The sequence below is a fragment of the Pyxicephalus adspersus genome, chromosome Z, assembly GCF_032062135.1.
Source record: "Pyxicephalus adspersus chromosome Z, UCB_Pads_2.0, whole genome shotgun sequence".
Classification (NCBI taxonomy): domain Eukaryota; kingdom Metazoa; phylum Chordata; class Amphibia; order Anura; family Pyxicephalidae; genus Pyxicephalus; species Pyxicephalus adspersus.
In genome coordinates, this window is record NC_092871.1 from 34531514 (window position 1) to 34603602 (window position 72089).

The following is a 72089-nucleotide window of genomic DNA, read 5'->3' on the forward strand; positions in this document are numbered from 1 at the left end:
GTTTGTACACAGAGAGCTGTGATGATGCAGAACCAGACTTCACACACAGCTCTAGCAGTGGATACATTTTACAGGCAGCTTTTCCTTTTTAAATAGAAATCCTAGCTGGTGCTTTGAGATGGGGGCGGGGCTGCCTGTGTCTCCTTCACATTAAGGCTGAGCTGTGTGCTCACCTCTCATCCCAGCAGCAAACCTCTGAACGGATGACAGAGCAGCCTCACCGAGATTCGTGCAGAGGATGAGCTGCCGAGGAGAGGTGGGCAGGGTATTCACAGCAGCCGGGCAGAGCAACCGGTTAAAACCCTTTGGGGAGAACTATGATACCCCTCTCTTTTACATACTAATAAAAAGAAAGAACAAGGTATATGGCTGAGGGTATAAAATAAGGAAAATAGAAATTTATATAAGTTTTATATCTCTAGATATTACGCAGCGCTGTACATTTCACATAAGTATATTTTTACTTCCATGAATTACTATGCAACAAGTGAGTCACCTCTTTTTAAATCCAAGTATACACTTTTTTGCATACACCTTAGCACCAAGCCCAACTTTTGATGGATTACTACCCATTAGTATCTATTTTATTGAGGCTTAACAAGCAATCATTTTGAATATGAATACTAGGATCCTATATCCATACTAGTTAATAATGGAAAGCTATATAGGTATGTAATCCAATACATCATATATCAACTATCCAAATTTAAACTATTCTTATGTATCAGACTGAAAATGGGATTGCAACACTTCATGGACAATATTCATTTTAATATAACTAATTATCTTTGATGAAGTTGTAAATACTTTTGTGAACACTAAATGTGATTGTTTTTTTGAGGAAATCTTTTTTATCTTGTTTGGTTTTTAAAAAGGTACTCAATTCTGCCATCCACTTTTTATTTATTGTGTATATTTTCGATTACCTATACCTATGAATGACAGTTATTTATTAGTTATTAGTCTAGTTATCTTACATACACCAACTTTTATTGTTACTTTTTTAACCATTAAACTACATATGTCTCATTCATATCTTTGAGGAAGCCAAAGTGATGAAACACGTTGGTTAACGACGTTTTTTCAGTTTATCGGACTTAAATATTCATGGCTTAAATTTGGAGTAGATTTGTATAGCTTAACAGTTCCTACCCCAGGAAGTTTTTTGGGTGATGGACAAAGACATTGATGTATATATTATCTGTTTGTATAACTTTGATGGAATACAATTGACTATTAAATAGCCTTTACGCTTTTTTCCCTCTTTTCTTTATGACTTAATGTTATAACTTTATTTTAATGTTTTTACCAAATCAGTTATCATATATTTTTTACCCAGTGAATTATATTCATTTAGACAGGACAACATAAAATAAACATTCTGTATCTAGTAAACTTTTTATGCTTTCTTATTTATTGTGATAGTGAGAACACCAATTAGAATTAACTTTTGTGCAAATGTGAAATAGTATTTATACAAATACCCCCATAACAAAAGACCAAAAAAAGAACAGAAACCACAAAAAAAAAAAAAAAAAAAAAAAAAAAAAAAAAAAAAAAAAAAAAAAAAAAAAAAAAAAAAAACACTCATACAAGGGTAATACATGTAGAGACAAATGTTACTTTAGTACTAAAAGGCAGACGGGTAAAAGAAAAAGTGCAAATTATAGTATTGTGGCTTTCAGTTTAAGAACTGGAAACCAACAGTGCTTTTGTTATTCCGATAAAGAATTTGCACATGGAAATAATGTTGTGACTTATCAACTGGAATTCTACACTGTACCATGTTTGGTAACAGTGGTGAGGTAGAAATTCTGAGTTAGCATGTCTATTGGAACATGGGATCTAGAGTCATCAGCAGATGCAGGAGATTCACAAGCAACAAGTTTTAAATCTTAAATGATGGTTATTTAAGTAAAAAAAAAAACAAAAAAAAAAAAACAAAAACAAAAAAAAAAAACCAATAAGAACTTCAACTTAGTTCTTCATTGTAAAAAATTGAGATTCCTTCTAAATCCCACCCTTTCCACCAGTTTAGTCCAAAAAGTAAAAGTGCGTGTGACAACTATTTTGGGTATGCAGAAGCAGCATCATTTAAGGCTTGAAACTAGGAACACAGCCTGTAAGAGAAAGAAAAAAAATGTTTTATTATTCAACACTGAAAATGACTGTACTTGGTAATAAGGATTAACAATAACAATTTACTCATCAAACTGAATGTAAACAACGCCACATTCAATATGCAACCATAAATTAGAGAATATAACTGTCTATTGTATGTCCCTTTGTTCTAGACATAATAATTCAGTAAGCCAAGAGGTAATTACCTTGCTGCAACACTTGCCCTGACAGACATCTCATTGAAAATCAGAGGAGTGGGTGAAAATGGTTTTATGTACAAAAGAATTAGCTATATTTTTTGTGACATTTTAAACAAACCTGTGCTCACAAAGAAAATATATTGCACTTGAATGATATAAATACCTCAACAGGCCTAAACACCCAATTTCTTGTACAGTTGTGGACAAACTGTTTATGCCATTACAGCTATTTGAAAATTGCTTTATGCCTCCTAAAAAATGAAAATCAAGTGTCCATCTTTAGGAATGCATGCCTTTAGGAGTTCAAATAAAGTAAAGCAAGTCTTAAAACAGATATAGTATTACTTTTTCCACAAAGATAACCAAAAGTGACCTGGAAACACATACCCCTATAATGGGGAAATAGGAAAATTAAAATACCAACTCTTTGTCCTCATATGAAAAAGTGAAAATACAAAAGTACTGTGAATCAGAAGTGGTTTGGTTTTGGGGCTACTTTGCTGCATCTGGCATAGGGTGCCTTGAGCCAATGCAGGAAATAACACAAAGATCTTCAAGACATTTTCCATGAAACGTTATAAAGCTCTGTCCCAGTTGCAGTATCCTACCACAAAATATCGAACACACAGACACACATGAATGGCCTAACCAAAGCAGTGTACTACTCTAAATAGTCTGTTTTTAGCCCTATTTAAAAGGAGAAAACACTTTTATGTCTGACCCAGCAGGAGATGTTTACTCAGAAAGTGTGGGCTCATTCAGAGCTAAACAAATTGCTTGCTCTTAGTGACTGATTCTTAAAGATTTGCCAAAAATAAATGGGTTCGGGGGGTCCCATCATTTGTATGCATTACATTTTTATTACTTGAAATATTATCTAAGTCTGAACTACTTTATTCTAAAGTCTGAACCATGGAGCAACAATAGATGCCAATCTTTTCTTCCTTCATGGAAGGTCATCAACAAAATGAGTCCACATTTGTAAATATCATTTAGTCAAAATGAATCCTGGAATGCTTCTTTACATAGTAGGTTAGGTTGAAAAAAGACATAAGGCCATCAGGTTAAACCACTAGGGAAGTAAACATGTCCCAGATTTAAAACCCCATGGATAAAGTTGGTCCTTTTATTAGTTTAGTTGCACTCTCTCCAATTCCACAATGTCCTTTTTGTGAACTGGTGCCCAAAACTGGACTGCATATTCCAGATGTGGTCTGACCAATGCTTTGTACATCTCCAATTCCACAATGTCCTTTTTGTGAACTGGTGCCCAAAACTGGACTGCATATTCCAGATGTGGTCTGACCAATGCTTTGTACAGGGTCAGGGTTATGTCTTGATTTCTGCAGTCTATTCCTCTTGACACAAGAAAGTACTTTACTAGCTTTAGATATTGCAGCTTGGCATTGCATGCTGTTATTGTTAAAGTCTATGATTTACCAGAACCCCCCAGATCCTTTTCCATTTCTGACTCCCCCAAATGTATTCCCCCTAGACAGTATGAAGCATGCATGTTAGCCCCCGAGTGCATAACTTTACATTTATCTATAATAAATATAATTTTCCACTTGGCTGCCCAATTATATAGTACATCTAGTTCTGCTTGTAGATTATAGACATCCTGTATGGACCCAATTCCATTACATGGTTTGGTGTCATCAGCAAACAGAAATTGTACCAAAATGATATCAACTGCTATTCCACTGTCTACCTACTTCCTCATAAAAAGAGTACGTTTGTTTGACAACTTCGGTCTTTCTTGAAGCCATGCTGAGCATCACTTATATTATTTTTCAGCAGAAACTCCTCTATGTGGTTCTTTAAAAAAAACACTCTAGGACCTTTCCAACTATGATCGTTAAACTAATTGGTCTGTAGTTACCTGGTAATGACTTTACTCCCTTTTGTAAGATAGGAACCACATTGGCATTACGCTAATCCATTGGTAGCATGCCAGCGACTAAAGAGACTCCAAAAATTAGAAAAAAATGGCTCAGCTTTTTGAGGACATGTGGATGTAGTCCATCAGGTTTGGGTGCTTTGTCAACCTTAATTTTGCCCAACTGTTTCTCAATCATATCAGTTCGAGCCATTGTGACTCATTTAGGGCAGTGACATTGCTATTATAATTTGGACTTGAGCTCTACCATTTTCCTTTGTGTACATAGAGCTATAAAAAAAAAAAAAAGTGTTTAGTAAATCTGCCTTTATTCCCAGTTACCAACCCAGAAACATCCTTTAAGGGGCCTACATGCTCAGATCTGTTCTTTTTGCTATTAATATATTTAAAAAAAATTTGGGGGGTTTGCCTTATTTTCTTTTGCAATCTGTCTTTCATTTTGACGCTTTGCATATTTTATCTTTTTTACACCTTTTGTTATATTCTTTATCGTTTTCAAACGATAAAGGTGGTCTTTTTTTATTTTTGGAATACCATTTTCTTGTTCTTTATGGCTTTAACATCAGCTGTGGGCCACATAAGTTTAAGAGGCCAAAATTAAAACCTATTACCCATTGGAATATAAATTTCAGTTTGCTTTTGTAGAACAGACTTGAAACATTCCCATTTCTGTTCTGTGTTCTTTGAGGACAATATTGTCCCCCAGTCACAGAGAGCCCCCCTAATAGAAAATTTGCGCTCTTAAAAATTTTTTCTGTTCTGTCTTTCCTGTTTTTGCTCCTTGTTTACAGCTTATGTTAAATGAATTCCCAATTATCTGTAAAATATAATATTCATCCTGCTCTTTGTTGGCACTACTCCCTGCACTCCCCAGTCTGATAACTCATTGTCTCTCAGCTCTTTCACTCTCCTTATTTCTCTGTCTGTGCTCCTGTACCTTTTTACTTTATTGATTCTCTGGTGACATCTCACCCAACCCTGGTCCCCCCCTACAGCCTCTACTTTCCATACACTCTCAGTAAGACACTCCCTTCTCCTAACCTCATCCCCATTCACCCTACCCATAAGTCCTTAACCCCCTCTCTCTGGCAGTCTATGGAATGCCAGATCTGTTGACAACAAATTAATCTCCATACACAACCTTCTCCTTTCTAAGTCTCTTAACTTTCTGGCTCTCACTGAAACCTGGCTTTCCTCCTCTGACTCTGCTGCTGCTCTCTCCTATGGAGGCCTGCACTTTACACATACCCCCAGACCTGGCAACAAAGTAGGGGGTGGTGTGGGTCTCCTTCTCTCACCTAACTGTACATACAGAGTCCTTTCTACCCCACCTTCTCTCATTTTCACCCTCTCTCAGTCCACTCTGTCCGACTCTTTAGCCCCTTACCCCTCATTGTTGGTGTTGTCTACCGCCCCCCTGGCCCAGTGTCACAATTTGTGGATAACTCTGCATCCTGGCTCCCACACATTCTTTCCCATGACCTGCCCACCCTAATCCTTGGTGATTTTAATGCTGCAATGGATGAGCCCAACCTTCCCTCCTCAGCCAAACTGCTCTCCATTCCCTCCTCATTTGGACTCTCAACACATCATGGCCCAACACACATAGCCGGACACACATTAGACCTGGTTTTTTCTAAACTCTGCAACCTCACCCTCCTCGACAACTCACCATTCCCCCTCTCTGATCATAACCTTATCACTTTCAACCTATCAAACCCTTGCCCTCCCTTGCCACATCCCAGACTTGGTCAATGGCAGAGAGATATCCGTAACCTTAACCACAACCTTTTTTCAAACTGCCTTGCGTCCCTAACCCCCTCCCTCTCCAAAATCACCTCCCCAGATGAAGCTGCCACCATGTTAAACCACGCTCTGTCCCTGGCTTTGGATAATGTTGCTCCTGCCACCTTCTGCTACCCCCGCCCTGCCAACCCCCGCCCCTGGCTCAACAACCACACCAAACAGCTACAAAAGTCTGTTCGTGCAGCCGAGTGCAAGTGGAGGAAATCTGGCCTCAGCGCTGACTTCATGGACTACAAAGCCAAGCTTCAAAGCTTTAACACAGAGCTCACTGTCTCCAAACAAAATTATTTATCCGCAGTCATTTCCTCTCAAGCCTCCAACCCACACAACCTCTTCTCTACAATTGACTCCCTCCTAAACCCCACAACATCCTTCTCTGCCCAAGACATTGCCACCTACTTTAGAAATAAAATAGACAAAATCAAACATGATGTCTCTGCCCACCAAGCCACTCCAACCATACCCACCCCCTTCCACCTGTAAATCATCACTGGCCTCCCTCAGCCCTGTTACTGTGGACGAAGTCTTAACTCTTCTCTCATTTCTGTCTACTACATGTCCACTTGACCCAATTCCCTCTGATATACTCCGTGCCCATTCCTCCACCCTGGCCCCTGCCCTAACCGAACTATTCAACCTCTCCCTTTCTACTGGTAAATACCCCTCAGCTTTTAAACATGCCATAATTCTCCCTATCCCAAAGAAACCCTCACTGGACGCCTCCCTAACCTCCAACTACCGTCCTATCTCCCTTCTCCAATATGTCTCCAAACTTCTTGAACGCCTTGTCTACAAAAGACTCACCCATTACCTGAGCACCAACTCTCTCCTTGACCCCCTCCAGTCTGGTTTTAGAGCTGCCCACTCCACTGAAACAGCCCTTACTAAAGTGACCAATGACCTCAGAGCCAAGTCTCAAGGCAACTTTTCCCTGCTCCTTCTCCTTGATCTTTCCTCTGCTTTTGACACTGTTGATCACCCCCTTCTAATACAAATTATGCGCTCCATTGGTATCAGTGACACTGCTCTCTTGGTTTGCTTCCTATCTTTCTGACCGCTCCTTTCAAGTTTCTTTCAATGGTAACTCCTCCTCACCCACTCTCCTCCCTGTTGGTGTTCCCCAAGGGTCAGTCCTTGGACCAGTTCTCTTTTCTCTGTACACCTCCTCTCTCGGTAATCTCATATCCTCCTTTGGTTTACAGTACCATCTGTATGCTGATGACACTCAAATTTTTTCTGTCCACCCCTGACCCGTCTCCCTCAGTCCTAAATAAGGTCTCATGCTGCCTGTCAGCCATTTCATCATGGATGTCTGACCGATTCCTGAAACTCAACCTGGATAAAATGGAACTCATCATCATCCCCCCCTCAAATTCCAAATCCCCCCTGACATATCTAACTGTTAACACTGTTATTCGGCCCTCCCCTCAGGCACGTTGTCTTGGTGTCACCTTTGACTCAACCCTCTCATTTAGCCCCATATTCAGAACATTTCCAGGTCCTGTCACTTTCACCTACGCAACATCTCCAAAATCCGCCCCTACCTGTCCCCTGAGACCACCAAACTCCTTGTACATGCTCTTATCTCCCGTCTGGACTACTGTAATAACATCCTTCTCGCTGGTATTCCACTAACCGGAATCTCCCCTCTACAATCTATCATGAATACTGCAGTCAGACTCATCCATCCATCCCTCCGCTGCATCTCTTTGTAGTTCTCTCCATTGGCTTCCATTTCACCTTAGAATCAAATTTAAGCTCCTGTGCTTTGCCTTCAAATCCCTACACAGTTATTGTCCCACTTACATTTCTGACATGGTTAAAAAATACTCCCCCCGCCGTTCTCTCCACTCCTCCAATGACCTACTAATGACTTTCTCACTCATAACCTCATCACACGCACGGATACAAGACTTCTCTAGAGCTGCCCCGACTCTCTGGAATGGTCTTCCTCGTCCTATTCGGCTTGCTCCTACTTTCTGCTCATTTAAAAGAGCACTCAAACCCCATTTTTTCCCCAAACTTGCCTACCCGGCTTCTTCTGTCATTTGAAACCACCACTACATATCTCCCATCCTATTGTGTGTGCGCGCAATTCCCCCACCTACTAGATTGTAAGCTCTTCGGGGCAGGGTCCTCTCCTCCTGTATCACCATCTGTATTAGTCTGTCATTTGCAATCCCTATTTAATGTACAGCGCTGCACAATATGTTGGCGCTATATAAATCCTTTTTATTATTATTAACATGGGAAGCTCTTTATAGTTATCCAAAACCCTCCCCCAACTATCCCTTATCCACCCTCCACTAGTGGCTGACCCCTATCTGCCACTTTTTTTTTTTTTTTTTTTTTTTTTTTTTTAACTATCCCACACCTCTGTCCTAGTTTATCCCTCCACCATTCCCCTAAATCTTTCTTCTAGCACAGCAGACCCCTTTCAATTTGAGTGCAAATCTCTGGCATAAAGGTTGTACCCCAATGAAAAGTCAGCCCAGTGATTCAAAAACCCAAACCCTTCCCTATTATACCAAGTATTGATGAGCATTCCTGATAGTGAGCCTTACCCCTCCAAAACTCACTTTTTGCTTACTGCTATAATATGCACCTTTAACCTCGCTAGCAGTAACCCCAAGTGTGACTCGGGGTAGAAAAAAGTTGCTAAAAGCGGTAACCCAGAGTCACACTCGTGGTAGGTAAACCTATGGGAAGGTAAGTAAATAAAGCCTTACCTGATCGGCCGGCCTCCCCCATCGCTGCGATCTCTGTCTTCTTCCAGCATCTTCTGCACACGATGAGTCACTGGGGGAGTTCCCGGTGACGTTGGTGTATGTGTACATTGCCAGTGGGGCGGGAAACTCAAAATCCATTTATATTGCATTCAATACAAAATAACTGTATTAAAAGCAATACATTGGATTTAAATGTATAAAAGCAGTACATTGTTTTCAAGAACATTTATTTTATTCTCCACATCCCCTGCAGTGTATGTCTGCAGTGTCACTACCCTCCTCCCTTTTCTCCCCCTTCTTAGCTATGCCTTGTTTGGGTGCAAAAAAAAAAAATACATAGGATGGAATATAATCTTGGCAATCTTTAGTCTCTAATCAAAAGAAGTTCTTCTGCCTCATTCAATTGAAATATGCTAACGAAGTTAGCCCTGCATATATGAAAAGCAGCCTAACGCACTTCTTGATTAACTTCCCTGGCGGTACAATTAATGAGGCTTTTTAAATGAAAAAGTGGTACATTTAAAAATCCTCATTTTAATTTTCTTGCCCGGTCCCGCCTACCTGCCTAACGGTCCCGCCATTGAGACCAAGTCTCACAAGCAGATGCCCAGCCAGCATCTGCTTCTCCTAGCCTCACGTCCCCAACATGCCGGGGATGCGGACCCGGCATTGCAAGGTTACAAAGATGGAGGATAGCTGGAGGATGCTGCTGGAATGTGGGAATAAGGTAGGACTCTTAATCTCCCTGGAAATTCCACCCCGAGTGTGGCTCAAAAATACCGCCAGGAAGGGTAATAGAAATGATCATATGCAATATTACCATATATTCTTTCAGCTTTCTAAAAAATGAAAATTTTAAAAAAAAAATAAAAAAATAACTTCCATACATACCAATTACATTCTTACCCTCATATTGTCTGAGGAACAAAGTGAGCAGGTGGTGTTGCTGCAGCCAGGTAGCTTACTTGGTGAATATGACCAGGGTTTACTGTATTATGTATCCGAGGAGAACTGCTGTAAGGTGGGCTTATAGGATGCCATGGTCCTACATAATGATATGTAGGCATAAAAGGCACACATGGATCAAAATTAGATAAAGGAGGTTGGCTATATGGATCAGGCACAAACGGGTAATATACTGGTCCAGTTGGGGAAGGCAAAGAGTCCACATTAGGAAATGGTCCTGCAAGATACAAATATATATATATGTTACTAGGCGCAGGTTAAAGACTATTTGTCCACCTTATTATGCAAGAAATATAAGAGCAAGTGTAAAACAATCACAGTGTTTCATGCATCTGACATGGGGCAAAGCTCGGTCAATACACTATCACTAGAACATCAGCTTTGGGACCCAAGAAATTACAAGATTAACAAGACTAGGTGGACTTTATGGTTGTGCTCTATAAAGTTCTTGTCATATATGGTAACAGCCATGTTAGGCAGTGACGTAACAGAAGATTGAAACCTAACTGGTTGCTATGGGTTACTGAATCAACAATGTTCTACTTGAGCTAGGAAAGAATTACAGTTGCTTTGAACGGTTTAGCAAATTTCTAGAGGGCTTTTGCAAGCCACATTTATGAAAAGGTGACCTCACTTTTGTTTTTATAAAGTACTAATTACCATTTTTTTTACGGCTGCTCATCACTACTTTGAAAAAAATAAATGAAATATAATTGTGGAGGAACAAATGCTTTGATTGCTAATGTTAGCTGGTGATCTGAGAAAGTGATGAAAGTATATAGATCATTTTTTTAATACTAAATTTCATAGACGAAAGTAAAAGCAATCTTCGGACTGGAATGGATTCTACTAATACCTATTGTTTTTATCAGGTTCTATATTATTGAAAAACTTCAAAATGCTCATACACAAAATATAACATTTTAGGCAACCATAGGTTTGCTTTTCAATTAAAAAAGGAAACCGTGTCTATTATGGCCCACAGAAGCCTCACTTGGGTAAGTCGATGACTGAAAAAGCGGAATCTATATCTATAAATAGTAATTGTGCAGATACTGCACCAAAATAGACATTTATAATGATGCATGATACACAAAGCTAGTATATTATGGCCCATTAAACCTTTTCAATAATCTACTACATCTAAAGTACTTAAAAAATTAAATACAAGGCAATAAAATTATTGTACATACCACCTGTTTCCAGTGTATGTGGCCTGTTTTCATTGCATACTGTAAGCACAGATTGGTCAACTACAGGAACTGGTTCTGGAAAGCTCTGATATGGCTCAACATGTGGTGGAGTTGGGACAGACTGAACATAGACCATGTTATGCCACAAGTTCTGATGATAAAACTAGGAATCAAACAAGCAGGAAGTTTACTTTAAAAGCCTTAGATTATGGTTTAAATGATTGATACACATACACATTAAAGCTACATGGTCCCATACAAAAATGTAATAAATTAATTTTCATGCTCACTACCTGATCAGTGACACCCAATCAATATCTACATCTTCCCCCAAAGTAATGCCTTTGCAAAAATACAAAACCTATTCAAGTGCCAGTTTTGAGGCACGGAAGATGGTTATTCAAGCAACAAAGTACAAACTTAATTAAAAGGGGGAAGCAAAAAGATGTGACTAGAGTGACAGTATTTGGAAGAATGTATTGTAACTGAAAACAGTGAATCAGATAATACAAAGGCACTGTGGTAGGAAGCACAATATGCTTCCTGCTAAAAAGTTTCTGAATGATCCTTTAGAATCTAACAGTATTTAAAAAAATAGGAACAGGTAGTTCCTGAGTTAAGGACATCTGACATACTGACGACTCCTAGATAGGAATGGGGCTTCCCTGCTCGGATAATGTATCTGTTCCAACAAACATACAGTCCCCATTTTGTAGTGTTGGGTTGTCCTTATATTTGACCTGAATATGGCTGTTCGAATTCAGATAGACCCAACCTGAAAAACACGGGATTCAACGGCGCAAATTCGTGTGTAAAAAAATGTGTTCAAAAAATTAAAAAATATTGCTAAAGTAATTTATTGAATGTGTGTGATTAGTTTAACCAACTTTTTTTTTTTTTTTTTTTTTTTTTTTTTTTTACAGGTTATCCCACAATGACAGGAAGATTCCCACGGCTGCATAGCCAAGGGAAACCTCCTGTCATTGTGGGATCCCCAGGAACTAGAGGTTAGTTCTCAATGAATGCAGCCGCATTCATTGAAAACAATGCTCCATCTCCGGCACTAGAGGGTAAATGGGGACAAGTTTCCCAATTCAAAACCTCTAGTGCTCCGATTGGCTGAGGAAAGCTTTCCTCAGCCAATTAGGGAGCACTATCCCTATTCCTGGATAGTTTCTCTATCCAGGAACACAGGACTCCTGTGTTCTTGGATAGAGAAACTAGCCAAAAACACATACAACTAGTAAAGGGCTGCAAGAGCATTCAGGGGAGCAGAGCTGTCAGCTCTGCTACCCTGACTGCTCTTGCAGTTCTTCACAGTCCCAAAAAATAACCCAAATTTTCCCAACATTAAAGTCAAAGTCAATCAATTCGGCATTCAATCAACCAAACAATATCCCCCTATTGGATCAAATAGCTGTCGAATCCAATAGTGAGATATTCGACCAACACTTCTATTTTGTATGTAACCCTTAATAGGAGTTTTGTTCTCCTAAACTATCCCACGCTTCACAGTATTATACCGTAAGCAGCTATAAATATAACAGGGGTTCCCTGAAATTTAAAATTTGTTTTAAATTGCGTGAAATGTGTTGAGCACAAAGGTCTTACAAGAAAGTAACGTTTTTAGAATCCTTTGTAATAATTTTTTAGATACTGATGGGTTATAATTGAAATTTTATAGTCCCTGTAGAGGTATGCTTATTATAAACAATATATCATTTTGCTTTACTTTTTAAAAAGCAGAAATAGCATGCAGACAATTTTTCAAGCCAGTTATACCTGCATATATACTTACTTGCAATCCGAGGTTAAAGTAATACTGCAGTACTTTTGTGTCTAACAGAGGAACAAAAAGGGGTTTAAGTTTGTTAAAAAAAAAAAAAAAAAAAAAAAAAAAAAAAAAAAAAAAGAGGACGGTGCGGAAAACCTGGTGCGTCTTATAGTCCGGAGCGTCTAATGGTCCGAAAAATACGGTACCTTCAATCCAGCAGCGCAGTTGATCGGTCCAGAGGCGTCCCGGCATCTGTCTCTGAACTGGCGCGCCAGGCGTCGCCATCCTAGCTCTTTCTTCCGGGGTTCCTATTCCTACGTCACCCAACACAGGCGGGTGACTTAGGTTGGAAAAACTTGCCGATCTCGCTGCGCATGCATGAGATTGGCAAATTTTTCTTTTCTCACAAAAAGGCTCCATACTTGGGCATGCGCAGAAGCACCCAGCAGCCTGATGGGATCCTGGGAGGCTTTGCACTCCCATTCATTCTCGATTTCCTAGGCTATTTTTTTTTTTTTTTTTTTTAAAAAGGGTGTTGCAGATAAACAGAAATTTTACCTTACATAAAAGAGTCGTCTACTCTTTTTTGTAAAGTGAAATTTCTGAGTTTAGGTTTAATAAAGAAATTGAATTACTTAACAGAACCGCTTATTAACTGATATATATATATTACACATACATACATACACATATACATACACACACGGATTTAATCCTTTTAAAAAATTTACAGCTGTCCCTACTTACCTCTTGGCAGATCATTACCATTAGGGTCAATAGAATAAGGAGGAGGTGGAAGAGGAATTGTGCATTCTCCCATTTCGCCAGACCCAGGATGAGCTGTTCAAAATAGAAAAACGCATTGCAAGTGTCATTATCACATATTAGGTTATTGAAAGTAAATATTTACTGGCTTATGTACAGTTAACATCATTCTCCAGTAGGAATGTATTTCCATCACCCACAAATTGAAGAGGACATAAAAAGTATTTTCCAACATACCAGGGGGTGCTGAGAAGTTCCTGGCTTTGCCCCCTTCCAGATGAAATTGAAAAATGTGGGGGCATATGACAGCCTAATAACCTAGTATGTAACTGAAAATTTCCGGTCTTTGCGATTAAAACTTTTTTTTATTTTAGAGATAAGCTGTGAGGCACAAGCAAGTTTCACGTCCTTTGAGTTACAGGCCGTCATGAAGTTTTTGTTTCTCCAGGGAGTGTCAGCAAAGGACATTCACACTGAGATGTCACAAACACTGGGGGTGAAGTGTCCTTCCTACAGCACTGTCAAAACCTGGATATCTCTTTTCAAGACTGGGCATTTCACTGTTGGAAGATTAGCCTTGCAGTGGGCCCCACAATCTCAACTGACCCAGGCACCTGCGATGCAGTCCATGAGCAGATCATAGAGGACCAGCAAATATCCGCAAAAAAAAAAAAAAAAAAAAAAAAAAAAAAAAAGGAAAGCCCAGATACTCGACATCGTTTGTTATCACCACTATCCTAGACATGCCACAAGCTTTCAGCGAAGTAGGTGCCGAAATATTTTAACAGTGATCAGAAGAAGGAACAAGATCAGAAGCATTCAAAGCTGTTTTGGCCCATTTTGAAGCTGCATAGGACTTTTTGGCTTGGTTAGGGACGATGAAATCTGGCTCCACAGCTATGATCCTGATACCAAGAGACAGTCAAAGGAATGGCGCCACAGCAGGTCCCTGTGGCGGAAGTTCCGAACCTAGGAAAAGCTAAAAAAGTAATGGCGTCTGTTTTCTGGGACAAAGGCGGTATTCTGTTGGTGGACTACCTACCTTAGGGCTCTAAGTATCACCAAACAGTATTATGCTAACCTTCTGGACCAGCTGAAGGAGGCAATTAAGACAAAACGCCGTGGAAAGTTGACCAAAGGGATACACCTGAAGGGGCAACGTTTTGAGGACATTTCTGACGTCAAAGATGCTGCTGAGAGCTGGTTTGCGGCCCAACCAAAGGACTTTTATTTGATTGGTCTAGAAAAGCTGCAACTACACTGTACCAAGTGCATCAGTCTCAGGGGGGAATATGTTAAATAAATGTGTTATTTCATAACTCTGGCTCTCTTCTTTCTAGGCAAGGCGAGAATTTTCTCAGCACCCCCTCGTATTGTTCTAATATTTTTATCAAAAAGGCACCACCTTCTTTTTCCAGCAAATTAGCCAAAGTGTTTGAAAAACAGTACATGTATAATATGGCACATTCCACAAACTTTGTAAAACAGTCTTTTAGCCATGTCCATTAACCTCCCTGGCGGTGTAATTATGTCAGTTTTATGTTAAAAGCAGTACATTGTTTTGCATGGAAATTTTTTGTTTAATTTTGTAGGCCTGTAATTCTTAGGAATAACTCCTGGGTATGAAAGTTTGAAACACAAATCACCTACTCTCCTTTTCTACTCTTGTAAAATGTTAAACCAGAATAGATTTTAATTATAGGATTTAGGACTAAAAAAAATGTAAACAAAATTTAGTAGTGAAATTAACGAAGTGATTCTTTGCATGAAAAAAAAAAAAAAAAAAAAAAAAAAACCTTTTGAAAACATATCTAATATTCTTTAAATAGTTTAAACCGCAGAAACTTCTACAAGAGCACCACCTAATGTCTAAATGTACATACACCAATTTCCTTACTCTATCAACGAAATGGATCCATTCTAGTGTCATTTGACAATTAAAAGCTCATTTACACCAAATGGGATCCCATACAATTTGCAAAATGTATCAACAGTTACCATTAAAAAAAAAATTAATGAAGCCCGTTTTAACCACAGCATTTGAAAACCATCTATCATACTGCATTTGTGCAATGTCCTCTGTTTCCCCTCACAAGAAGAGAACAAAAAAATGTTTCCATTTTATCCAGTGGGAAGAATCAATGTCATATCTTGCATCAAACTGAAAATGAAGTTAAAATGCTGTCCAACATTTTGAAGCATTTTCTGTGGATTGTTTTGTCTTATCAAAAGAACTTTCACCAGCTGTGCTGGATTTAGCTCATCATTAAAGCAGCAACTTTCTACACAACTAAAATGCAAAATTAAAAAAATAGGATTAAACACAATCTTTGTAGAGTAAAAGTTGTATAGTAGACCTTTACTCACATTCTAAAAAATAATTTCATCTAATACCTCACTTCAGAAAACTTGTTTTCACCAAAAAAATTTACCTGGTCTTCCAGTGGGAGGTTGAGACATAATCATTGGCTGTACAGCAGTCTGTGGCAGAACAGTGGATGTTACAGTGGATGGAATAACCACAGAATGACTTGAAGAGATTACAGTTGCTGGTGCAGCATTTACACAAGATGTAGATATTACAGATGTTACCTAAAACAAAAGAGTAAAAGCTTGGTGGGGCCTGAAGGCAAATATTTGTCAAACCTTACCTGGAAACCTGATATACTCTATTCCCCTCTCCCCAAGACTTGCAAATGGGTAAGAACCCTACCAATTTACCAAGAAAACATGGGGAAGGAATAGAATACAAGTCAAATTTTTGATGTAGCAACTGCCATAGGTGTATAGAAGTTGAGAATAAAAGGGCAGGCCGAGCTAAGATACTGGGGTATTCTGACCAAAATCGAATGCATGCCAGCATTGACAGAAGCCAATTGCACATACAACTAGCAAACATCTAATTATGTCTGAAATCAAAACTGTATTCAATGTATACCATTTAGTTAGAACTCATCAAATGCAACAAGTTTGGTGGATTTGGGAGATTACAACTGCACCAGAGGAGTAACCAGGTCTACAAAACCTTCTTATTATATTCTTAACTTTGAAAAAAAAAAAAAATCTAAAGAGGATTCTTTCTTACACATATTTCAATAACAGTCGTTTTCTAAAAATCTGGATCACTCGCCATGGATGACCTGTAGACTTTGGCTGTCTCTTCCATCTCCTAATGTGGAGATGGATCTGTGGCAGCATTATCAATTGGTGCACCGCTCTATATTCTCTTTGTTGTGGATAGTTGTAAATATATTTTGTAGTTATCAGGCAAGAACTCAGAATTTTAATTTTACTTTCCAGGTGTCGGACTGATCCCAACTTCTACAGCATGATGGCACTGGCAGACTAAAGCACATAAATAAAGTTGATTCATAACAAACAATGGTCTGCCAGCCTACTAAATCCAGGCATTGTCTCGTCTTTCAGGCCAAGACTGAACCAGAGCCCTGATGGAGTGTGCTGTAACTTTTCTTTATTAGGATAATAGTGGGAAAAATTTGGTCAACTGCAGTAGCTTGTCAAAGCTTTTATCACTGCCACCCCAAACACATTGAAAGAAAACCAATGAAGTGGTACAAGCCAAGATGCCCACCAATGACAACCTTCCTCAGGAAGACCATGCTTGTCTGTTGAGCACAACTTGCCAGATCTCCTCAGTGAGGAATCCCATTTGCTTGACCAAGTCAAATTGGAAAACTACACAGAAAAAAACCCCATAAAAACACTTAATTGCTTTGGCTGTATGCTCAACTTCTCCCAACCTACCCGTTAAAGCAGCTCAGTGGCCATAAAATTCAAAACCATCTTTTCCATTGATTCCTCAAAGAAATGGAAGTCATCTAGTTATGAGATAACTAGGGGCCAAATACATCCATTGCCATGTACTTGAGTAACACGTTTTCTGAATAGTAGTTGGCAATGTATCATTCCATCAGCTCTTTGATAGTCAAGCTGCCATTATCCAGCAGCACCAGGTAGATAATTCTGTATTTCTTCTGGCTTTAAAGATTGATGCATGTTTTTCATAGACGTACAAAGTGAAGCACTTATTGTGTTTCATGTGGGCAGGCATATTGTATGCTTTTTTTTGGTGTGATCTCATTGAAAATGGTAAGCCCTAAAATAAAAAAATGCTGATCTCAAAACAATGCAGGATGGTATACCTAGATGTTTTTCTTGTTTCAAGAGCTATTGTAAAATTAAAAGTATTCCTAATATATTTAAAAGCCTCCTTACCTTCATTTTTGATGGTTCAAATGGGTTAGTTGTCAGGACAGGTTTTAAAAAAAGGGGACACAGGCAGCATAAACATACAAATCTGCCCCTCACAAAATTTATCTTACAAATGGAAGAACATAGCAAGCCTTTTTGGTTACAAATGTATATTTACCTACCTGTTCTGAATACTTATATGGAGTTATATCATCTTGAGAAGGTACAGCCTGGGTCATATCATCCTGAAGTGACTGAAGGAAGTAAAAAATATATTTATAATAAATAAAATAATATTAACATCAGTTTTAACAACATTTTTAATTTGTGCAGTTTCATATATGTCAACCATTTCATAGTATATATATATATATATATATATATATATATATATTTTACACACACACACACACATATATACATACAGAGGTTTTAGTTATTTTTTGCTTGTAAAATAACGTGACAGTGAGAAAAGTGCAAAGGAATCTCCTTAATACATGTTTACAATCAAAACTCTAAACTGAAATCAAGAACCAGGGGGAAACCAGGTAACGGAAAATATGAATCCTTTTTAGGAGATTCAAACAAGTTCATATGTATCAGAGAAAGACAATGCAGTAAGTAAAAATTGTTAGCCAAGAGTTGTGAGGTGCCAATTTAGTCATGGAAATATGAAAAAAACCAATGAGAGAAGCAATATCAAAAACATTCTTTTTAAAATTCAGATTTAAAAAAGAACCACTGAAGTGAAATAGCTTGCACAGGCTACAGAAGTCTGTACATAATATTCCCCTTCTGTTGAACAGCCTGGGAGACACAAGCCTTGAAGTATTTTAGAATGTAAATTGTCTTTTGTTAGCCAGCAAAACCATTCAACACAGGTAAAGGCCAATAGTAAAGCACAGTCAAAAAGGAATTGGTTCAAGCTCTCGATCACTAGAGATGGCCAAATTTTGCACTCTAGGAAGCCTCTTGCTATTCCAAGCCACCTATATTTTTTATAATTTTACATTTCAACTCAGGTACACTAAGAATTCATTGAAGAAACACAAACATTATGTGACCCACAAAACAAAAAAAAAAGTATTTCTGGGTTGGGATTTTAATTTTCATTTGTTTGCAAAATTGTTTAGGCACAGAAGACACAATTAAGTGATCATGAAATGGATACCAAATTCTGAGTGGATTCCGTCACACTATACAACGAAGAGCTCTCAAATGCACCGTCTAGAAATAAACAAAAGAAGCATTAACAAGACACAATGTACTTCAATGAAAATGGTTCAAACTAAATATATATCTCAGTACAGAAGGATTACAATAAGTGACTTTTTAGGAAACTAAATCAGCTACAGCCATAAGGGAGCAGGCAGGTATAATCCTATCTGGTACGATTTGCAGCTCCGTGTTCAGATAGTCAGCTAGTCTTACAGACAAGTTACTCCAAAAGTTTGGAGACACATGGAGGAAGCAAGATAGGACAGTAGCTAGAAAGTAGAGAGGGTTCTAGTAAAGGTTTTTTTTCCCCTCAAGGACTGGGAGAAAAATTGCATTTTTGAAGATGGAGGGGAAGATACCAGAGAAAAGTTGAATAGTTAGGTCAGTGTCAAGGAGTAGATAAGAGGGGATGGAGCCAAGTGGACAGTGGACAGAGGAGACAATCTAAATTAATAGGGCTGCAGAAGGTTAGTGAAGATTTACAAATAGAAGGAGTAGATGTGGTTGGAGTGGTATGGTGACACATGATCTTTTGTAGCTTGGTTTTATAATCAAGGAAATAAGCATGGAGGCCAGATTTCCCTTATTTGTGATGTGATACACAAGTACTCTTTTGCAGGTGTTTTGGGGGACTGTTGTGCCAAGGCCAGGGGTTAGCAGGATGAAGGGAGCAGATGGTGGTTGGGACAACTTTATCCAGAGATAGATTTTAATTAATCTTGACTGATCTAGATATGAGATTTTAGAAAGAGTGAAGGTTGGTGAAGCAAGGTAGTTAGAGAACAGGGTGTGGTGGATGTTTTTGGATATCTCTTTGCTATTGACCTAGTTTTAGAGGTGGCAAAAGAAGAACAAGATATAGAAAGGTTGAAGTTAAGATTGTGGTCAGGAAAAATGGAGCGTTGTCAAGGTGGGTGAAGTTGCAGAATTTGAAAAGGTCAAGATCCAGTGTGTGGAGCTGTTTATGTTTTCTTTTAGAGAAAAGGTGCTCATATGTTATAGAGCTGCCACTAAATGATGACCAGAATGTGGCAACTTTATTAACTTGCATATCAGTGGCTTTGGAATAAGATGGTTACTTGTTTACAGTTCAAAGTGGAGGAGTTAAAAGAAACAAAGGATTAAAACCAAACGAGATCATCATCAATATGTATTCTAAATCCTAAAATCTCAGTTGTCATTCTTAGTACCAACAAATCTGCTGTATAATAAATGAAGTTAAAAAAACTTCATATAAACATATCCAGCTAGTAGCCTAAATGTATACACAAGAACAATGATCTTACTAGATGTGTCAAGCTGTGGATTTTTTTCCCCCACCTGGTTCATAGTGGATAGTATTTAGAAAGACCTACACACCTAGTTTATGATAACATTTGCCATCAAGGCATAGGGTACAACTTGAATTAAGGCTCCTAGTTGGCTAAAAAAATTTACTTTGCAATATCCTTTTTAAAAGGATCTGCAGATTAGAAAATGTTCTTGCGATACTCTGGGTGAAAATAAAATCAGAATTTTAAGACACATCTGCTTTGACAAATGAGAATAAGGTTACAAGGAGAATGAGAAATTAGAAAATGCAAATCCAGGTAAACCTTTTAGTGTAAGTAACAAAGTTTTTATGCTAACCTGAAGTATAGATGAAATCTCCATGATACTCTCCTGCAACATATACATCAAAATATATTACCAAAATAGCAACATGTTTATTAACATTAATTTACCATTATGAGAAAAAAAAAAAAAAAATAGGATTTAGTGTCGTAATCTACAACACTGGTGTACGTGTGTATTCAAAAAAGGTGGCATTCACCATGCAAACTTTACATCCTCCACAAAGCTTTCTTTCCAAGAGTGATTAAATGCACACTCCAGTATCCTTTAAACCAGGGGTGCCCAACCTACGGCATCCGAGCTGCAGAATCCGGTCCTCTCCTCATCTCTGTTCATTGTCTTGCGGAAGACGGGGCGCCAGTACAATACCAGTGCCCCGTCCCCTGCAAGACAACTATCATTACAAAGATCATATGCATGGTTCACAGCTTTCTCCGCTGACAGCTAAAGGGGACGGGAAGGAAGGCAGTGAGGCTTCTGTAACACCGCCTTCCTCCACGCACCTTTCAGCTGTCAGAAGAGAAAGTCTTAAACTTAGGAAGGTGGGGGAAAAGGTGGTGTTACAGAAGCCTCACTGCCTTCCTCCCCTCCCTCCTTGCATCCTAAGTCCACGGGCTTTCCCCTCTGACAGCTGAAGGGGGCAGGGAGGAAAGCAGTTTTACAGAAGCCCGATTGCCTTCCTTCCCGCCCCTTCAGCTGTCAGCTGGAACTGTCAGAGAAAGCCGTGGACTTAGAACCCGATCCTGTGCATGAACAGGATCCGAGTTCTGTTTCCATATGGGGACATGTCAGTGAGGCACAGTACCATGTGTCTCATTTTTGTATTGCTTGTTGTCGTGCAGGGGACGGGGCACTGACACAAAAATACTGGTGGCCTATCCCCTGTAGGACCACAAGCATTATAAAGACTGCATTCTAAGTCCACGGCTTTCTCCGACAGCTTCGGCTGACAGCTGAAGGGGGCAGGGAGGAAGGCAGTGAGACTTCAGTAAAACCTCCTTCCTCCCCGCCCCCTTTAGCTGTCAAAGGAGAAATTCAAACATTCAAAAGCTGGTTTCTCAAAAACAACTGCAGACATCCTAATAAAATGAGCACCAAATGGTGTAAAAATTCTACATTTGTCATTTCTTTTATTTGGTGCATATATGTTACAGTAACCTGGCCTGCGAGTTTAATCTCAATGTCAAATGTGGTGTCACAATGAAAAAAAGGTTGGAGACCACTGGTTTAAACTGTTTATTGTGAAAAGCAGTTAGAGTATGCACCCTTGATTTAAGGCTACCACTTTTCTTTAGATGTTAAATGTTCATTTAGGTCTAGAGGGAAACAAAAAGGACTTTTACTTACCTTAAAATCCTCTTTGCACTGGTGGCTAGCAAACTGCACCTATATCAGATTCGTCATGTTGTGAGGGGACCCTCAGCATTCTTACCTATTAACTGACTTGTAGTTGGATGACATCAGACTAAAACCACAGGACAGTCGTAATAAAGATTAGATTGTGAGCCCCTTTGAGGGACAGTTTGTGAAATGACTATGAACTTTGTAAAGTGCTGCATAATATATGTCGGCACTAAAAATAATAATAATAAAAATAATAAAAATAAAAATAATAATAATAAAAATAATAATAGAGGCTGTGAGGGAACAGGTCATTAGAGGAGAAACCTAGAAAAACGGTGGAATACCTAAAAGTGCTTCACACCTCCCAGACCTAAATGAGCATTTAACCCTTGCAGCACAAAAGGCTGCTCCACTGCCAGCAAAGGATAACCCCTTCTACTACCAGATAGCATGCCAAAAGCATATGCATCTTTTCAGTCTTATCAGTTCTGCCAGAATGACTAAAAAAACATTTAAGGACTTCCAGAATCATTCAAAATTTAAAAGAGTGAATGGTTCTTTAAGTACTTTTACCCTTTAATGCCAACATTCCATTTATTACAAATTACCTTGTCAAATAAATACTATTTTCCTGCAAATAACAGCATTTAACTGCCCAGCCTTACAGGTCTTTGTAACCAAAATGTCCCCAGCAAGCCTTCCTCTGACTGAGCATGTGCGACAGGTTCCTTTAATTCCTATCTAGAAATTCTGCTGAGGTTAGAGGTTTAGGTCAGGAGTACAGCTTACTCCTAGGAATACAAAAGGGGCTATGGCTACCAATGGCTGGAAATCAGGAAGACCAAGCAGGTACATTTTAGTGAAAGGTTTAATGGCATTTTCAAGCATCGTTCAAAACATTCTATATATTAGCAATAGATTTGGAATATTTCCCATATTTATGTTAAGCACTAAGACATTTTTGTTTAAAGATATTACCATTGTCACTAGGCTCATCAATCTCCTCATCAGATGAATTCAGATTTGGTTTTCCAGGGCCAATAGGGTTGGGACTGCTCCTTGCAACCCAAAAACTTGTAGCAGGAACTATTGGTTGATTCTAGGGAAAAAACCCACACATATGATTTAGTGAAAGAAGAAACAATTACCAGTAGACCATCTGTTAGAGATACTTGGTATGTTCTGCTGACAGACCTCACCCTCTGGTTAAATATCTCCATTTAAATACTAAATTAGGTTTTTAAACAATGCGCCAACACTAATTGAAAAAGGTGCAGGATATTTTATTATCATTGAACAGGGAACTGGTATTTGTGTGCTGACCATTTGTGGTTCATGTAACAATCACTCATGGTAGAAGATAATATAAATATATATATAAATTTATTAGTAATAGTAAAATTAGAATTTAGGTTCTTCTGGTATCCATTACCCCCTGGGCATTTCATTTCTGTCCAGAGTTATAAAAATGTGGTACATTGTTTTTCATAAAAATTTATTTTACAGATTATATTATGAGTAGAATAAAGTTTAACACACAAAGTTACGTCAAATAAATTAAATAGATTTTAAAAAAATTATAAACTTTAATTATCTGACATGATTTTGTGTTTCAATTTTTTTTATATACTCATACTAATGTATTATACTGTAAAATCAATTTTCATGAAAGAATGTACTGATTTTAAAAATATAAACTCAATGTCTTGCATTCAATACAGTTAATTTGTATTGAATGCAATACAAAATAACTTGAAATTCCCGCCGCACCCCTAGCGAAGGCTGTATGCACCCAAGTCACCGGAACTCCTGGGGAAGAGGAGATTGAGGAAGAGGACACCAGAGGATGGCAGGACCCTGGAGGACGCCAGAGGACACCAATGGGACCAGGTGTTTTACTTTTTTAGACTACCCTGAGTGTGACTCCGGGTTACTGCTTTCAGCAGGTTTTTTTTACCCCCCGAGTCACACTCAGGCTTATTGCTGGGGAGGTATAAGTTTCAACATTGGATGTAATCCATCTAAACTTTTAGTTACCAACTTGTGTAACATACAGGCAAATTTGGGAAAGCAGTTTCATCTCCTTCCTCAATCTCATAATAGGTTATGGTGTCTTCCAAAGCTCTTTGTTCGTCATCTCTGTCTGAGGCAAAGCCAAACTGGCATTCTTTATTTACACATGGCATCTGCCTGCGGCTCCGTGTATAAGAACTGGAATAAAAAAAAATTAAAAACCTTACCAAAACAAATTTCTTCCGATTAAAAATGTTGTTGCACCCAAGCAAAACAGGGATTAGGGGTGCAGTTTCTTTGATGTGTGAAAAGTGCAGAATTTATTCATTTAATCTAAGAAATTTAATGGTGTTTGCTTACCGGGTTCGATAGGTATAATTATCAAAACTCTGGTAGCACCTCTTTCCTGGGCTGTGATAAAAGGGGATCTCTGGGCTCATTATAGAATGTCTGTTAATATATCGAGGTGAAGACCTTTAAAAATAAGAAATGTAAAATGCATATGTATACAAATAACATTTATTCTTGCACGTAACAAGACTAACAAAAACGTTAGTTTCCCATTTAAGAAATAAACAAACATACACACACTATGTAATGGGGCTCATCTATTTTGTTCTACATTTCCCACTATATCAAAAGGCAAGATGTACTGTAACACTCAAAACAATGTGATTTTGGGAAAAAAAATAAAAAATATATGCCTTAAGCTGTACCAGGGTTAACGTTTAATTGTAATAGCTAGGTTATAATAAAACAATTGCAGTCTCCAGCATTCTATAAGCTTAATAAAAAATTGAAAGATTTACCACAGAAACAAATTTGCAATATCAAAAAAACACAGTTTCATAGGACATAATATTAAAAGTTATTAGGACCTACTTTGATATGCCAAATCCTCGACCTTGACGACGTGGAGATTGGAGAGGTTGGAAATGTTCATAGGCTGTCGTATTTGCTGCAGCCTGTAAAATTAGGCGATCAGATAAAGAGGTTTTGCACTTTTGATATGGCTGCCGATTACCACAGCTACGTAAAATGTAATTTATACAGACCTCTTTTCCGTGTACTTTTTTAAATATTCTCTTCCGAGATTTCAGTTCAAGGTCTGAAAAACATAAGATTGGCAGAAGGAAGCTATCATTTTATGTATGAATTTAATTTCTTAGCAGCCACAAGTGGAAAAACAAAATAATCAAACAAGAATATATCTGAATATTTTCTCATTTACCTGGGTCATTGTGTATCTAAATAGCAGCAAGTCATATTCAGCTGGACTTGTTGAGACTTAATCTGTTCTAGAAGTGTACAAAATACCTCATCATTTATAAGCTCACAGCACAGAAACCTTTATCTGATAAAAGTGGAATGTGATATGGAAGATGTTGATTGTCCAAGACTAGGTGGTGCAAAATTTGTTAAACCACAGAGAAAAAAAAAAAACCCACACACCAATAAACAAAATTACTTTTTTAGAACTTCATCAGCTAAAAGGTAGGGGTGGTGTCGGGTGGGGTTTAACAGACATCAAGAATTACAGGAAGCTTACGCACACTAACTGGTTTTTTTAGACCCACCACCCACTGGAACATAAACGGGGGCTTAATAAAACTCTGGATTGAGCCAAGATGGTAACATGAATAACAGACACTGCTGTTATAAACCCCGGAGCTTCCCTTTTTCTTTTTACTAATATTATGGTTCATCCTGTGAGCACTGATGGCCCTACTAGATTGCCCTATAGACTTGCCTCTACTGTTGTAAGCAATCATTTACAGCTATTGCAACTATACTGTGTCCATAAGAGTCCGGATAACAAGATGCAGAGTCTGACGACAAAACAGACATCTCAGTAACACTTTTAAATGTTGTAGCTATCCAGAACCATCAAAGGACATTGAGTAATGAAGTGATCACATATGTGGCGTAAGGTCAAAAAAAATAAAAAAAATAAAAAAACTAAAAAAAAAAAAAAAAAACACACACACACACACACTTCTGGAAATGTATGGAGGCCATTAAATCGTTGGGTCTTCCACCTATAATGCAGTTAGCATCTCTACCCCAGGGTTTTGACAAGAGTTTACACCTTTAGACATGTAATTTAAAATTTAACACATATGCAGACTTCCAAAGGATAGGATTAGATTACTGGAAAAGGGTGGTTCAACAAATATACTGCCATGTCTTGGACAATCATCAGCCCTGGTAATTCACTGGCGATCGCAACTCTGAAAGCTGCAAAATGTCTACAACATTACAAGACCAAAGACCAAGTCGAGTTGAATGTGACCGCTACTAGATTTACAATTTAGAAAATCAAACACCATAAACAAATTTAATTTTAAAATTTCACTGCTAACATGCATAGTTGAATAGTCCTTGTTCAAGGAAGTCTCTAATACTAAAGTGAGCCTCTTCTGTATGCAAGCTGGCATACCCATCATATAAAAAAAGGCATGTATAAAAATAAAGCATGTAAAGAAAGAAAAGTTGTAAAAAAAATAAAAAAAATACACACACACATATATATATATATATATATATATATATATATATATATACACATACATACACACACAAAATAATTTATCTACATTGCTGTATACTATGTCTCTACCAAATGCTCTCATTTCAGATGGAGAAATGTAAACTTTTTGCCAATCTCAAAAGGTGAAGCCTTTGAAAAGACATGGGACTTTGTAAAAAATAAACTGCAGCACAAGTCAAGAAGATGGCATGATACCAGTATGTAAAATCATGCTTACAGCGTATGAATGAAAACACAATATTAAAGAACAAACCCAAGTCACTGTTGTAACCAGTTGGTATTTTCTGGTAGTTTGGATTTTTCCGATTAGTGGATGAATTCCAGGCAGGCACTGGAATCACTTGAGTCACAGGTTTTAAATAAGCAAGTGGAACAATGTGCCTGGAAAATAGTAAATAGCAGTCATAAAATGTTCGCCAGATATGGAATTGAACTTTATGCACAATAAAATGCAAGCAAGATGGCCTGTAACATTCAGTGAAATACAAAAATCATGTACAGGAAAGGTACCAAATATCATGTGATAATAGAGAAGTAGCAGTCGCCAAAAGTCTTAAGCAGAGTAGCTAAATCACTTTATTTGGTTACCAGTATATTATATCTGTAAAATAGAATAGTGTGTTGCTTCCTCCACTTATTTCTCATCCCACATCCCAATGTAAATTACCATGTATAAATCAACAAAAATGTTTTGTTCCATTAGGGACTTTTTAGGCATGTACTTAAACCTATTATTATATCTCTAATTGGTTATAAAACATCAATAATTTTATTGCAACAGTAACAATTAAAATACAATATGTATAACAAGTAGTAATAGCATAAGGTTTATTTATTAGCTGACGCATTTCACAGACATATTATTCACTTCTTCAGAACAAAAAAGGGTCTATAAATTTTTTTTTTTGATAGTACAATCTCAAGAAGTACAGGTACTAATAATAAATAACTTAGTACATGTATTTATTGAGAATGTACAAAGAGGAAAAAAAATATCCACTGAGAATTATTAACCTTGAGCAGTGTATACTACTTGTGAGTAGTAATACAGTTAGGATGATTAACCCATTGTTTTCCTGCTGCTGGTACTGCCCGATATAGAAGCGGGGATGCTGCTTCTATCATTTGCATGCAGAACTAGTTAAAATGTATTACTGTAGGCGCCTGATGTGTGAGAGGGGGGCGGGTAGGGGCAGAGATCTCACCTCCTGTTCCATAGGCACAAATGATGCCGAGACAATTCCTGGCATTACTTGCGTCTATTGGTGCGGGTGATGCTCAGAATTTTAGTAACAGCATCATTTGCAATATATAGTAGTACTATGCAACACATAGTAGCGGGCCAGATTCAAGTCATTTTCAGAATTATTTTTGGAAAAAAAAAAAAAAAAAAACCTGCGTCCCAGATTTGACACCACTGATCTAGGGCAAGAATGGCTTGTTGTCTGCAAGCTACATCGTTTTCCAACTCTCTTCCCTTGTGACAAGAATGTATTTTCAGCTCTTTGTGCTTCAGTATGTTTTCTTTGGGAGCAAAGCAGACAGACTCTCTTTCCTTTTTCAATGTGCATTATTAGGCCATCAGTAATCAATACATTGAGTTGTCCCTCCCAGAACACTTTTGGAAGGTACCAACATTTGCATACCAGGCAACACGCTGTTGATGAAGATACCTTGACTTAGTCTAGGCATTGTAATTCAACCCTTGGCCATTTTCCTGCTTCAAACACATTCCCCTTTATATTCCCCTTCCTGTTCTTTTGCTGCTTAATAATCAAGGTTCTAATATTTTGTGTAAATATCACAACAATGATGGCAGATAATCCACCACTGAACAAGCATCAAATGCTCACATGACAAAAGACATATACAAGCCTTTAGTTATGTGAGCAGTTGCTTTACCAAAGCACTACAAACACAAATGTTGCATTAAAATATTATCCTTGTTAAAAACATACCCAAGTGCACCGCAATAATTTAGATTGAAAAGTTAACTTCAACAATTCAATTCAAAAAGTGAAACTCTAAATATTTTAGATTCACTACATGCATTTTTATTCAAGCATTTATTTCTTTTCATTTTGCCCATTACAGGGGATACACAAATTCAGTATTTCAGAAAATGAGATTATGAAAAAAATTTATATAGTAGACTAATGATGTCTCATATCACTCGACTAACACAAAACTGCAGTGTCCTAAGTCTTTAAATAATCTCTCTGGTCTGTTTTAGTAGGCCACACAATCATGGGGAAAACTGCTGACTTGATAACTGTCCAGAAGACACCCTCCTCCACAAGGAGGGGGGAAGTAAGAAAAGGTCATTGCTAAAAAAGTTGGCAGTTCATAAGTGTTGTATCCAAGCATATTAATGAAAAGATGAGTGGAAGGAAATGAAATATGGCAGAAAAAGGTGCACAAGAACCAGGCATACCTGCAGCCCTGAGAGGATTGTGAAGTACAGGGCAATCAAGAATTTGGGGGAGATTCACAAGGAGAGGACTGTAGCAGGAGTCAGTGGTTCAAGAGCCACCACACTGACCTTTTCTGAGGCATGGGCTACAGCTGTCCCAATGCTTGGGTCAAGCCAATCCTGAACCAGACACAAAATCAGAGGCGTCTTACCTGGACTAAGGAGAAAATGGACTGGACTGTTGCTCAGTCATTCAAGGTTTTCTTTTCACATGAAATAAGTTTTGCATTTCATTTGGAATTCAAGGTTCCAGAGTCTGAAGGTCTGGACAGGCACAGAATCCTAGTTGATTGAGGTCCAGTGTGAAGCTTCCAGTTAGTGATGATTTAGGGAGACATGTCATCTGCTGGTGTTAGTCCACTGTGTTTTAAGTCCAAAGTCAGCACAGCCGTCATCAAAAGATTTTAGAGAAAGTCATGCTTTCCTCTGCTGAAAAGCTTTATGAAGATGCCGATTTAATTTTCTAGCCCACACTGCTAGAAGTACCAATACCTGGTTTAATGACCATGGCATCACTGCTTGATTGGTTAGCAAACTCACCTGACCTAAACCCCACAGAGAATATATGTATATTGTCAAGAGGAAGATGAGACACCAGACAAGCTGAAGGCTGCCATCAAAGCCTTCTGCTGATTGCCTTTATGCCACACCGCATCGATGCAGTAATTCATGCAAAAAGAGCACTGACCATGTACATGAAAAAGAGCACTGACCATGTACATGAAAACACTTTTCAGTAGGACATTTCTGTAATAAATAAATATATAAATAATTTTAATTGGTCTTCTGTAATATTCTAATTTTCTGAAATAATGAATTTTGGGTTTTCATTACCTGTAGGCCATATTCAACCTACAGGCATCAAATGAAAAGAAAAAAAAAACAAATGAACTATATCAATGTGTGTAATAAATCTATATATGTACCTGTATTTTGGGGGGTAAATATATGTGGCTGTGCAAATTAAGCTGGGAAAAAAAGGCAAATACAACTGTAATTGACATTTTCAATTAAAATAAAAACTATGTATCTATATCTGCTGACAAAATAAATATCTATATGTTCTGAATGAAATTATGTAAAATGCATTGGGGAACACTACAAATCTTAAAGGCATAATGTAAGGAACCAAGATGTTACGGGGGAAAAAAATGCTCTGGGATTTCAGAAAGTAGTTAAGTATTATTCTACCCCAAAGGCAAGGTGGTTGTCTGTGTGTATGGTTTAAAAAACGTAGACACTGGGAAGCCACAAGGAAAATAGATCAAGAGAAGATGCAAGTTTGACACAGTAAACATACACAAAATACAGAACAGAATATGATAACTTACTTCTCTGCAAGCTCTTCAATAAACACAGTTACAGAGTTGCTGTCATGTCCAACTTCTTGGATATGGGCATTATAGAATCGTCCACCAGGCTCTAAACGTACCTTTACAAGAAATAATTGCAAATACTAAAATAAAGTGAAATTTTAAATAAAAGCTGAATAATAGATTTCAACTTAATCTTGCACAGACTCCTCCCTTGTACTAAACTCTATACTTTGGGATCAGTGGACACTATGGGGTCAATATATGAAGTAGTGAATCAGACATTCATGGAATCATTCTATGATGGGGAAATCTTCCAGGTTCATGGGTTTCAATGGCAGTAACCAATTCACCACCAGGGAATGTCAAGATTTATTGCTTTATAAATCCATATGACTGTCTTGCTGGCCTGACTGTCCCTAGCTTGCCCGTTCTATTCATTCACTGAATTTTAGCTCTTTCAATAACAAATGTGAAGGAATTACATAGGACAGTTACTAGGCAGGTCTATCCTACCTGTAAATCTGCCTGCATTGCAAAAAACTTAGTGAGGACACTGAACTATGTAGTGACAGGCAGGGCTTTCTTCAAAAAAACAGAGCCTAGAAACTATTGTACTGTGCATGTGCAACTTCTAGCCTTCTAAAAGGATTTGCAAGATCAATTGATTGTTCAGGTTAAAGGACCAGGTCCTGTATGCAAAGAACAAAGGATACTGCACAAAAACACTGTCTGGTGATCAGATCGAATCTATGACAGTATTGGCTATACCTTTATATAAAAGTACAATTACATTAAAGTGGTAAACATTTAGCATCATACACTAACCTGACATTTGTCCCCCAAACAATATTGTCTTCCTGCAAAGACCATGTATTCAGTTTTCTGCAGTTCTGCAGAAAAAAATTCTTGTTGAAGTAATGTTACAAAATCCATTTATTAGAAGTAAAAAATATCAGGTGAAAAAGCAGAACCCAAAAGACAAGTGGAACGTTTCCTTTATTACACAGAGAACGGCATTGGGAAACAGTTTAAAAACCCAGTACGTTTATAGGACTACAATTAAGGTAGTCACACGCTTACCTTTTCGACTGTCTAGCCAGACATCGAATTCTACATTCCTATAGATTTCTGGGTCAAGTGCTTTTAACACTTTATATGGAAAGGGCATCTTGTTAGGATTTTCTGTTGTCTACAAAAAAGTAAACAAGTTTAGATTTTCTGGCACAGCTAACAAGAAGATGAGTGAATAGGTTTGTCCAAAAGAAAACAGCTGAACAGAAAAAATATAAACTGATGAAATTGCCATACCTTTGTTTCTTCTGCAGTGCTTTTAAATTTCTCATCAGTATAAGTGTCACTATCTTTCTTCTCCCACTCGTCTGACCTGCAAGATGCTTATATAAATAGTTGTTTTCCCATAATTTCATGCTACCCTACATGCTCCACCTTCAATGACTTGTTCCATAAAGCAATCCAGGATATGATCAAAGGGATAGACATCTCCAAGACCAACAGCCACCATAGAAACAAATATTGAAGTACTGCTTGCAACAGCACTGGACATAAACAATCACTTTACCATAGTAATGTGGCAATAGCGTCACCGCAATGGAAAGTTTGTAATGTACCTGGAGAGAAAAAATCCCTTACAAACTATATGTGCATATTGTATTGTGAATCTAACCCAAATGCCTGGTCAACCCCATTTTGTTTCTTTTAAAAGGCAATGTAAAGTAGGCCGCTCTGAAGACCAGCATTTTTCAACTTCAATGCAACGGACCATTATTTGACAACAGGTCTGTTACCTCTGGATAAATCTTTCCCTCAGGTGTGTGTTCCTGGCCACCTAATTGAAGGTGGAACTAAAATCATCTCTTGCAATGTGTTAGGAGTGCCCATGATATTAAATAGTCATGGTGTGCCAAACAAGTATTCCAAGACCATATTGAACACACAGATTAAAGGATTTAATCTTAAATAGTAACAGAAGAAATACCGGATATCAGTCAAAGCCTTATGCTCTGTTGCACAATCATAATTTGCATCTTCACTGCCTGTAGAGGCGCTGTTACGATTCTTTTTAGTGCCACTTCGAAAAAGCTCAACAGCTGCGATCAGCTCTCGCTCTTCCACCTCAAACACATCTCTGTATAGGCACTCATACAGAACAGCTAGGAGATAAAGTAAAGGTTAAGCAACACCTCACAATTTTACAAAGTAAAAAGCAATTCTATACAACGCATACATACCTTGGCAAATTGCAGCAGTTGTTTGAAAGTTTTTTGTAAACACTGTGTCATAGTGACCATTGGTGGAACAACACAACATTATCTGCAATACAAATAGGGAAAAAAAAAAAAAGAGGTCAGGACAAAGTAAGAGATTTTTTACTGATAAGAACATTTTTTTTTTTTTTTTTTTTTTTTTTTTTTACATAAATCATATTGATCTATTTTTGGATGTCAAGTGAATTTACATTGGCAGAATAGACACACTAAAAACAAGTTGCTGGCAAAACAAGTTCAAAACTATATAAACTAGTTTGTCACAGGATGGGTAATTTGAGATGTGTGAAGCATTTTACAACTCTATTAGATCCAAAATAGATTACTGCAAAGAAAAAAGCAGGCCAAGCTTGGACCAAAAAGTAGCAACACTTCTCTTGCAGCAATTCTATTCTTCCACCAAATGTCTTCATTTAGGCTGCTTGACATTCACCACCATTTAACCCACTTTCTCCAAGCCTAGGGTGTCATAAGACCCTTACAGAAATAGTTTGCTAGGCTCAATACATCAGTTAGGACCCTGAAACTCCATTAGAACAAAGAAAACTAATGTAAAGGATTCTATTTCAGACCCTGTTCACACAGTTGAGCTTCTTTACAGGACACACAAAAGTTGTTTTAGGGCAACTGATTCATGCAAGTGACCTGCTTAATATGTCATTTTAATTTTGTATTTTTAAAGCCATGTCTTTGTACTCCTGGCAAGAAAGGAAACCTAAACTGGGCCCCCCTTCCAAGCTACCGCTGCTATTTTTTCCATACCACCTAGCTGGAAAAATATTTGGGGAAAACACTACATTTTTTCCCCCCCAATATCCTGATTGACTCGCTGCCGTTCCTGACGTCTTAACAAATTAGGTCAAGTTACACGCATGTCTTGAAAACACTAGTTTTATTTTTGGGAGATAATTGTATTCCTAGTCTCAGGGCATTTGTTTTCACATGGATAATGAGAAAAAAATCCATCACTCAGCGGTAAAGTTATTCATACATGAAAAACAATTTTAAACAAAAAGAAAAAAAAAAATTTTGCATCATGATACTCTGATCAGATTTAAAGATAAATATAAATGTAATACCACTCAAATATCGAACAAGTATATAGCACTTTAGAATTATAAAGGTAACAGAACATCACATAGTGTATGTCTAGCATTGGTTGGAGAAAATCAAATCCACACACAAAGTTGTAGATTTACATATATGCATATATTGTCAGGAATTAGCCAATTGTCACGCTTCCTTTTAAACCTTAAACCCCGGTATTGCATCTTGGCAAGGAAACTATCTGCATAGATATATATTTTTGGATCTGCAAGGTTCCCCTGGGTCTCGGCACTAACATACGTAGAACATTTTACATAATGTAAATGACATACCTTTCCATCACAGTTAAGGTCAGTTGCATTTGTAGGTGGTTTTCCTGGACTTTTATACAAAATAAAGTTTTGACTAGGAGCAAAAAAATAAATAAATTTTGGATTTACTTAAAATTATATCCAACAATTTTTCAAAAAGACTAAATTTTATAAAAGTAAAACCTATACCCTACACATTTATTTTAAGCATTTCATTAATAAGCCGTTAACTGTAGTTTGACTTGTGCAAAAAAATTAAAGTGCTGCTATTGGCTCACATTTTTTTCTTTTACAGCCAACCTATTAAATAGCTTCCCAAAAAGCCCACTTGAAATTTACATTTTCCCACAATTCCACCATTTTCTTTTTCCTCCTGAAAACATCATGAATGGGGTAATCAGAGAGCATGTTCCCTAAATACTAAATAGACATTCAGTTATAACAAGTAGATCACCAATGCAATTACATGCATCTATGTGGTAAATAAAGATGACCTTTACTTTTCAATGTAGGCAAGATTGCATGGTGCCCGATTATTACTTCCCTATCCCGATTTTGTTGCAGGCTTTGCCAACTTCTTCCTTCTTTGGCCAAACTGGGATAAAAGTATTGCAAGTCCAAGCAACCCCAGAGGAAGCCAGGGTGTGTCGGCAGGGGTCATCAATCATCTATCTCTTTCTGCAATAAAACCCTGCTCAATCATACATTTGTAAAGTGGAACTATAAACCGTACAGACAGTGCCATTATGGCAGAGCAATCTGGTTGGTGCCCCAGTCAGGTCACCAAAACCACCATTAGAGGATGATGTTTTAAATCCATAGTATTTAAATCCATAACCTAAATTAACCCTGCTGTTATTTTATTTTGCCGTATTTAGGTTTTTGTGAATAAACAGTACATAGGAGAGACTATTACTCTCAGCTACAGCAACAGGACCACAAAAATGACCCTGTCCACAACCTCAGGGTTTCCTACAGAACCAGGTACAAGTACAGCACATTTTAAGTTTCGAAATCCTAAACTGCAGTTACCAAAAATACATTAAGGTTTTGCTGGCGTGATAGATTGCTAGGAAATGGCTGCTATTTTTTGCTCTGAGAGGTTTATTTTGTGACCCAAATGGGGATATCTTAAACTATTTCCCTGTGACACAAAGACATGTCCCCAGATTAAGAAATCACACATTGCAAGAAGAAAGAAATCCCCCTAAAAATAAAGGTTTTTCCCCAGTCAGGGAGATTTTCTATTCCGAAAAAAAGACTAAAGGCAAATTTTCAATATCTAAAACACACAGGTAATAAAAATTTTACCTTTTAGATCTATATTAAATAAAAGGTTTTTGGTTTTGGAAATTGATGTTACACAAGGCTCACATCAAGGGGAAGGAGATGCTTTTAGTTTCTCAATATGGTTGACATACATTGTGATCCAAACATCCTTAGTGCATAAATAGGTATGGCAATATTAAAGGGCTTTGTAGCCACTGAACAAAAAAGTGAAGCAGATCATGTTAATCCAGAGGCAAGTTAGAAAGAAATTTCTACCAGATTGCAATTAGATGAAGGCCACACAAAACAAGAAAACCTGTTCATGGTAGGATTAAATGCCAAATGGGAAGGATTAAAATTGGCAGAACACTATCATTGTATGGACAGTGTAAATGTTCTTCATTTCCGTTTGCTTACTTACTTGAAGATCAGTGAAAGAGCATTTATTTCAAGTTGACCAGCGCTCTCCTAAAAGATCAAAATATCAATGAAATAAACAAACACACAAAAACAGTAACTGACTTCAAAATGTGTAAATAAAGAAACAAAACATTTACAGGACTGCCCAATAGTCCAAGCCCCAATACCGGTAGTAATTAGGCTTGCTCTTAGCAAAGACTATGCAGAAAACATCCATCAACTCATACAATCAAGTTTTTCTGGGTCAATGTCCCCCAATAATCGTTATCATGCTTTACCTTAGGGTCTTCTAACCGCTCAAGGTATTTTTCAAAAGGCCCTTCCACGTACTAGGAACAAGAATATTATGATGAAATAACTCAAAATATACCAGTCCCACTACTTTCCAGTGCAGCACACCAACACATACACAAATATAAGAATGATACCCTATATGACAGATTGTAATAAATTTCCCTAGAAAAATATAAAAATGTAAAATCACAAACTCACAGATTCAAATAGCTTTTCATTCTTCCTCATAAAGCTAACACATATTTTACGAATCTCATTGTGGTGAATCTGACAGTAGAAGAGCTGAAAATAAACAAATAAAAACACATAAAAAATATAAACCGATAAAAAACAGAAATATGGTATTTTTCAGACCATAAGACACACTCAGGTTTTAAAGAAAGGAAAAAAAGAAAAAAAAATTCTGAACCAAATTGTATAAAAAAATATTTAATAAAATATAGCAGAATAATATTTAACGAAAGAGACTGCACATTGCACTACAAGACTATAGTGACAGGAAAGCTACAAGCTCACCTGTCATAGGAGAATGAGACAAAAAAAAAAAAAAACTTTTAACCAGCACTGCTCACCTCACACAGCCCTCCTCCTGTCTTCTCTACCCTCCTCCCCACTGTTACATGGAACCTTCTCACACAGAAACACATTCCCAGCATCTCTATAGAGGTGAGCTCCTGATAAACACAGGGAGGGGGAAGGCAGGGCTCTGCGATCCATAGGATAAGTTAGGGGTGGACGGCTTTACGTTTTTTGTTATCCTGGCGGGGGAGGCTGCAGGACGGAGGGGGCCATGCTGCAGGGGGAATTGCCAGGCAGAATGGAACTGCAGCCGTCTGCTGGGGCCCTCCTTGGAAGCGCAGGCGGGTATTCGGACCATAAGACGCACCCTCCCCCCTACTTTTGAGGGAAAAAAGTGTGACTTATGGTCCGAAAAATACGGTACATTTCACATTACAACTTTGACTGTAAAAACAAGGGGAGTTTTGGGAAATTTGCAGAACAGAATAAAGTTAAGGCTTACCTTAAACTGCAACCACCCCCATAATGCTGTCACTTTTTTGCACATTTCTAAAGACAGCACATTTTCTGCCCAACAATGAAGCATTGAAAAAGGAGAAGGTGGGTCACAGCTCAAGCCAGGTTCCTGGGATTTTAGAGCCACTACCATTGTCTATTAATTGTCTCTGAAAGTGTACTTGTGCCATCATCTGTGGGAGGGCCAAAGACAGAAATACATGAAAATTACTACATTGGGCAGCACTTTGCACTTTGGCAGCACTAAGTCCCAGGTTCGAATCTCAGCCTGCATAGTATCTGCATGGAGTTTGCAGGTTCCCCCAGTGTATTCCAGTTTCCTCCCACATCCCAAAAATACACAATTAGATTAATTGGCTTCTCCCCAAAATTGATCCTAGACTGTATAAAAACATATGACTGTTAGGGACATTAGATTGTGAACCCCTTTAAGTGACAGTGACACCCACTATTGACTTTGTAAAGCACTGCATAATATGTTGGTTCCATATAAATATTGTGTAACAACAATATTTTTTAATTCAGTCATTTTTATTGGTCTTTGTAAAAAAATTTAAAAAAATCACAAGGATACAAACACTATATTGACCAAAAGTTACATTGAATATTTGGGGTAGTTAAAGTCCATACTGGAAGAAAAGAACATGCAGAGCGCCACAGAAGTTACCATACCCAGTAAATTACTTATGAGTGTCCATTATACAGCAACCACCTAACTGAAGGTTTTGACAAATTCATCTGTCAACCAGGAGTTTTACACAACAAATGTAAGAACGTTCTCTACCCATCAGTTTCAACAAAAAAAAACTTATTATTCTGGTGTAAACCTGGTTACTTGAGGTTGGCCATAAAGTTAGGGTGCACAGTATTGTTTGTTACCCCCCATCTCCTAGAGTGTAATCTCTTTTGGGCAGAGACCTCTCCTCCTGCTTGATTATTTGGATTAGTTGGCATTTGCAAAGCCTATTTATTGTACAGAGCTAGCACTTCATAAACACTGTAGAAAAAAATAATAAATACTTTCTAAAGCTGAAAAGCACAACATGCAATCTAGCAATACCATCTATACAAAAACATTAGTGGACAGATGGAATTCGGTTTCTTTACATTTGGGAAGTCAAACATTTGCCAAAACATTACAGTGAAACTATATAAATGCAGCTTTTACAGGATATTAAAAATTGCTTAGAAACTCCTCGACCTTAAATCTGAGCATGGAACAAGTGACTATTCTGGTCACAGAACCTCACTGGAAAAATTTATATTCCTTCAAACATAACTGCAATTTGACAAGGAACTGGTCAGCTCTGTGTATGTGGCAATGGGCCTGACAATTTTTTACGCCTTTAGTTTTTCCAATTAGATGTATAGTCTAATTTTTTCTTTTTTGTTTTAATATCCGTGTCCTCTGGGGTAATTTCCCTTCTGTCCCAGAGATGAAGTACAAAATCAAGGGAAATTAAGATTCCTATTGTCAGAGGGACATTTCCTCTTACTCTGGTGACCCTTTGGATTTTTCTTTCCTTTCTGTCCCAGGGTAGCAGAACAAATAGAGAGGTAAATTCCTCCCAAAAAAGGGGGTACAAAATGCAAAAAAAACTTGTCCATGTGTCTAATTGTTCCCTAGTTTATTGACCAGTCCCAGTTTGCAAATGTTAAGAGGCAATGGCTAAAAATCTTGTGCTTATAGATAACACTCAAAAAGTGCATAGAACAAGATTGATAATGTGCATTAGGAATGAAAAGCTGCTTTTTATAATGCACTTCTTAGGTCATACACAAGACAAATGAAGGAATAGTGTACAGTATGTGAATGCATATATGGAAGTTGTACTTTCAATACATTCCAATAAAATGCACCCATAGCAGTGTGAAGGGGTCCTGTGAATCCCCAGCATTGTGTAATGTAGGTGTATGATAGTTGTGTCCCTTTGGTTTTCACACAGGCTCCTCAGGTAGGTGTATGACAATTGCCCCGGCCATACACGTGTATACCCCCAGGCCCGTGCTCCCAGCTTCCCTCACCTGCTCGGACACAGCTCTGAACAGACAGGACGCGTCCTTGGCGGTCAGTTTTCTGTACAGCCCTTGGCTCCCCAGGTATTCGTCCATTGTGACTTCATTGAGAGACTTCTGCCCGAAATATTTCTTCCAGCCTTTATGCATGGCTGCGAGTGCACCGGTACCCTAAGCGTTGGGCACCTCAGGACACAGTCATAAGTGTGGGAGCGGCCCCCTCGGCGCTCCTTAAATACCCCGACCCTCCTCCCAGTCAACCTGACCCGGGGGCAGATATACTGCTACAGCTCCTCCGACACCATAACCTCACCGCTGCCCGCACAACATTCTTCCACCATCCAACACAAAGCCAGCTGATTTATAGCAGACGGGGGGGGGGGGGTATTAGGTAATTAACCCTTTAAGCTATGAACTCCCAAAATGAATTTAACTAAACCCAATGGAGGCTGTATAACTTTAAACCTGACCCTTTACTTGTTTTTATTTTATTCCAGTAGGTACACTTGGAGTGACAGGACTTCCCTCACATTGAAATGAGTTCCTTTAGTTTCTGCAGAATAGGAACAGCAAATCTCCCAAATGAGAAATCAAAGTACCCAACTATCTCTTACAAAAATTTGGGCTTTATATACACTCAAAACCCTAAAAAAAAAATACCTGTATATACCGGAGTAGTGAAATGTAAGTTGGCTTGTGCACTGCTCCGCTATGAAAACAATATATTTGTGTTTTTAGGTATAATAATAAAGGTCTGGGCATAGGTCTGTCATAACGTTCATTGTATCTTATAGATAGATGATGTAAAATGGTATCTGGGCCCAATTTCTTTATTATAAGGGTCTGGATAGATATACAAGGAGTTTTATTATAGCATGGATTTATTTGACTTTTATATGAATATTGGTTGTCATGTAATGTTTGCTATAAGCATACAATGTGCACTACATTTCTAGGAAAATATCAGGATGGGGCAGGGGTGAATCTTCATGTGAACACAGGTGGGGAATAAAGACATGGTTGTATTAATGGCACCACCTGTGATCACTCTGTAGGTAAGTCTAATCTGGTTTCATGTCAGATTTATTCATCATTATTCAACCATTTAGATTCTCTTTGTCTCTGACTAGAAAGCTTTCATAACCTTTTATATGAATTTTTAAATTTGATACTAAATACTCTGTTTACTTAGAAATGGTCAATATATAAATATATATAAAAAAACCACAGAAGCTGCCAGGTGCGACAACACAAAATCAGTTTGGATGTTTGTTTTTTTAGCACTGCAGCAGCAGTTCACCACTGTTAAGCTGTACCACAACTATAACCACTCCAAAGCTGTGGTCTAAAAAAAAAAAAAAAAAATCAATTGGTGCAGAACCACTTTTTTTCAAAGGTTTCATGGAGCAACTGTGAGTGATCTTCCTTTGAACTGCTTCTATTGACTTGAGCAGGCTTTCTAAACCCATTAGCGAAGCGGTTCAAAGTGTTCTGAAGGACAGCAGATGACCCATGATCCTTTTTAACATGTGCAATAGAACCTAAACTGTTCAGCATATAGTATTGAATGCAGATCCATATGTCCTGCTCCAAAGCTGTTAACTGCTTGATTGTGAGCAACACGTCTGAGCTTAGCCTTAGGTTGCCATTCTTTCTTTACTGTCATACTGACTCTCCCTGTTTTCCTGCAGCATTTCCTAATTTCTTAATTTATGTCATATGCCATCCACTGCTTTCTCCATGTGGCATTCAATAGGTATATTTTTATATACACACAGTTAAATATTCATTGATATCCAGTGTTTTAAAAGTCAATCATGAATGCATTATTGGGGAATCTGTAGTTCTCTCAAAATGCCTTTGCATTGATCATACTGAATATGTTATAGGGGTAAGCAGAAACAGGTAAGTAGGGCTGGTATGAGCTTAGGTAGCTTAATGTTTTTGAGTTTTGCATATACTTTAAAATAATTAAAAACACTTTTCTGGATTTGGGAGATTTTGCTTCACTTCTGTGCAAAGACAGTGGTAATTGAAAGGAAATTGACTTCTGGGGGAGGACTCACCGTGTGCAGACACAATCTCACAGAGCTCCGTGCGGCTCCGTTATACACCTGCTATAGCTACACTTCTGTAGCCAGTAATGCTCCAGTTGCTGGGTGGACGCACTCGGATCCTGGAGACCGCTGCCAGGCTTCACAGCTCTTTGAAGAACCCAGTCTGACCGAGAGGAGAGGCTCATACACGCGGTGCTGGTGGGAAGCCATCTTGGACACGTGGCACCCAGTTCTTCTTACCATTCCTGCCTTGGGGACACAGATAGGAGTTGCAGATCATCACCACCTAGATGAAAAGTATGTAGAGAGTGGAGCTCACTATTGGGAGTGCTCTTTTTCTCTGATTGCCGGGTGGAAGATCTAAATATCTTGTTTGGGCCCTGTTTTTGACTGATTGTCTGGCTACTGTGTCTTTTATAAAAGTACTACATAGACAGCTTAGCAGCAGGAGTTCCCCGGGACTGTTTGATAATCTTTGGAGGATTTTGTAATTTTTGTTAGCTGGCCCACAGTTGGTTCACTAATCTTGGAAGTATCTAACTTCCGGAGGAATGAGATGGCCATCTTGTTTTTATATGGCCCCCTACATTGGTGTATTTTGATCCACTTCCATCCTATCTAGAAGAAGTGACAAGTATATATATCAGAGCATACTTCTCCTTGAAAAGGTGTTCTATATTTTTGCTCAGTATATTTCAGCCTTGGATGCATCCCTTTCTGGTATAAAACCTTTATTATACATTCCAAGTGCTTGACCCCCTGGAATCCAGTTTCCACACATCGCAATCATATTTCTTTGGAACTTTCAACAGATAAAATACAATGAGAAGTTCAAGCTTTTACTAGCTTTCCATTTTTTTTTTCTTCAGTACAGCTCAGCTCTCTGGCTAGCATGACAATGCTTTGAGGGGAACCTCGTACAACCCTGACTAGGATTAGTGGCAACTCCTCACTCTTCCAATTTAACCTATAAGAAACAAAAATATTATCATCTGAAAAATTTTGGCCTGCAATTCTCAACCTGGTACTTTTAAAAGCAGATTCACATTCTGTGCCATCACATTCAACAGCCATAATGATGAAAACGTATGAGAGAATGCTCCCTCTCACTTTGAGCTCCTAGCATTGTATTCTATATGTAAGGGGGGGGGGGGGGTATTTTATTGCATCTACTGATCTGATATCAGGAACGTCTTGTCACATAACCATGGGCAAAGGTGAACCCAAACCACCAATTCTCCAACAAAAAGGATCTAGGCACCTTCTTTTCGTGCTCATGGACACCTGGTAAACTTGGGGAAGGGTCTAGCAATAGCCAATTCATTCTTCAGGGACCCCTTTCTGAAATGGACCTTGCAGAGAACTCTCAAGAAAGTGCAGCCTTTCACAAAACTTCTCCTTTCTCCTACCCTTGAAGAATCAGGGCAGTTCATCCCTCTTAAAGCCCTGGGAGACTATGGATAACTAGGATAACTAGGACAGAGATGAGCATATACAATTTTTACCTACAAGGCGACTTTGAGTCTTATATTCAAGATTCATTCAGATCCGAGCTAAACAATTTACGATCTGCCCTAGGTTCCAGAATTGAGTAAGTGGAGCAGGTCACTGAGGATCTGCGCTCCCATGTTCAGCGTCACACCCAGACTTTAAATGATCACTCTGCTCTTGTTCAACAATTGTTCTATCTACAAGATGACCTCGAAAACCACAGTCGTAGAAATAATATCAGAATCAGGGGTTAGCCAGAATCCATTGAGGCAAAAGATGTCCATGATGTCGCTACCACCATCTTCAACGGCCTTCTACAAAAAGCAGAAGGCAATTATATAGAGATTGAAAGAATACACAGGACCCTGTGCCCTAAAAACCAGTATCCAGCCAGACCCCGGAATGTTCTGTGCAGAGTACATTCATATCATCTAAAGGAAACTATAATGATGGAGGCCAGGAGTCCAGAGGAGTTCACTTTTAATTGGAAGCCAATTCAATTTCTCACCGACTTATACCGGCAAACTTTAAATCTTAGAAGGGCACTGAAACCTCTGTTGGACCTGCTACATGACAACAATATTCGCTACAAATGGGGTTTCCCATTCCAGTTGATAGCTCATAGGGGCAACAAATCAGCGACTTTCCAGAACCTTGGCGACCTGGCTACCTTCTTGGGCACATTTTAAGCTGCCTCAAGTCTTACTGCAATAGAAACAATCTATTCTACTTACTCCACCTACCCTTTCAGAATGGCATCAAGTGATCTTTTAGGGGCGCGAAGTTGACACGGGCATAGATGAATCCGTCCCTGGTCCAGGGCTTTGCTGCTGTCCAGAAGAAGAGAAGGTAGATGGTGCTGTTTGGCGTTGATAGCAAGAGTTCTTCCTATCTACTGTGCCTTAAACATCCATATAGCTGAACTCTTATATGGACACATATGTACCCTGCACTTTATATTGATATGTCACATGTCTTCTGTCTCTTGAAAGGTCATCCCCACAAAGGTCTACAGACGGGTCAGCTCCCTGGTAATGTATGGAGTTATTTATAATAAGTATAGGCCCGCTTATATGTATGGTTCCGCTTACATATGTGGTTTGTTAGATCCAAATTTACTACGGGTGTTAGGTATGATGTTTACCTCTGAGAAGGGTTATCAGGTACCAGATTTTGCTGAGGTCTTTAGATTGGGACTGGAGGCGCTGCGAGGGCTGTGGGGAGGGTATCCTAGGTAATAAGTCACGGAGCAGTTTATATGCAATTTTTTGGTTCTTGTATATTTGTTGATGGTGATGTTGTTCACTACTTCCTGCAGATATGCACGGGTCCCAGAGGTTCTAATATATTATTGGCTTTTCCCCCGAGCACATACGGTTATGAAGGTTATGTTTTGTCCCCCTATCGATCTGCCGCATTCCCCCACATAGGAGAACCGGCAGTTAAGGTGATACCTTATACCCCCCCCCCCCCAGTTGACTGTTGCCCCAATCCCTTCCTCTACCCACGCCTAAGTAATTTTCAAATTCCGACTGGCCTATTAGGATTACTTTAACATCCTATCCACTTACCGGAGCATGGTTGATTGACTTTTTCTTTATCTCCCGGGTTAACCTGCCATTAGCTTAAGCAGTATTTATAGCAGCCGATATGTCAACTACCCAGCCACGCAATCCGCAAGGGTTGAAAGTTCGTACCCTTAATGCCAAAGGACTTAATAGCCCTAATAAGCGCTCCCAACTTTTGTATAGTCAGCACAAAGCCAGAGTTCATATTTTACTGCTTCAGGAAACACATTTTCATTCTCAAAAGATTTCATCATTACGTAATCGCTATTATACTACATGGATCCATAGCTCTAACCCCGAAGGTAAAACGAAAGGGGTGTCCATAGCTTTCCATAAATCAATTCTAATTCAGGTACTGGACACCTGTATTGACCCATTGGGAAGATTTGTGTTTGCAAAGATCTCCCTATGGGAAAGGACTTACACAGTGGCATCATTTTATTCCCCTAATCAACAGCCGACTTTAGCAGCTGTCCAGTTCCTGAATAAGCTTAGTACATTCGCAGAAGGCGCTTTGATAATTGGAGGCAATTTTAATTTTCCTCTGGACCCTAGGGTAGACACGTCAACTGGTCATTCCTCCATCTCTTACTCCAAACTGAATGCATTTAAGGCCAAATTGAGTGATTTACAACTGATTGATGTGTGGCGGACCCTGCACCCTGGCGACGAGGATTACACTTTTTTCTCCAATCCCCATCATACTTACTCTCGAATAGACTATATCTTTATCAGCCATAGGATCCTGGACTTGAAACCAGAAGCACTTATCGAAGGCTGTCCATGGTCAGACCATGCCTCGGTTTCCTTATTCCTCCAGACTCCCTTTGTGGGATTCCGGGAGTGGACTCTCTTTTTAGAGATTCAGTCTGTGAGGGGATAGTTTTAGATACTATAAGAAATTTCTTGAAGGACCATGAGTCGGACGAGACACCCCTCCCTTTTCAATGGGAAGCTCTTAAAGCTGTACTCCGTGGGGTTTTAATTCAACAAGGATCGAGACTTAAGAAAATCTGATCCCAAGAGATTGCCCATACGCTCGACAATATCAGGAAATTAGAAAGATTGCATAAAAGTAATATGTCCTCAGATGTGTTTATTGAATTAACTTCCGCTAGGAGACATTTATTAGAACTATATGGCCTAGCTCACTAAAAGTATAGAGATAAATATCGCAAATCATATTATCAATACGGAGAAAAATGTGACCGTCTTCTAGCGAGGGGGCTTCATCCCAGGCCAGCGGCTACGTATATTTCACATATACGAGATGCTAAAGGTAACATTACTGCCTTCCCACAGGAAATATTATGGGCGTTTCAACAATATTATGCTGATTTGTAAACCATTCAAACCACGCCCCATTCCACCCCTTCCCTCCGGGACTATATTGCATCTACAGCATTGCCGGAATTGGACCCAGCAGTATCTGCAAGCTTAGAATCTGCTTTCACGGAGGAGGTGTCCGCGGTAATTAAAAATACTCCTGCTGGCAAGAGCCCAGGACCAGACGGGTTCACACCCAAATTTTATAAACTGCATGTAGAGGCCTTGGCCCCGTTTATGACAAGGGTGTTTTCCTCGATTTCGGGAGAGAATCCCTTCCCTGCTCAAAGTCTAGAGGCACATATTACTGTTCTCCCTAAACCCGGCAAGGACCATTCCTTGTGCTCAAATTACAGACCAATTTCTTTAATCAATGTGGACGCCAAATTTTTCTCTAAATTAATAGCCAACTGATTGTCCCTGTATCTACCGGACCTGATACATACAGACCAAGTGGGATTTATTAGTGGAAGGGAGGCCAGAGATAATACACTTAAAACATTCTTGATCACTCATGCCGCCAAAATGTCCAAGACCCCTATGTGTTTGTTATCGGTTGATGCGGAGAAGGCATTCGATAGGGTGAATTGGACATTTATGTATCAGGCGTTACGCCAGATAGGATTGGGTCCATTAATGGTAGCCAGGATAGCAGCGCTCTACTCAGCCCCTAAAGCTCGGCTGAGGGTCAATGGGGGCCTATCGACACCATTTCCTATTGTTAATGGTACTAGACAGGGTTGTCCACTATCCCCCCTATTGTATGCTATAGTGATGGAACACCTGGCGGTGGCGCTAAGGACAAACAAGCTTGTACAAGGGATACAGATTGGAAAACAACACTATAAGCTGTCCCTGTTTGCTGATGATCTACTAATGTATATATTGTCTCCGCAGACTTCTATACCAGCGATTTTAGAGGAATTTGGGATGCTGAGTAATTTCAAAGTAAATTTTGACAAATCCGAAATACTAAATATTTCACTCCTACCTTCCCAGGTACAATACCTTAAAAACCAAACGTCGTTTAGGCACTGTAACGAGAAACTCACATATTTGGGGGTCTTTATAACAGCTGACCCGGCTACATTATATAGTTATAATTATGAACCATTGCTGGGTAGAATGAAGGCGGAATTAGGAAGATATGACCTACTACCTCTTTCTTTGTTTGCTAGAATTAATGCTCTCAAAATGGATATTTTACCTAAAATGTTGTATGTCTTCCAGATGATCCCGATATACTTACCACAGGCCTTCCTAGGAAAAATGCAGCAGCTGTGCAGAAAGTTTTTGTGGAACACGAAGCGTCCCAGAAAAGCCCTTCCGTATCTTACTAGACCAGGGGTCTGCAACCTGCGGCTCCGGAGCTGCATGCGGCCCTTCAGCCTCCTTGTTGTGGCTCCCTTCAGCTGCCGCGGGGAGATCTCTGATGGGGGATCCCCTTCCTCCCAAGACACTGCGGAGGAGGGGGATTCCCTATCCGGTGTTCTAATGAAAAAAATCTACCAGTGAAATAAATCTACCACGGGGCCTAAGGCATCGTCAGAACATAAAGAACTCTGCCCATCAAAAAAATCTACCCTGTTACATTAGAAGCCTCCAGCTTCCAATGTAACAGGATGATACGTTAGAAGCTGGAGGCTTCTAGGGGCATAGTTCAGTGTTTAATTTATTTTGAAGTAGGCCTACACATGCACACTTGTTGTAACAGGTAAAATTAAAAAAATATTAAAACTTTTAAAAGTTTATAAACTGTGTCATGTTTTGCGGCTCCAGACTATTTTACTTTAGTGGAAGAGGAGGCAAAATGGCTCTTTTGATAGTAAAGGTTGCTGACCCCTGTACTAGACCTAAAACTTTGGGCGGCACGGGTGTCCCTGATATCAGATGCTACTACAGAGCAGCCATGCTGACTCGGGTGGCTGACTGGTTTCATAATAGGGACAGGAAGAGCTGGGTCATATTGGAAAATATCTTATCTCCTGTTGATCTTTGCTCCTTATTATAGGTAGACAGGTCTAGGCTCCAATTACACCAATCGCTTCCAATTGTCACATCTGATCTCCTGAAGGAGTGGGACAATCTTATTAGGGTGGGCCATGTGTCCTCTAAAATAGGGCCCATGACCCCCCTGTTTGATAATCCCTCGTTCGCACCTGCGATGAGAGCTAAAAAAAATGTTATCCTGGACGGCTCAGGATCATAGGCAGATATGCAGTATACTACAGAATGGGAGGGTCCCGCCCCTCTCATCTTGGACGCCAGGGTGCAGAGGATGCCGAACGCATGGCTACTACACAACCAATTATCTTCATTTACAGCGCAATTTCTGGCCTCATATCCCACACAAAGGAGCCTAACGGCATTTGAAACATTACTATGCTCTAAGAACAGGCCGATCCATGTGATATCCCAGGTATATGAGATATTGATTAGAATATATGCTAGCAAGGTTCCCACCTACACGAGATATTGGGAAAAAGAATTGGGGGTAGTTATTTCTCCCTTAGAGTGAGAAAAGGTATTCATTCTGACCCATAAGATGGCACTTCCTTGTAAAGCCCAGGAGACCAATTATAAAATTATTTCCAGGTGGTACTTATGTCCCGCAGATATCCATCATATGTCTCCTTCTATCTCTGATCGGTGCTGGAGATGTGACTCCCAAAGGGGCACGTTGTTACATATCTGGTGGGAGTGCCCAGGTATTCGTAAATTATGGGATCAGATAACTGATATATACAATAGCGTGACTGGCTCTAATTTAAAGATAACTCCTCAAATGTTGCTGTCCATTCTTCCTGAGTCTATAAAGGCTAGCAAGAGGGATGTGTTTAGACATTTTCTTATGGCAGCTAGGACAATTATACCCCGAAAGTGGAAAGAGCCCTTTGTACCCACCATGAGAGATTGGTTGGTGGAATTAGAAAAAATACAACATATGGAAAGGTTAGTAGCAGAGGATGAGAACAAGACGGAGCAATACAAGCTGACGTGGTCCGCTTGGGATTGGTTCAAAGAATCGCCCCAATTTAAATCAATCTGGCAGTGAGCCTCACGGAGTGTATGGGAGTTGTACAGTTTAATATAGCTAGGTCTACAGTGGATTCAGAGATTGTTCATGCAATAGGCCAGTCGGACATCCCACCCCTACCCCTGGGCTAACTGTTTTAACTTTGTTTATGTTTGGGGTTCCATGTTGATATCCCCGGTTGTAACCGGAGAGGCGACAGAGAGCGGTTATGAGGCTCTCGAGGGTTATTTGAGTTATCAGATTCCTAATAATTGTTATGTTTCCTCACTCAGGCAATAAACACTGATTGACATGTGTGTTCCTTTTTGTGTTTTCCTCACACCCCCCATATGTTTTTTCCCTAAGGTTGTCCCTACTTTATTTCAAGTAATGATATGTAAATGTAAAATGTCACTTGTTTTAGGATGTGTTATTGCAATAGAGAGCCGGGAGCCCTCATATTTATGTATGTGCCATTTTCTATACATGTTCTGTTCTGTTATTTATTTTCAATAAAAAGGGATTGAAACAAAAAAAATTTCTGATGATGGACTACATCCAGCTCTAGATGCCAGTTACCAATGCGGTCCCCGCTCCTTTTTAGGGCCCGCCGCCTCCTCCTCTTGCTGTTGCTGCCTCCTGTCAGTACTTCATTCACTAAAATTGTATTACACTTCTGGGTGGCATTGACAATGCACTACACCCAGCTCTAGATGCCAGTTACCAATGCGGTCCACGCTCCAACTCAGGGCCCACCGCCTCCTGCTGCTGCCGCCTGTCAAGACTCCATTTACAAAACTTGTTTTACACACTTCTGGGTGGCATTGACGATGCAGTACACCCTGCTCTCCATGACACTTACCAATGCGGTCTCCCTGGCGATAGCTGACCAAAGGCCACACACTGCTACTGCTCTCGCTGACCCACTCTCCGTCTCTGGTCCTCCATCCTTTTGCCTAATGTCGCCGAGCTACTTCTCCACAACTTTATGGGTGGCATGCCTAGCACGTCATCCAGGTCATAATGCCAGCTAGCAATGCGGTCTCCTGCTGTTTTGACGGCGGAGAATGCTGCTAGTGGGTTGAGTTCCTAATGTTTATGCTGCCTTTTTTTCTGTCCATCACGCAAAATCCTATTTGCCTGCTGTCACTTTACCTGCCATTTTCTGGAAAACCAAAGGTCTTTTGGAACTTTTGTTTTCCCTTTGGTGCCACTGTTCTCCTACACATACCTAGCAAATTTGGTGGTTCTAACATGTATAGGGGCTTTGCTATTAATTTTTAAATTTGGCCCGTTGACTTTAATGAAATGCGCAAAATTGGTTCGCCGAAATTTCGCGCACCCATCAGAAATTCGAGGAAAGTTTTGTGAGACTGTCAGAGGCCTTCTCGCTCATCCCCACTATTTATCTCCCTCACACTAACCAGACGCATTACTTAACACAGTATTTAGAACAAATGGGCGATTTTAAGGAGGAGACCCTTATCCTAGAATGAGATCCTAATTTTACCCCAGATCCGGTTCTAGATGCCTCTCACCGATCTTTAAACACCCCCTGGAGACCTAACAGAAGTGTTCTTAAATGATTATTTCAGTATCATTTGAAGAATGTGTGGCGTTTGCTTCGTCTCTCTGAAAAAGATTACACATTCTATGTCCCCCCTCACCCACTGCACGTACTCCAGAATTGATCATTTTTGGTTACAGCATTCAGATCTACACAGAGTCAAGGAAAGTTCTATTGGCTCAATTACATTCTCGGACCATGCTCCATTTCTCTCTTCCTTGAGGTTTCACATTTGGAACCTAAGGCGTGGAGATGGTATATCTGCTGTGGTGGCGGCAGATGTCTCATCTGAACTTGCCAAATACTTTAATACCAATAGGTCTCCTGACTCTGATCCCATGATAATTTGGGAAGCTCAAAAAACAGTTATTCAGGGTGTCTTGATAAAACATAGATTAAAAAAAGCTTGTCACACAAAAGATCCAGAGATGATGATAAATTCAAAGAATTACATGCACTAAGGGAAAAGTTTTCATCCCTATATTTAGGCAAAGCTAAGGCGGCTTTAGCAAAATGTAGGAAGGTTTTTTATGAGCATGGAAATAAGAGTAGCTGCATATTAGCCAATGCCCTGGGAGAACAAAGAACTCGCTCTTTTGTGCCATTTTTGACAGGTAAGACTGGCAAAAAAATATTTCTCACTAAAGAGATAGTGGACTCCTTCCGTAAATATTACACGGAGTTGTATTTTCTTCCTAGACGCTCACCCTCGGAGCCTGCAGACCATAGAGCATCAGCAATCAGAACATACCTAGAGGAATCTGACATGCCTTACATTACATCTGAAAGCAGGGAGCTCTTAGAAGCCCCCATTTCCCCAGGTGAATTAAGACAGGCAATTAAAACTACCCCTGTGGGTAGGGCTCCAAGCTCAGATGGTCTGTCATTGGTCTATTGTAAGATGTTCACTGACACATTGGGCCTGTTTAGGCCCACACATGCTTTCTTGGATAGGGTCTATTTACTATTCACCTACAGCTACGGTCAGAGTTAATGCATACTATTCCAACTTGTTCCCCATATCAAATGGGATGAGGCAGAGCTGTCCCCTCTCCTTTAATTTTTTTTGACTCTAGAACCATTGCTACGTAAGACTTTCTCTAATCCACACATTAAAGGCTGAAAATAGGAAACTCTAATCAAAAATTGCGGCTTATGCTGACGATCTTTTATTTGCAATCACAAATCCATTAGTTTCCTTTCCAGGCCTATTGAGTGAATTGGAGACGTATAGTGCATTGTCAAATTTTAAGATCAATATCTCCAAATCTGCTGCCCTCAATATTTCACTCAAACCGGCACTGTTTTCTTCGGTAAAACATTCTTTTAGCTTCAAATGGGAATTAGCTCATTTTATGTATTTGGGCACTAAAATTCCTGCAGTGTTGTCTGGGATTGTCCCACTAAACTTCCAACCCCTTGTTAAGTACACTTAATTTGGGTCTGTCCATATGGGACAAACCTTGTTTTTCTCGGCTGGGTAGAACTAGTATAATAAAGATGAACGTGCTCCTGCTTTTTTTTTATTTATTTCAAACACTCCTGATCCGTATCCACAGCTCTTGCTTCAGATCCCTGTCTTCCAGCATTTTTAAATTTATTTGGCAAAATAGGTCACACAGATTAAGTAGGATAATATTGATGCGTCCTAGATTGTCAGGGGGGCTTGAGGTAACCAATATTTGCAGAGCTCAGCATTTCTTTAAGTCAGGTGAATGGATAGGTAGGGAAGATCCTAGTTTTCAGTCCTTGGGGTTAGACTCCTGGAGAGCATTGCAACTCTCCCACTTCTTACGTTCCTTGCACTCAGGTGATACATTTCAGAGAACACTTGATTTGAGTACATTTCAGAGAACATGATTTGAGAAGCTATCTGAGGGGGTAGGTGGGGTGAGACATGTTCTTTCTCTGATTGACAATTCTCTTCATAACACATTATGAGTTGTTCTCCCCTCTTCTTAACAACATGGGAGGAAGACCTAGGGGTGAAATTCACATTGGCCCAGAAAGAGAAGATTCTATTCTAGACCCATAAAGCCTCTATTAGTAGCAGATATCAGGAATTCAGTTACGAACTACTCTCCAGATGGTATCTTACCCCAGCTAAGCTACATCAGTTTTTTTCTGAATGAGTTAGATAAGTGTTGGAGACGCTTGTTGGAGGTGGGTTCCTTGTTACATATATGTCCATTTTGGGATATGGTACGATCAGTAATTCAACATATGACAGATACACACAAACCAAACAACCCAGCATTTTTTCTCCTTCAGCACAACTCCTTCTCCGCTAAAACTTATAAGAGATCAGTGATTAGACATATGATAGTTTCAGCAACATCATGTATAGCTACCCAATGGCAGAAATCAGAACCCCCCCAGTTTGACTGTGGTTCCTGCAATTTTCACGAGATTTAAAGAATGGAGGATCTTGTCCCCTCTGCTGGAGGTGCGCATAGAAGATTTTTTACTACCTGTTGTTGTTGGTCTGATTTTTCCTCTACTCAGGAATATAAAAGCCACCTGGGTCCCTCCCTTCAAGGTCAAATGTCTGATTGAACATTTGCTGTATTTATGTTGATAAAGAAAATAAATTTAATTTCAACCCCCCCTTTTTTTTTTCCTTCCCCAACCGGAGTTTGTTCCAAGTCTGTGGGATAGAAATAACTTTTTTTTTTTTTTTTGTATTGTTTTTGTGTTTGGTGCGTTACAAAAATTGAAATGAGTATATATATTATTTGTACTTCATTTTGCTATATTGTGTTACAACATGCGTTGTAACAATATTGTGTTATTGTGTTACAATAATCTATTGCTATTTATTTGGTATGTATAGTTATGAAAATCATAAATAAAGATTGTAAAAAAAAAAAAAAAAGAAAAAAAAGGAAAGAAAGGAAATCTCACCAAATAATAAAAAACAACTTCTTTCAACAACTTTCCTTCACATCCTGCTCTAATGACAATTGAAACATTTTGAATTGTCCTCCACTTTACTGTCCTGCTAAGAAATGATCACTATATAATTTTTAACGATTAGACAAAGATGTATTGGCAGAATGTTAAAAGAAAATTGATTGGACAAGGTGAAGTTTTGCATAGTATCTAGACTAGTAACTTCCTAGATCAGGGCTGTCCAACTTTAGTCCTTGAGGGCCAGATACAGGCCAGGATTTTCATATGAACAGAGTCTGATACTTTGTAAACCACTTTGTACTGCTGTCTCTAGAGTGATAGTAAAATATTGTACAGATTCTAGGCTTAGAGGACTGAAATTGGACAACAGTGGACAATAAAAATAGTAATGATCCCCAGAAGAGATGCATAGTGAGAACCTGACTGAGGTTTGATTTTAAAAACTTCCTAATTCTATCCAAAACTAACAAATTAAATGCACCTAAAAACAGCTTTAAGCTGAAGTCTGTAGGTGGGGGTGATTACATCTGTAAATATCAGATCCTGGATACAGAAAGTATCTGCACACTTCCTAATCCAGTGTTTCTTGACCTTTTTAACATGAAGGAACCCCATTCACAGCTCACAGTACATTAGAGTGGTGCTCAATAAGAATGCCTCCTACATTGCTGGTCATTGGAAAGAATGTCATTCCTACAGGTAGCCAAAAAGATTATTGGAATCAGTTAAACTCACCTGAGAAGCATATGCTCAGGAACCCCTAGTAACCTCTGTAAGAACCCTGGGGTCCCACAGAACCTTGGTTGGAAAACAGGGTGGTAAAGTGTCCATTATGCAGAAGTGTATAGTTCAGTCCATATGCATTTTTCTGATTCATCCATTGACAAATGGCAGCTGCACAGTGCACATGGATTAAGATATAATTTTGCAATACTGTATGTATAGAAAATTTGATTTATTTCCAGATACAAGCTCATGAGGATCTCTATTAGTGTGTCATTACCTCACAACATACTTTACACGCTAGGGTTCTGACGTCATGCTCATTCTTTTTAATAGTGGAGCTTACCCTTTTTGTCTTCTCAAACATGGTGACACAGGAGACAGTCTTTTCTTGGATTAGGATTGTTGTGAAGTGCTGTATTTATTACGAATATTTTACTCTGTTGCTTGATGTTTCTTAGTTGTATTATACACACAGCATTGTGGACTGTTATCAAATCTTTTTTAAACCCCCCAAAAAACAAATATTTAGTAAAATGGTATCTGAGAGACAGGATACTTATCTCCTATACTTGCTCACATCATTACAATAAAGACTGATTTATTTGCTCCATTCACTACTGCATGTATCACATCTGCCTATGCGTGTCACATATCTGTCCCTATTTTCAGACCGATCACCCTTCACGAACATCTTTTGCACAAGCTTTCATATAGCCATAAACCCAATATAGAGGCCCATATCAATTCTATAAAATGTATGATCAGCTAGTCTGTACTACATACAAAGTCTAGGCCAATCCAATATGATTATATTGAGCCTATACGCATTTCATATGTGGTCCAAATCAATCCTATACTATATATAATGGGCAGGTATAAGTTAACCCTTTACCATATATTAAGAACCTATTTGCAAACTATAGAAGACCTTTGTCAGCCCAACAAATGTGTTTTGTATTGCAGTGGTTATAACATTAGATTATTTACTTCTAAGGACTAATATGATTGCTCTATGTACTCTGCAAACTGAAATATATTAAGAGAATATTTTTGAAAATCTAGAAAAATCAGTAATGTAAGAAAAATGTTATGCTTTGGCCTAGTGACATTCGTTCTTTGAGTGGTATGTGATAATCATCCAGTCAGCATCTAAAAACTTGTGTTCTGCATTAAGAAAAGCATAAAACAAAGTGACAGAAAAAAATCTATGAAATTCTAATCACAAGCCAACATGTCATTTTCATCAGATATAATTTTATGTGGGCTTTGTATTTTTGATGCAGATTTCAGATCTGTGTTCAGTTTTTCTCTAGCACATCTAGTTTTTGTGATGCAGCTAATTATATTTTATGTGAAATTTGTTATAAATAGACTTAACATATTACAACATTTAACAACTGTTTTTTTTTTAGGTTAGAGACCGCAGTAACTGCGATTGATTTGTCATCATGCCTAGAAAGTGCCTTAATGAACCAGTTTCTGTTACATGTGTGGTTCATTCACGACAAAAACTAAGCACAGAATTATATATCCCAGCCACGATTCTGCAATTAGGCCTGTTCCCAATGATGATTAATTGCCAGTTCCTCTGATTTTTAAATTAACTAATTAAACCATTATTCTAATTGTTAGTTATTTTAACTGCAGAAGTGAATGGAGAAGAGTTCCCTCTTTTATAGTATATTGAATATTGATATTAAATTAAAATAACACAGACCTTGCACTTATTGATGTTATGTCAGCACCAACATAGAAGAAAGTAGTTACATGTTGCAGGTGCCAGGGCTGATGAAGTAAAAACCATCATACTGGTTGAAGGTCTGGTTGCTGTCAAGATGGCTCAGAAGAAAAATTCTCCATATTTTTTCTCCATATTATTTATGTAGATCAATCTTATGCACTGTTCTGGAATCCATTAAAATAAACTAAATTTGGGGTCTGTCCATAACAAGATATTATGGCAGAAAGAACCAAGCTTCCTCTAGCAACCATGTTTTTTTTCTTGCATTGTAAGGCAACAAAGAGGATCTGATTGCTGTCGAATATAGGAAGTTCTTTCAGAATTTGTTCTTAGAAAAGCTTGCAAGGCTTTTTGTTTTTTGGGTCAAGAGTATAGCAACTGGTAGCTAACATCCACAAACACATTTTATCATTTATTTGTTCATATTTTGGAGGCATGGAGATAGCACAGAGTTGTATGAGGCATTCAGTACAGTGGGATAGACACATGAGAGGCAATAAAATGGAGCTTTTTTTGTTTAAAGAATTATTTCTACAAATATATACAGTAATTCACTTTATAAATAATTTATACATAGTATACAGGAAATAGTACTAAAATATTTTTGAACTGATGCATTGTTATGTAAACCCAACAGCTTTATCCAAGAATTCAGAAAACTTTTCTGGTTGGCCTGGAGGGAAAACCTTCAGAGATGAACTATCCATTGATTTCAAGGTGTTCCCCAGAGTACTGTATGATAAAAAGAAACAGAAAGAAATGTTACTATAGTATAGAAAAAAATAAATAAAAATAAAACAAAAGATGTATTTAACCAAAAATCTTTCATTGTATCTTTTGTAACATGTTGTTTTGGGCAGGGAAGGAATAAAACAAAATAATTTATATCGCTGTCAGAGTTGGTGATCTTATTCACAGCTTTCTTCTCACTTTCTTTTTTGTGTCTAGTGAATACAAAGACAACTAGCATTTGTTATAACTGTAAGACCCTCTGACAAGGTTTTCTGTGTCTCTATTAGAGAAAATAAGCTGTATGAACACTACTTCCGCTGTAGGCAAATGGTCAAAAAAGGGTAGCAGGGCAACACATGACAAGTTTAGCGTTTCCAGTTGCTGTGGCTATAGGAATCCAATGACCCCCATTTCTTCAGCTTTTTTCCACCTCCTATACTTTGTTCCAACTTCCAACAGTCTTTTTAGTATGTCCCATTTTTCCATCATCTTGTACTATGCCTGAACTGTCCACTGCCCCTGTATTGTGACCCAACTTTTCAGTAAGCACTTAAAAACAGCCGGTGGTTACTTAAAAGTGCCAGGTGGTACGCCAAACTAAAAGGGCCTGGGGAGAACACAGCGTTTTATATCAATCTGTGGGCTGTTAATTGAGAAGTTAGCTGCTTATGTGCTGTACCTGCATGTGCTGTAATACAAATGGCCGTCTTGATGCAATTGCTTAGCTAGTTCAAGCTGGTGGTTGGACATCAGTTTTTCATTGATCACAACAATAAGGTGTTTTTTTTCTTCAAGTGTTTCTAAGCAGCATCCAGCACCTAAAATGACATGAAATTTGACAACGTTTGTAACTCTTGGCATGATATGTCATGGAGTGTATTTATAAATGTATTCACTCAATATTCCCACATTTTTCATCTGAAATCAATAAGGAAAATGTCTTGAATGGAAGTGGAGTAAACCTTATAAATTGATCACCATGTATTGCAGATAAACAAATATAAAAATTACATGCGATAGAAAGATTATGACTAAAATCAGAACAGGGAACATTTATCACGTATTGCGCAGGTCTCTAATATATATATTTTTTATATTGCAGATTGTAGAGAGCAGATGGTAATCTAGGATTTAATGTTTGATGGTAGTGTATATAGTGCTGTGTATTTACTGTAGTGTCAGTGTACAAAGGCTTGTATATATTGCTAAAATATTTAGTGCTGTATATATATTGTCCTAGCATGTAATAACATTTTTGGTTAAAAATTACATTTTTAAAAAACTATTTTCTCCTAGGCTGGGTCTATACAGATGGACACAGCAGTGGGTCTGCACTTTTTTTTAGCATTTTAAAGCTTGCCTTTAAAATGCTGTAAAATCTCTATGCTGAAATCAATGGAAGCGTTTACCCGCGTATTGGGAGTTAACCCGTTTTAATTTTTTAAACGTTGCAAGCAATGTTATAAATAATGCTCATAAACGTGTCTCAAGGAAACGTCCTGGTGTAGATCAGCCCATTGGAATGCATAGGAATTTCAAACATGGGCTTTTGAAGTCTCAGGTTAAATGCTGGGGAAAACATCCGTGTAGACTAAAGTCGCATACACACGTGCAATAATAGTTGTTGGAAAAGATCTCTCACAATCCTTTCCAATGACTAGCACTGCACGATGCTCTATGCAGAGGGGAGGGGGGAGAACGACGGAGCAGCACCCTCCTGCTCGCTCTCCCTCTTCCCTTGCATTAGGATCGTTAGTCATCCATGGTCCGTGGATCCGCCATGATGATTGTTCGGATGATGGACGACTGGCGCTGTACACACGCCAGATTCTCGCCCGATATCGGCCCTGAGATGATTATCGGGCCAGAACCGTTAGACTTGTGTACCTAGCTTAAGCCTTAAACACTTAAAAATAGATACAGTATCTATAATTAACAGGGGTATTAAAAATGATCTATTTGAAGTGCTGCTGCTTTTATGCCTCAAAAATTGTACCCGATACCAATTCAAATTTATTACCTATATTTTTACAGGTGATAGGATAAAGTGGTATTTTGTGCAAGAAAATATGGTGGCCAGGGTACATGACAAAATAGAAAATTTCCGGAAGATATGGGATCCATGGATATACTATGTACCCAAGGAATTTTTATGTCACCCTTCTTACTCTTTGAAAACTGGTTTCTGAGGCCATGAGTAATAGCTGGTGAAGGGGAACCCTGTGTGGTATGTGTCCCCCTGGGCTCCAGTCTCTCTCATCCACCCTTTATTTCCATTTACCATTCTTACCCACACCTCCTCTGTCTTCTTCTGGTTGTCTTTATAGTCATGCCCCTGCCTGGAACTAAGCAGAGACAAACCCTGTCTTCAGTGCAAGTTTTACTGTGTTATCCTAAGCTCTGTGAACATTACGAAATAGATTCATGGGAGACCACAGGGTATTGTACTTAATTATTGTAACATGTTTGTGGACTCTGATTGTATGGAGTTCAGGCATGACTTGTCTTATGTGATCCGCTGTACTATTATATATGTTTTGTGGATTTATTGTCTCGCATCTTTGTACTTGTTATTTAATAAAGTCCAATTTGTCTGAAAAAAAATGTAAAATTTGTTTAAATTGCCCAAACAAATTGCAAGATATTTAAAGTCATCCCATCACAGAGGTGTATGAATAGATCTGGTAAAGAAGGGGGTTTATTATGCTGGTACTGAAACAGTTAAGGGTTTTAAACACAATTGACTACCTGCGTGGCTTATGACCAGATCTGCATTCCTTATGTCTTGGAGCAGGGAATCTTTGTATCTAAAAACTTCTATACTAAAATTTGGAGTACTGTATAGTTCAGGTTCCACTGTTCCTCTCCCAATCTGAAGAATCATTCTGTTGTACCCAAGTTCTCGGAGGATCTGCACAAAGACAAAAAACAATAAGTTGTCACAGACAAACGTACCAATGTAATAATGATCATAAACAGGCGAATATTTGCTGATTGTAACCTTTTTGTGAGTTCTGCATTAACCTACAAAATACAATTTTAATCTTTTTCCAGGCAGAGTGTAAGGAAGCCCAGCAATCAAAACATTTCATCTCCCAATCCTACCAACACAGCTTTGCCCCATCCTTCTTGGGATGGTGCAGGAGGCTCACTTTCACCAAAAGTTTCCACTATGCAGAGACAGAGAGCATTACCATGAAATTATACACTAGTGTATAGTGCCAAACAATGTTAGCAAACAAAAACTGTGTTGATACTTTTATATAAAACACAGCATGCTAAACTCCATGTTCCGTAGCCCTCCTTTCCCCTCCTATGTGTATTTTTTTTTTCTGGATATATATATATCTTTTTTTCTAGGCATTTCTAATCTGTAATTTGACATGCTGAATCCTCTTCTCCTTTAGACAATGGCAAGTCATGGATTGTCCCAGGCTTCTGTGACAATGCACACTCATGTGGGGAGTCCATAACATCCATTGGTAATGGGTTCAATGGGACAAGACATCATTCAACCTGGAATGGGACTAGCAGCATTATGTGAAATGTGGAAAGTGTAAATAAAACTTGGCAACCTCTTTTTTTTTTTTAATAGGAGTGGTTGGCCTTTTATTAGCTAAACAGTATAGGGGGGTGGGAAGCATTTAGGTGTTTGTTATTTGCGCAGGAAGTGCCTGTAAGAAAATAAACTTGTTACTTTGCTCAGTAGTATTAGTGTAAATCCTGTACACCAGGAGCATGCCTGCCAAAAAAAGAATTCAGATTTCACTGGTTGCAGTTAGAGAAATAAGTATCTAGCATCTAAAGGGAAGCTAAATTACAAAGTGCCTTACACTTGTACAGCGATCAGAGCAGACGCAGGAGATCAGCTCATCGAAACTGGTGGTCCCTACGGTGACAAACACATTCTTCCCCATCCCGGTCACCGGATTCTACGGCGGTAGCAGCTAGTTCGGGGACCCGGAAATGACGGGACCAAAGAACAGGAAGTGGGCGGGGCGTCACGGATCACACTTCAAGTCCGAGAAACTACAATTGAGAGGCAGGGAAAATGGCTTCTCAAAGCGAAACAGCAATGTGTCTGTGTGATTTATATCTTAGAAGGTGTCAGGGTAATTCTGGGGTGAAGTGGTAATATTGCAGGGGACATTGAAGGGTGGGGACAGGTGTTTTGTATACTGGTGTTATTGTGTGGTGGTACATTGTATGGGGGTACAGCAGGGGGAGAGACAGGTAATGGGGTGCACTCATAGTGTTGTGAGGTTATATGGGTATACAGGAGAGGGAGAGACAGCTGATAGGGGGCTCTCCTTTTGTTGTGGGGTGATGTTGTGAAGGTGAGACAGGTGATGGGGTGCACTCCTATTGTGAGGTAATTATGGGGGTAGAGGAGGGGGAGAGACCAGTGATGGGGTGCACTTCTATTCTTGTGGGGTTATATGGGGGTACAGGAGGGGGAGGGTCAGGTGATGGGTTACACTCGTATTGTGAGCTAATATAGGGGTACAGGAAGGGCAGAGACAGGTGATGGGGTGCATTCCTATTGTATGATAATATGGGGTACATGAGAGAGGAGACAGGTGATGGGGTGCATTCCTATTGTATGGTAATATGGGGTACATGAGAGAGGAGACAGGTGATGGGGGTGCACTCCTATTGTATGGTAATATGGGGTACATAAGAGAGGAGACAGGTGATGGGGTGCATTCCTATTGTATGGTAATATGGGGGATCAGGAGGGGAAGAGACAGGCGATGTGGTGCACTCCTATTGTGGTGCGGTAATATGGGGGTACAGGAGGGGGAGAGACAGGCGATGTGGTGCACTCCTATTGTTGTGAGGTAATATGGGGGTACAGGAGGGGGAGAGACAGGTAATGGGGTGCACTCCTATTGTTGTGAGGTAATATGGGGGTACAGGAGGGGGAGAGACAGGTGATGGGGTGCACGCCTATTGTTGTGCGGTAATATGGGGGTACAGGAGGGGGACAGACAAGTGAGGGATTCACTCCTATTGTTGTGCAGTAATATGGGGGTACAGGAGGGGGAGAGACAGGTGATGGGATGCACTCCTATTGTATGATATTATAGGGGTACAGGAGGCAGGTGATAGGGTGCACACCTATTGTTTTGAGGTGATATGGGGGAATAGGAGGGGAAGAGACAGGTGATAGGGTTCACTCCTATCGTTGTGATATATTATGGGGGTAGAGGAGGGGGGCAGGTAATGTGGTGCACTCATATTGTTGTGAGGAAATATAGGGGTACAGGAGGGGGATAGACAGATGATGGAGTGCACTTCTATTGTTGTGAGGTGATATGGGGGTACAGAAGGGGGAGATACAGATGATGCGGTGCACTCCTATTATGAGGTAATATAGTGGTGCAGGAGGGGCAGAGACAGGTGATGTGGTGCACTTCTATTGTTGTGAGGTAATATGGGGGTACAGGAGAAGGAGAGACAGGGGATGGGGTGCGCTCCTATTGTATGGTAATATGGAGGTACAAGAAGGGGAGAGACAGGTGATGGGGTGCACTCCTATTAGTGTATGGTAATATGGGGGTACAGTAGGGGGAGAGACAGGGGATGTAGTGTACTCCTATTGCTATGAGGTGATCTTGGGGTACAGAAGAGGGTGGTACAGGTGATATGGTGCACTCCTATTGTTGTGAGGTAATATAGGGGTACTGGAGGGGCAGAGACAGGTGATGGGGTGCACGCCCCTCTTTGTTAGGTAATATGGGGGAGTACAGGAGGAGGAAACACTACAGGAGGGGTAGAGACAGGTGATGGAGTGCACTCCAATGGTTTTGAGGTGATTTGGAGGTAAAGAAGAGGGAGATACAGATGATGCAGTGCACTCCTATTGTGAGGTTACATAGTTACATAGTAGGTTAGGTTGAGAAAAGTCATCCATCAAGTTTAGGTTGAGAAAAGTCCATCAAGTTCAACTACTAGGTAATATATGGGTGCAGGAGGGGGGAAAACAGGTGATGGGGTGCACTCCTATTGTTGAGTGATATGGTGAGACAGGTGATGGGGTGAATTCCTATTGTGAGGTAATATGGGGGTAGAGGAGGGGGAGAGACCAGTGATGGGGTGCACTCCTATTGTTGTGAGGTTATATGAGGGTACAAGAGGGGGGGAGACAGGTGATGGAGTGCACTCCTATTGTTGTGAGGTTACATAGACAGTCCATCAAATCAACCACTAGGTAATATATGGGTGTAGGAGGGGCAGGGGCATGTGATATGGTGCACTCGTATGGTAATATGGGGGTACAGGAGGGGGAGAGACAGGTGATGCAGTGCACTCCTATTGTTCTGAGGTGATATGGGGGTACAGAAGGGAGAGATACAGGTGATGCAGTGCACTCCTATGGTTGTGAGGTAATATAGGGGTACTGGGGCAGTAGAGACAGGTGATGGAATGCACTCCAATTGTAGTGAGGTGATATGGGGGTACAGAAGGGGGAGATACAGGTGATGCAGTGCACTCCAATTGTAGTGAGGTGATATGGGGGTAAGAAGGGGGAGATACAGGTGATGCAGTGCACTCCTATTGTTGTGAGGTAATATAGGGGTGCTGGGGGGTAGAGACAGGTGATGGAGTGCACTCCTATTGTAGTGAGGTGATATGGAGGTACAGGAGTGGAAGAGACAGGTGATTGGGTGCACTCCTCTTGTTGTGAAGTAATATGGGGGTACAGGAGGAGGAGAGACAGGTAATGGGGTGCACCTCCTATCCTCAGCTCTATTCCTCTGCACGGATCTCAGTGAGCCTGCTCTGTGCTTAGCTGTCATCCTGAGTAGCGGTCGCCAACCTGTGGTTCGTGCGAAAATTTCTGGGGCACCCCCGAGTGGGGTCAGAAGAAGGACCCCGCTGGGGGGACGCACCGGCCACCTTGCATGAGCTGTCGGGAGCCAGTGATTTAAGTGGTCCGCGGAACCGAAAAGGTTGGCGACCACGGATCCAGCAGATTGCAACTGCCGGTGAGAGGACGGCGGGGGGCTCAGCACACAGCTCAGCCTTGATGGGAGTGGCACACATGCAGCCCCGCTCCTAAATCTGATAGCACGAGCTGGGATTTCTATTTAAAACAGCTGCTTCTAAAATGTATGCGCTCGAATGAGCGTGCACAATGACATCATCATCAGCAGCAGCAGCAGCAAATCTGATAGAAAACACTGTGTGCAAACCTTCATATCTCCTAAACTGTATGTTGTAATGACTTCACAGTTTCAGGGTAGACAAGGAACCTTCATAGCCACCAGTAACTAAAATTACAGCCCCCTAGCAATTTCAAGATATGGTGGTTACAAAATATAAATCTTATAAAAATACAACAATATGGTTTCTGTTTCAAAAGAAAGTGCACCTAGGAGTCACTAGCAAAGCATGGAGCATTGGTGTGGGGCCCCTAAATGTATAATACCTGTCACAAATCTATAACTGTCAAATTACCCTAGCCTATGTGCTTCTCTTCGTTGAACTCCAATTTAGAGCGGCAGAGTGTATAAAACCATAATATAGTTGCAAGTGGGGGACACCTTTGGCTAACTCACCTTATTATTCATTACTTATTTATAGCGTCAATGGAACATAAAAAACTGCCCATCAAAATGTACTTCCCTGTTACACATTACTGCCCACTTCTAACACACTGGAACTCCAATTTCCCTGGAGTGGAAAATGTAAGAAACCAAAAACGTGGGGGACATCTGTGGATTCTATCCCCCACAATTTCACTATGGCATCAATAGAACATAAACTCTGCCCACTAAAACAAAATGGCGTTCAGGTGCTGGAAGGGTACAGTCATGTGTAACAGGGAGGTGCATTTTAATGAACAGAATTTTTTTATGTTGTAATGATGCCATGGTGATTAAGGTTTGGGGTGTTAGCCTCAAGTGTTCCCCACTTGCACCTTTATTTTTGCTTCCCTGCACCTCTGTTCTAGAGAAATTGGGGTTCAAGGTAGACAGGCAGACAGGGTAGCATAATATGACAATTATAGTTCTGTGAAAGGTAGGTATAAATATAGGGGCCCCACCCAAATGCTTCTTACTGTGTAAGTAGTCATGCGGGTCCACAATTTGCAAATTTAATTTTGGGATTTAGACATTCTCTCTTTTGAAACAACCCCAATGTTCAGTTTTCACAAGTTTTAAACTTGTGACCCCTATTTCCTAAAATTCTTTAAAGAAATTGGTTACTAGTAGCTATGAGGGTACTTTGTATCCTAAATATTTCAAGTCATTTAGACCAACGATTTAGGAGATCTGATGGTTTGAACACAGAGTTGTTAGGCTGCAGAATATGACAAGCAGCTTTTACACACATGCAGCTATCACACTGCACTGCCGATGACATCATTACACACTGGATAATCTTCACAGACCTCCCACCTTCTGTCTTTACTGCCATGGTAAAAATTGAGAGGGAAATCTACAGCCTTCTGGGATATTTGTGTCACATATCCCAAGAGGCTGTGGGCTCCTCTTTTTGCGCATGCATCTTCAGAGGCATTCTCATAATGTAAAAAAAAAGTTGAGAGCTCAATCTCATGCATGTGCAGTGCAAGGCGGCGTTGGACGTTACAGTTGGCATCAGAAAAAAGAGGAAAGCTGAGCCAGCACGGGACACATCTGAAGATAATTTTGTGTACATCTGAAGTTAGGGTAAATTCACAGTAAAGTTGCATTTGCTGCATTTCCCCTTCCTCACGCCGGGAACCACTGCTGCTTAAAATACTGCTTACTCTGAAAAAGCCCAACATTTAGTGCCTGTTACCAATCCTAGGTGGTTAGCAGTTACCAGAAGTCACTTGGGAACAGTAAATGGCCAAGTTTTTTTGCTGCTAATTTGAACTAAGCCTAATTTGTTACACCACGTTGATTACACTATTACATTACTTCAAAGCATTACACTCTTAAAACTTAGAACACTAGGCAGTTGGATGAAAATACACAGCACTGGATAGTTGGGTTATATTACATAGAATGGAAAAATTGCACACACTAACAGGGCAGGCACTAGAAAGTTGGAACAGAGTATAGGGGGTAGGTAGAACACTGACACTAATAGGGGTTACTGGATACTTGTGGCATAAACTACTGGGAACACTAAGTTTGCTGTGCCCTGCCCCCTTTTTGACCACCCAGCTACAGCTTTCCCCCTCCCGGAAAAAAAAAATTCCTGGAAGAACACTGATGGGGGTACAAGAGGAGGAGACAGGTGATTGGGTGCCTTCCTATTTGTTGTGAGGTGATATGGGGAGGGAAATGCAGGAAGGAAAAATTGGTTGTCAAAGGGGATTCTATGATCAGGAGGGCTGATAGAATAGTTTGTCATCCGGATCCCTTCAACCAAATAGTTTGCTGTCTCCATGGTGCCAGGGTGTTGGGTTAGCACAATTTATTTAATATCAGTTATGTCTCACCAACAATAATGCTTTATCAGTATATACTGGTATATGTATACCAGACATGAGGTCATCCTAAAGAAATGCAGCATATCCTGTAAGGTTTAAGGATGATTATGTCTACAATTTAAAAAAAAAATTTCATGAAAAACAGTGGATCACTTTTGGTACAGAAATCTAGACCTCAGTGTAACGCTCAGGTGGTTAAAGGGGGATATGATCACCCTGTATTAATATATAAACGGTCCATATAGAGAACTCTCTTCCCAATTATTCACTTTGAGATCATTACAAAGAACAAGAAGCCACTCTAAGCGTCTGGAGGAAAAGAAGTTTAATCTCCGGATAAGCAATGGATTCTTCATTGTACGGTCTGAAAAAATGTGGAATCGGCTCCCTCAGGAAGTAGTTTTTAGCAACTACTATTGATTGCTTTAGGAAAAAGCTGGATGGAACCTGAGTATTTTCATTTTTCTTTTTTTGTAAAACAAAGGAATGGAATATAGAAAGGAGGGAGGGGTGGGGGGGATGGATGGGCCAAATCCGATCAGTTACATAAATCTACTCACATTTAATACATTAACCACCAAAAGTACAAAGGTTTACCATTTTGTTAGCGGAAGCATGTATGGAAACGGGTTGCAACAGCCCATTAAATTCCACTGATCTAGAGAAATGTATCCAGTGGTACCAAGTCTGGCCATGGAGAGCTCCTTTGACCGCGTGTTGTCTGTTCACGATAAAATCTTCCACATACAAGCAACCCCCTCCCCCTCAAATCAACTCCAGGCCTTTTATCTGCTTAATTGATAATGAAATACCGAAGGAATTGCCCACACCAGCCCATTAAATAGCCTTTGAGCCAATTGTTCAATTACTTTTGAGCCCCTGAAATGAAGTGATTGTGTAAAAAACTGTACCTGGGCATATCTTGGGTCCACGTCTGATCCCAGACTTAGGGGAGTGAATATACTCTCCAAACACAGCTAGCAATTTAACATCCCCAGCGGTAACCTCGAGTGTGATTCTGGGTAAAAAAAAAAGCTGAAAGTGCTAACCCTGAGTCACACTCCGGGTAGTTAAAAAAGTAAAAAACAAGCACTGACCTGGTCCCATCGACGTCCTCCAGGTTCCTGCTATCTTCTGGCCGCATCCTCTTCCTCGATCTGTCCCACGGCGAGTGCACTGATGTTCCCGGTAGTTCCTGGTGACTTTGGGGCGTACAGCCGCCACTAGGGGTGCAGAGGGGATATCAAATTATTTTGTATTGGAAAAGTATACACTGATTTTTTATGTCTGAAAGCATTACATTGTTTTTCATGAAAAATTGTTTTACAGTATATTATAATAGTATGAGTTTAATAAAGTTTGAAACAAAATTATTTCAAAGTTTATTACATTTATTATTAATTAAATTTTTTTTTAATTATTATTTTGACATGATTTTGTGTTTCAAACTTTATTTTACTATTATATTATACTGTAAAATACATTTTAATGAAAAACAATGTACCGCTTTTAGACAAATAAATCCAGAGAAAGACCAATGGTCAGACCAATTAGGATGCTGATGGTAGAATGCTTTTTCTGAAAGGAGTCATTGGTTCTATTGTAGTTACATATGAAACAGTTTATGCTCCTCCAATTTTTGGAGACAGTACTTGGACACTGTTGGAAGTGACCAAAATTGATATGAATATGACTTGTATGTAAAGACAATTCTGCCTTCTTGGAAACAAGCTATAAACCTCATTATCTGTGGAGACAGATGCAGTCCCTCAAACATCAAAGGATTGCTTAACAGAGACAATGATTGATCTTCCATGTGTGCAGGCCTGAGGATCATTAACACCTTGGCCAGTTTGACTATTTGGTGTCAATTTCTGCCCAAACCTGTTCACTCTTCCTGGAGGGGGCAGGGGTATATGACAACAATCCCATGCCTAGGACAAGGACAGTCTGTGTGACCTTTTGATTAAGACTTCACCAAGGATGAATCAACAATGTGATTCCCTCTGGACCTGCAGTGGGGTGTGGTTCAAGGAGAGAATACCCTGGTGTGTATGGTTGTGAGAGAAATTGACTATATGTTAGAGATAGAGCTAGACCCCTTTCCTTCCCCTTTCCTATATACCCTTTACCTTCTTCCCTTTTGTATTGAAAATCATATGTAAATAATATCTTAAGCTGTAAATAAACCTTTCCCTTTTGTAAGATCTATTGGTCCGTCGTTAAATCCAAGGCACCCCAAACAGAGCACATTCTACAGACACCTATCATGGTTTCTAGAGGGAGTTTGTGTCCTAGGAGGAGACTTCAATGTATTTCTAGATCCGCCTAATGACTTCCAGCCACCAGTATGCCATGCCTCTATCCCACAAGGTTAGAGATCTTCAAAGGCTTTTACATTCTATTCTCTTGTTCACAAGTCTTTTATGAGGATTGACTTTTTCCTGATGAGACATACAGATTTCCCCATTTTAACACAATCTGAGAGCCTGCTTCAGGACCATGTGATAATATTAGATCTAACTGCACAATGAAAACACCTATTTGAGCAGAATTCTACTGTATATGTACACCCAGCAGTCTGGGTGTACATATGGGTCATGCAGGGGAAACTGATTGGTTATAAAGCACGTTGCAAAAAAGAGCATGAGGTGTGTATAATATTCCTTTTGCAGGTATTCAGATTCAGGAGTCCTCCCACAAAAAATTACTTTTTGCTGACCTTGACTCCAAACTGTTAATTGCTAAAGAAGCACTCCTTACTGTCTTGATAAGGCTAAAGCTGCTTTGACAAAATGCCAACGTTGTAAACTTTAGAAAATGGTGATACAGCCTAAATGTACTCCAGGCCCTACCTATTGCTGGCCCTACCTATTGCTGTTAATTATACTGCCATGGTGTAATGATAGTGTACCCCCCTCTCTCCGCTCTCATTAAACTGTTGGAACAACTCTTTGTTTGCCAAACTAGTAATGCTGACCAATATCTTAACCCCACTATCCCCACTCTTTCCTATACTTGGCAACCTTACCTTCTATCCTAGCCTGGTAGACTCTGGATACAGATACTTAGCAGAGCAAGCCACTTCATTTCCTTGATTTTTTTTTATCACAGAACCTTTTGGCCCTTCCAAATCATAGATGAAAGATGATCTCGAGTTAGTTGCACTGGGTTTCTGGTGCATTATCCATCTTAGACATTTTATGCAATTTCTTCCATCACCAGACCAGTTTCTCTATTCTTTTACTGTTTTGGAGCAATTTTGTTTAGGTCATGGTCCTTGCTATATGCGGCCATGGTTGTTCCAGAACCTGATTCTACTGTACATACAAAGATAGGAAAGGGACTTGGGTATGGTGCAAGAACAAATCTGTATGTTGTTTCTCTTTGCCCAAAAGTCCTTTATGAGTACTGCCTACCAAGACCTAGGATACAAAATCCTCACTCGATGGTACAGAGTCCTGACACTTTTATCCAGTTTTTGCAATGAAGGGCTAGGCATGCTGCTTCATATATTTTGGACTGTCCCAGAAAAAACTTTTGTTTTCAGGTTTATCACAGTATGCAAAAATTTACAGATCATGTGATCTTTTTTGAGCTGGCATTCTTCATGCTTCTCTGGTCCTGCCTACAGTCATTTTCTGCTCACTTGCCAAGATAATACAGCTCGGGACCTTTTGATGCCCCTAGTGGTCAGGCCCAGTATTTGGAAAGGAAATGGCCCACTCATATATGAGCATGCTAATTCCCATCCAGTACAAGGACCTTATTATTCCTTAGTGGACATGTCCAGTGTTTGGATAGAAAATACCCCAATAAAAAATATAAACAGGCTATTTCCCATCAAATACAAGGACCTTTTCATGCCTCCTATTGTTAAGGTCTGGTAAAGGGATAGAAAATAGTCCACTCATATATATCCAGGGTAATTCCCATCCAGTACAAGGACCTCATTACTCCTTAGTGATCAGGTCCAGTGTTTGAATAGGAAATAGCCCACTCATATAAATCCAGGGTAATTCCCATTCAATACAAGGACCTCATTATTCCTTAGTGATCAGGTCCAGTGTTTGAATAGGAAATAGCCCACTCATATATATCCAGGGTAATTCCCATTCAGTACAAGGAACTTATGATACACTAGTGGTTAGGTCCAGTATAAGGATAGGAAATATCAAACTCATATATAATCAGGCTAATTTACATCCAGTACAATGATAGGATAACGGTCCATCAAGAGAGCAGTGAATCTATATTTGCAGAAAATAGAGATTGCCTAGCCTGAATTGTGGATAGATATAATAGTAAAGAGAGGGATAGAACAGACAGCCTTTTATAGGCAAAACCTTTATATTAAAAGTTCAAAGCTTTATTGTTTGTGAAATAATCCTACATTCAACAGAGTTCAACTGCGCCAGATCTATCTAAAACAGTCTTACTATGCTCCTATAAGTGTAAAAGGCTTAAAAACAGAAGTCTTAAAGTGCCAGCAATATCTCTGTAGTCGACCCGAGATCTTTGAAAATATAATGATACATAATACCATCAGCCTAAGTCAATGGTGGTATACCAAAAAGTTCATCAATAAATCAAACCTAGTGTCCATGCTAATAATCATACTTTGAAATAAACATACTTAGGCTATCAAATAGACATAATTAAACATAAATATAATTATAACTAACAATATTATAGGTAGTCCTTGAGACATATGTACAATTTACAAAAATACATTTGTCACACTTACCTCTTCCTCACTAAAGCGCAGGCATCCCTCTCCTGTGCATGCTTGCAGTTCTGAAGCTGGGCGTGTCTCTGTTTCCAAGTTTTATCAATTTTTCCAATAATCCGCTGGCCAATCAAAAGTTAGCGTCTTGATCAGCCCTGGCTATTTAACTGGCTCACAGACAGCACTTTGTGTTCGTGCAACGTGTCTCGAGCCCCTAGTTCTGTGAGCTAGTTCCTGTTCACTTGTTGCTTAACCCAGTGTTTCCTGTGTCCAGCTCTTGCATTAACCCCTCGCTGTCCAGCCTGTTGGTTCCCTGCCATCTTCCCTGTGCTGTTCCAGTGTTCCTGTCTGCCTGTGGATATCCCTGCATCACCTGTGCCTCCTGTTGCTTCCAGTGTCTCCTGTGTTCCCTGTGCCCGCAGTGGCCTTTGTGTCACTAGTGTCTGTCTCCTGGGTTTGTGGCTGTTGATCCCTGGCCTGTGACCTGACCTCTCTTGCTTGCTGCCTGCCTCGACCCTGGCTTTCCTTGACTATCTTTCTGCATTGTGATTTGGTACCATGCTTTGCCTACCTTGGTGTGCCCAAGGACCGCGACCTGGTTTAGACTCTACGCCTTGGCCCTTCTCAGGGCTCACATCACCTCTGTGCAAACCATAGAACCCCCTAGTGGTCTTGCATCTCTGTGCGTGACAGTTTGCAACTCTTCATCCAGAAGCTAGATGCCCAGGAAGCTACCTAAATCCAGGTCCTGTGCCAGCTTTACACCCTTACTACTCGTCTGGATCTGTTTTTGGTCTCCTCTGATGCAAAGCTGATCTCTAGGTTGAATAATGCCCAGTGTCATTGAAGCCACTTCCTTTGAGCCCAGACTGGCATAGACTCACCTCTAGTAGAGGGTCAGACAGCAATAGATCATACTGGTTTGTGCTGTGATGTGTAAGTGTCATTTTATTGAGCACCAAGGACTGTTGATGCCAAAGCAGAACTCTAGGATGGATTTTTTTTTTTTTCCCCAATTTTTCCTCTCTCCAACCACACTCTGTTCTATCCTTATTTTGTATAAAAACAATATTTTGTTATGAAGCAGATCAGCTGGTCATACTGTAATGCCATTGAAGGTGGGAAGGGGTTCAGTGCTAGGTATTGCAGGGAAAGTTTTCCCAATGTAAATTATATTTTTTTATATTAGGGAAGCTGAAACTGGGAAACGGAGAAAATGATTTTCTATTATAATGAACAATCTATTGGCATGTCTGATGGCGATGGATGGCAATGAATTAATGGGAATTTCTTAGTATATTTATACTCAGAACTATGACAACTTGTAAATGGTTGATACCTAAAAATAATTCCCATCAGCATGATTAAATTATGTGACCACAAACTTTCATTTTCTTTATAAAAGCAAACAAGGAGACTCTGATTGGTTAGTTTACTAAAAAAAAACAAAAAAAAAACAAAAACAAACCTAACAACACCATATATTTCCACTAGGAGGCATCGTTACCCTTTTTAAGATTGTGTAGGTTGCAATGCGTTGAACATGTGTTTGCTTAATTCCTACATTAGCACATCAAACAATGAATTGTTAATTTATCTAATACGTTAAAAAAAACCTGGTGGTGGACTATTATGGTGAGATCCTTGTCTTATGTATTTTTTTGTTTGAAACTACAACACATGGACAAAACGGTTCAACAACAGCTAAAAATATGACTTGAAACATTATAATTTTCTTTTTTTTCTATTTTATTACAGTACAATTTGGTATGCAATGGTATTCAATTTAATTTCATTAAATTCAATTTCTTTTGCAACACCACATCTTGGTATCTGCAGATCTGATCTATCTGAAGGTCTTGTTCATTATGATGGTTTTTAGGCATTCATGAAAGCAGTTTTTCTAATGTTGCACTGC

At 39.4% G+C, this 72089-nt stretch overlaps 1 protein-coding gene across 1 annotated transcript; it reads right to left on the reverse strand.

Annotated features, from left to right (window-relative positions):
* Positions 1-1983: 1983 nt before the first annotated feature.
* On the reverse strand, positions 1984-59989 carry ALG13 (ALG13 UDP-N-acetylglucosaminyltransferase subunit). The gene is made up of 31 exons (XM_072431520.1): positions 59843-59989; positions 58758-58920; positions 56689-56827; positions 55913-56009; positions 42630-42734; positions 38882-39043; positions 36020-36103; positions 35806-35856; positions 35529-35575; positions 33860-33932; positions 32445-32526; positions 32192-32366; positions 31504-31579; positions 31276-31384; positions 31021-31085; positions 30211-30311; positions 26660-26787; positions 24911-24963; positions 24738-24820; positions 24216-24329; positions 23897-24053; positions 22821-22941; positions 20514-20546; positions 18838-18893; positions 17849-17920; positions 15887-16046; positions 13437-13529; positions 12714-12754; positions 10916-11078; positions 9663-9939; positions 1984-2120 (listed from the first exon to the last, which is right to left on the reverse strand). Exons 1-30 carry the CDS (start codon positions 59924-59926, stop codon positions 9665-9667), a joined length of 3162 nt encoding a protein of 1053 aa, XP_072287621.1. The 5' UTR covers positions 59927-59989; the 3' UTR covers positions 1984-2120; positions 9663-9664.
* Positions 59990-72089: the final 12100 nt, after the last annotated feature.

Coding starts and splice junctions, on each gene's coding strand:
- ALG13 (XM_072431520.1), bottom strand. CDS start 59,926: ATGGGGAAGAATGTGTTTGTCACCGTAGGGACCACCAGTTTCGATGAG. Junction 26,788..30,210: donor ATTGAAGAGCTTGCAGAGAA/GTAAGTTATCAT, acceptor ACTATTTTCCAG/GCACATTGTTCCACTTGCTT. Junction 24,821..24,910: donor AAAAAGTACACGGAAAAGAG/GTCTGTATAAAT, acceptor CTAATTTTACAG/GCTGCAGCAAATACGACAGC.